General features: G+C 40.9%; 2 protein-coding genes across 2 annotated transcripts; both read right to left on the bottom strand.

The window, feature by feature from the left end:
• Positions 1-14,265: 14,265 nt before the first annotated feature.
• galnt12 (UDP-N-acetyl-alpha-D-galactosamine:polypeptide N-acetylgalactosaminyltransferase 12) lies at positions 14,266-33,710 on the bottom strand. Its single transcript, XM_040020833.1, has 10 exons — positions 32,823-33,710; positions 32,308-32,477; positions 30,391-30,580; positions 29,904-30,089; positions 29,571-29,688; positions 28,929-29,105; positions 24,893-25,024; positions 24,695-24,808; positions 21,969-22,124; positions 14,266-17,813 (listed from the first exon to the last, which is right to left on the bottom strand). Exons 1-10 carry the CDS (start codon positions 33,167-33,169, stop codon positions 17,676-17,678), a joined length of 1,728 nt encoding a protein of 575 aa, XP_039876767.1. The 5' UTR covers positions 33,170-33,710; the 3' UTR covers positions 14,266-17,675.
• Positions 33,711-37,180: 3,470 nt separating this feature from the next.
• On the bottom strand, positions 37,181-54,977 carry poc1bl (POC1 centriolar protein homolog B (Chlamydomonas), like). The gene is made up of 11 exons (XM_040021011.1): positions 54,815-54,977; positions 51,530-51,982; positions 49,505-49,674; positions 48,031-48,220; positions 47,700-47,885; positions 46,153-46,270; positions 42,752-42,928; positions 41,215-41,346; positions 40,213-40,323; positions 38,868-39,020; positions 37,181-38,785 (listed from the first exon to the last, which is right to left on the bottom strand). Exons 2-11 carry the CDS (start codon positions 51,913-51,915, stop codon positions 38,654-38,656), a joined length of 1,755 nt encoding a protein of 584 aa, XP_039876945.1. The 5' UTR covers positions 51,916-51,982; positions 54,815-54,977; the 3' UTR covers positions 37,181-38,653.
• Between the last annotated feature and the right edge of the window lie 17,112 nt (positions 54,978-72,089).

The following is a 72,089-nucleotide window of genomic DNA, read 5'->3' as shown; positions in this document are numbered from 1 at the left end:
TTACACTCTCCAGCACATTAAACTATTGTATATTATGTAGTCTTAATCATGACGCCACGCAAAAAAGGCTGATGAACATTTTACCTATCAGTGATAGTTAAAATCAGTGATGTTCATCAGTGATGAAGAGACATGTACGCAAAGGTTTTAACTATATACACGATCACATAACCCGGGACATTACGTTCAGTTCACTAATAGACTGGCCGCTGCTGTTCGAGCACATTATTCACAACAGTAAGGGAACATCCAAAAATATTTTCGCAGGCAAATAGCTTAACAAATGAAATCCATGAAAGATAGATGAGGAAGTCAGCGCTTCATTCATATTTGATAGCTAAGGCTTAAGATGCATTACCCAACCAACACAGCATGCCACACAGTGACAGTCCCAGAAATAATGAGCCTGAAGGAGCATCTGTGATGGCAGAGGTGTGTGTATGTGTGCATGTGGTGGCGACGGTGGAGGCGGGGGTGGGTGGGGGGTGTTGGGGGTCTGAACATGACATAAATCTGTTCACACAGTCACATTGTGGGTACCCACCTTCCTCTGGGGTACAAAAACTATTCCCACAACATAAATCATCAGTTTTTTCAGGAAGACGTGGTTTAAGGTTAGGGTACGGGTTGAGATTATTAACAGTCATTAGAGACAGCGTTACAGTAAGCCTGCAAAAGAAATTTAAAAATAATGTAATTTGATGTGATGCCCTTCGAAGTGATGGAAACGTGCGTGTGTGATTATGCCGGACAGTAGATAAGGAATGCTGTCTTGCAGTGTGACAGGCAGTGGACAGCTGTTGTCTCCGTTGCCTCGTCTTTTTATGTTGCTGCAACAAAAGATGAGAAAGCGGTTTAACATTGAAGAAAGTGACTCATATAATACAGCACCCACTCAAATAAGCACGTCTCCAAGTGCTCCGTAGTAGTTTCCGCCACCACGGCAAGTCACAAAGGAAGTAAACGCACGATCCTCCAACACATATCAAAATCTGAACATTACAGGCACGTTGTTTTCTGTTTGTCTGGCCCCAGGTGCCCATTAAGGCCATCCCTATTCTGCCAGTCAAGCAGGCATCAGATCAGATGATGTGGCTGGATCGATAAGCAGGCAGGCAGACTCTTCATTAGGAGTCCCTGGGGCCAGGCCACCTGCCACTCACTCACTGGCTACTCTCTGGCAGGAGCTCCGTAGTCTTCCTCTGTGTTCACTCAATAGACTGTGTGTCCCCATTTCACATCTTGCGTGTGTTTGCATCATGAAACTTTCCTAGTAGAGAAAGGAATACACTTCCTGTTTACAACACTGACATCTACTGAGACTTTGTTTGGGATCTGCAAGGACCAGAGACAGATGTGACTAGGTGCCCTGCAATAGCCCTGGCGCAGATTTAAAAATCTGAGGGCAAATAGCATTAAAGGTTTAAAGCAGAACAACAAAAGTGATGACTTTAAAGAACAGAAGAAGAATTAAAATGTGTGTTCACGTGTTTTACAACAAGGCGGTGACTCATGAAAGTGGATTCCACTCGCTTGTACAATCAATTATGTAAGAAGTGAAACCTTTTATCGTTCTCATCCTGAGAAAAAGACTTCATTTCAGATGTTTCGTTTACACATGTGCACGGTGGAAGGCAGTTGTCATTGTGTTATCTGGTGCAGAATTACCGCTTCAGAATCTGCAACATCGACTGATAATGTCGCATTCGAGGGATTTATCGGCAAAGCGACACACAAGACGTTAAACTAAAAGGGACCGCGTTTATTCATGCAATATGTTTAAGAAATCAAAATGCTTCAGGCTAATCATCATTTTGAGTAGTTAATCAAAGAGCTGCTGTGGGAAGCAGTTTGGAAGTAACCTAGCCAACCGTGCTGGCACATTCAGCTTCCCCCCCTTCAACATTGCACAAAGGTCTAATAGCTGTGACACTTGAGCTTGATGAAAGCAGGGCAATGAAAGCAGAGTTAGGCAGTAAGAGGAGTTGGCCCTGCTCGCTGCCACTCCTCCACATGTCTGCAGGCTCATTACCAGCATGCGGGGCTCAATGAGCGCGGTCCTACATGCACCATTTACATACCACTACCCGCTGAGCATTGCTCACCTGTCACTTTGGAGTACTGAACTGGGCATTTATAAAGAGCAGCGTCCTCTGCACTACACTTGTAGTTTAGCTTTCAAGGGTGAAAAGAAGGCTGTCAGATGCATTATAATGCACGTACAAAATGTTCCTATCCAGCGAGATTGTGTATTGTAAAGAGCTTGTGTAAAGTATCTACACCATGTATGCCATCTTACGTTACCCAGCAGATATGCTTTGAACTTCCCCCACAATTTGGGGACCCACGCTCCACAGAAGGACCCAGGAGGCAGGAGGGGGGGCTCTGTCATACCATGGAGACCCCCACCAAGCAGGAACAGGTGAGGTTAGCAACCAAAGGCAATTAGCCATCATCTGACAGTGGGAGCCTCCTGCTTCTTGTCTCTCTGCTGAGAGGATTCCGGAGCCCTGCATTGCTAAGCCTTATCGATCAGCACGCTGGAAAGGTCGGTGACTTGGCTCACTGACAGAGCACCCCCCTGTTTTGGCATTCATGGAACTCTGCACCCATAATGCTTTGCTGCCAAACACACTGGTTCCAAGTGTTAAGATCAGCATCCTTAATAGTCTATAGGTAAGAGTCTACAACCAGTGCTATCTGTATGCAGCCGAGTTCAGAAGCACAGAAGGCCTTTGAAACACTCTTATATTCACGTACGGTGCCATTTATGAAATTGTGAGGCGCAACTCTGCTATGAGGTGTCAGGGTTCAAACCCATTCATATATATTGGATTTCAGCCCTTTCGCTGTCCTGGTAATAGATTAGACAGGAAAAGTGGGAGAAAAGGAGAGGACAAACAGGCCTACCAGCTCAACCAACTGAGCTACACCAGCCCTGCATTGCTCCAGATTTTTCAGCTGCACATCCATGATGCAGCCTTTTTCTTGCCTTTGTAAAAATAAATAAATAAATCAAACTGCTTGAAAAGCTGCTGAAAACCACAGACTGTATGTAATGATGGATGCACACACATGGGCATTGTTTTTTGGTGCTTGGATACCAAACTTTGTCAGCAAGCTGCATTCATAATCCGTGCCAGATCATACTTGAGGATCATGAGATTGAAAGCCCCTTATTAACAGAAAAAGGCATGTTAAAATGTTAGGACTTCAAGAGAAATGACCGCATAAATAATGGAAGAGCTGCAGAAGGAGTTTTAGTGGGGGGGAGAAATAACTAAATAACTAATAACTAAAAACTGCTTCGTTTAGAAAGGATACTCACAAAAAAAGCATCATTTATGGGAGAATAACCACATTGAGACATCTGATTAATCAGCTCAATGATTTAAATGATTAACACCGTGTGTGCTGTATCAATCTAAGTTACATTTCCATTGCCAGGGTATGTTGGTTGTCTGTCTGACCGAGCACATCATCGCCACATCAGCAATGAATTATGCAGAAGTAGAGATAGGTTTTTTTCTTCCTTTTCCCCTCCTCCCAGACTTGGTGGCTGCTAAAGAACTCTAAGTGCTGCTTCTCCCTTTAAAGAACATTAGCCATCTCCCAGATGCTTGAGCTTGGAGCTTGACTGCTCCTACTTCTTTCTTTTTTTGTTCCTACTCAGTTTTTATCCATTGCCTCTGCACCAACAGATAAGATTAATAGACTACAATAATTAATTCCCTGCAAGTAAAATACATTTTCACTCAGAATATGCCCTAAATCTGGTAATACTGCATCTCAAGCAGACCGCTGAGTAAAATATAACACGGATAACACGTTTCTGAGACCAGCGTGTCAGGCTGCAGTCGGCACACAAACACACACACTCATGCATGCTCGTGTTTGTGTGTGTGTTCCACATGTGATAGACAATCACAATTAGCTTACACAGCTGACGCAGCCTCTGCAAAGTGATGAGGCGTTAAATTCACACATGAATAAACCCAGACAGCAAGGGATCTGTTCATTTGACCTGCATCACTAACCCCCCCCTCCTCCACCTTAAGTGAAAAAGTGCCTCAAGAGAAGGCAGAATTCAATTTAATCATACACTGTGAAAAGCAATGTCAGTGTCTTTAGCACTTGGATTCAGGAGCACGTCAAGGTGTAAGACTTATTTCATCTCTCGGGAACACAATGAGAGCACAGCGTTAAACGGGGGGATCTTGTCCGGCCTTTTTCTGAGCAGCGCTGTATTCACATAATTTCACAAGTCTACGAGTTACATTATATCAATAGCCTTGCACCTAGGTCGTTAATGGTCTGGCTCAGAGAGAGATAATCCATTTTCCTTTGAGTGTGCTACATGCTGAATTAGTTTGATATTTTTGGAATAAGTATACTTTTTTTTTTCCCTTTCTTTTTTTTGAGGAGGAAACAGCTGGCCTGGGTCTTTTAAGTGATAACAAAATCTGCTCACCAGATCCTCTGAAGCTCACTAACTCGCACACAGAACTGCAACTTACCTTTTTTTGTTTTTGTTTTTTTATACAGATTTAACTTACATAACAGATAGAACCTCGTTATTAATGAGCTTTATTTTGAGCTGGATTTTGTTGCCTCTCGACCAGCTGCTTCCTCATACTTCCAGTCTTGGATTTCATGGTCATATATACGAGTGGTATTCATTACCATGTGCTTTGTGTTTGTGTCGCCGTGGGGTTTGAACCACAATGTAGAAGAACAACTATTGGATTGGAAGAAAAGCACGAATCCCTGTTTAATTCATTTATACTTTATAAAGTAGAGACAGTTCAAAAATTTCACTATTCACAGCCTGAAACTCCAAAAACAGCTCAGGGCCACTGTGTGGACCTACATATAAAATATCTCTTGGAATTATATAAACCAGCGGCTCAAACCTGAAGTTCAGTTGACTGAACTGAACTAAGACTGATGAAATGCCTAAAAGCACAGTATGCAAGGGAAAATAAATCAACCCTCTGTCACTTTGTCCAAAGGAAATACATACAGTGTATTTTCCTGGAGGGGAGAGGCAGTCCATTTAGCAAGCAATCAAGTAATCTGATGAAGTGAAATGAATGGGAGTGGGGTGGAATGGTTAATCGCCTGTGGAAGCATTTTATCTCGTAGGAACACATTAAAGAGGTATTCTGTCGATGTAGGCTATGTTGGGGGAGGCTGTGAAAAATCACAGTCTGCCGGCGTGTGAATTGATATGACTCTGGTGTTCTCTTTTAGCAAAATAACATCATTTTTTTGTTCAGTATGAGTTGCTCTTAGACAGGCTTCAACATGGCATCCAGCAGGAAAGAAAACAGCACGAAGCAACTCCGGTAAAGTCGGAAGGGGTTGACTTCAACATAGAAAATGAGCACAAAAAGGAACCAAAGTATAGTGTAGAGTTATTTACATTATAAATAACACCTGTTTATTTTTTTAGGCTCTCCCACGTCACTCTGCTGTGGGAGAGAAACAGAGTGACAGGCTCCATTTATTAGACGACAGGTGTGATATGTGCCATTCTCCTCTTTCCCACCGTGGAAGTGCTTCTCATAATTAAAACCATCTGCAGTGTCACCATAAATATCCCATGCGATCTTTATTGTGCTGTTTTACAAAGCCAACAACAAACTGCAAAATTCGTCGTTATTAAATGTGCCTCACACGACTGCAGTGTTTTACTCTAGATTTGGCCACACAGCTGAAACCGAAGGCTCTAAAATAATAGATTTATTGCTCACCAGGCTCACGGCCATGTCAGAGGAGCAAATGAGAGCGAAATACAGCAGACAGTTCTGCAGAGTAAATAGAGATGAACATTTTAGACCGACAGCACTGATCTACAGCCCAAAACACTTCTGAAATAGGTGTAGTCAAACTTTGCTATTTTGGAGTAACTGAAACTGAAAATGTAGGCTCTAGACCAGGGGTCCCCAATCCCAGTCCACAAGGACCGGTGTCCCTGCAGGTTTTAGGTCTCACCCTGGGTCAACACACCTGAATAAAATGGTTAGCTCATTACCAGGCCTCTGGAGAACTTCAAGACATGTTGAGAAGGTAATTTATCCATTTAAATCAGCTGTGATGGATCAAGGACACATCTAAAACCTGCAGGGACACCGGCCCTCATGGACTGGGATTGGGGACCCCTGCTCTAGGCAAGGCAAGGCAAGGCAAGTTTATTTGTATAGCACAATTCAACAACAAGGTGATTCAAAGTGCTTTACAGAGACATTAGAAACAAGAACAAATAAAAAGCATGATTTAAAATTGATTAAAACAAGCAAATAAACTAACTAACTAATTAACAAACAAACAAACAAACAAACAAACAAACAAACAACAGTATATAAAATCAAAACAGATAAAATCAGAACAGTAGATAAAATCAGTAGTTAAATGTAAGTTTTGAAATTTAAGCTTAAAGTGTGGATTTGGTGCTTTATTCAAATGCAGCTGAGAACAGGTGAGTCTTCAACCTGGATTTAAATAAACTGAGTGTTTCAGCTGATCTGAGGCTTTCTGGGAGTTTGTTCCAGATATAAGGAGCATAAAAGCTGAATGCAGCTTCTCCGTGTCTGGTTCTGACTCTGGGGACTGATAAAGCGGTTAGCACCTTTCCAGGCTATTGAGGCTGCTCGGTGCCCAGACGCTGTAATCAGGCTTCAGCTGTGTCTAGGCCACAGACACACGGAGCGCTGAGGACAAGGTAACCATAAAATGTTGCTGTTTCTGTTAAGAACACTCTAGTCCTAATGATCTACAAGTGTCCAGAAGTTATCGCAGGTAAGCTCACACGGAAAAAAAAGGGAAAAAATCAGCATAAAAATCAATAAAAATCAATATAAGAAGCAAAGTATTCAAGAGCAAAGAGATGAAGCGTCCACACTCATAAAGGGGAGGAGCCCACCCACCCCTGACAAGGATAAGCAGAAGAGAATGGATGGATGGATGGATGGATGAATCTGAAAATGATGCTGGTTGGTGCTAGTTTTCATGATATGTTGCTAGGTGAGAATTCACAGTAAGATCATAACTTAACTGAAGCCAGAAATTAATTAATTACATTTTGACACCTAAATTTCATGGAAAATGCCCTAAATCAGGATAGGTGCCTGTTTTCAAATGGCCAATTTCTAAACTACCCATTCAGTATTGATGAAACTGTGCACATAGAGTTTTAAAAAAAGAAATGTAATGATCAAATGTCCATTATTATCTCTATTTAAACTTTGGACCTCTAATCTGACCTTTTTCTGTCTGAGAAGCAGGAAATCAATAATGCCGCAAAGTAAAGCACTACTGTGCCTAAAAAAAAAACCCACTCACAATCAAATACATATGTCCTTTGTATTTGTGTTTGTGGTGTCATCCATTGACAGAAATGTAGTCAAGTGATGATGACACTAGCATATATTCATGGCATAATATATCTAGACTGTTTTCTGAATAAATAAAGAGACTTTTTCAGATTTTTAAATTTTTCAATTTCAATTTCAATTTTATTTCTATAGCACATTTAAAAGTCACAGGTACAACAAAGTGCTTCACAGACGATCCATACTTGCAGGTTTACAGCAAAAGAAAACAATTAACAACAAAGAAATACAGTTTTAGGATGGTAATATTGCAACAAGCACGAACCGGGGAAAAATTAAGCTAAGTAGTTTGAAAGGCGAGCTTAAACAAATGGGTTTTTGACCGTGATTTGAAAGATTGAATAGTTTCCGACGCACGGACATCAACCGGCAGGCTGTTCCAGAGCTTTGGTGCAGCAAAAGCAAAGGCACTGTCCCCTTTCGTCTTTAGTCGAGACATTGGTTGCATTAGGAGCCCCTGATTAGAGGATCTGAGTGCCCTTGTAGGGATATATAAATTAAGAAGGTCAATCAAATAACTGGGTGCCAAGTTATTTAAGATTTTAAAAGTGTATAGAAGGATTTTAAAAACAATACGGTATTTGACAGGAAGCCAGTGTAGGTTAGCTAGAATAGGAGTGATATGATCCTGTCTTCTAGTGCCGCTTAAAAGGCGTGCAGCGGCATTCTGGACTAATTGTAGGCGTTGGATGAGGGAGAGTTGCAGGCCTAGGTAAAGAGAATTACAATAGTCCAGCCTAGAGGTTATAAAAGCATGAATGAGCCTTTCAAGGTCCTTGTGTTGTAGGTAAGGCATTGCCTTCGAAATTTGGCGTAGTTGGAAGAAGCTGGTTTTTACTACTGCAGCCACTTGCTTATCTAATTTGAGGGAACTGTCCAGCACTACTCCAAGATTTCTGACAGTAGACGATAGGCGACTGGCATAAGAACCTAAGGTCCCCGATAGCTGTTTCAACGGCATGTTGCTACCAAAGACGATAATTTCTGTTTTGTTTTCATTGAGGGTGAGCGAATTATGCAGTAGCCAGTCTCTGACATCACACAGGCAGTTAAGCAACGGCAATAGCGGGGATTGGAGATCCAAATCCAGAGGGAAATAGATTTGGATATCATCCGCATAGCAGTGGAAAGAGATATTGTGATTTCTGAAAATTTTTCCCAGGGGTAGCAGATAGAGAGAGAACAGCGTGGGACTTAACACAGACCCCTGGGGCACACCACAACGGAGGGGTGCGGAGGAAGAAGAGTGATTTCCCATAAAGACAGAGAAAGACCTCTCAGTTAGGTATGATTTAAACCAAGAGAGTACTTTGCCTTTAAGACCAACTACATGTTCAAGCCTTGAAAGGAGAATATCATGGTCGACCGTATCAAAAGCAGAGGACAAGTCTAAAAGAACTAAAACCACAGGGCGCCCTGTATCAACAGTTACGAGGAGATCATTAAAAACTCTCAGTAAGGCTGTCTCGGTACTGTGGTGGGGTTTAAAACCAGACTGGAATTTTTCATTGATTCCATTTGCCTCTAAGAAAGATTGCAATTGCTTAAGAACAATTTTCTCTAAAACTTTAGCCATAAAAGGGAGTTTAGATACCGGCCTATAGTTTGAGAGGACATTAGGATCAAGATTACTTTTCTTAATAATAGGTTGGATAACTGCATGTTTAAACATAGTGGGGACGCTGCCTGATAGCAGTGATGAATTCATTAAAAGTAAAATCCAAGGTCCTATAGTGTTCAGGGCATTTTTAATAATGCGAGATGGAAGCACATCATGGCGGGAATTAGAATTTTTCGTTTGGGCTATTATTTCCTTAAGGGTCGAAAAGGAGACAGATTCAAACTGTTCTAGTACCGCCAGGGATTCGGACATTAAGGATGTGTCTTCAGTGGGTAGATATGAGGATCTTAATGCCGTGGTCTTTTCTGAAAGATGGTTTAGGAATTTTTCGCATAGAGCTTGGGAGGTCTCGGTCTGGGTGGAGAGTGGATTTATTAACGAGTTAAAAATGCTAAAAAGGACCTGTGGCTTATGGCTATTAATCGCGATGATCTCTGACAGGAAGGAGGCTTTTGCAGTTTTAACAGCCTTCTGATATTTCTTCAGACAATTACGGAGAATGTCAAAGGAGATCTGAAGTTTGTCTTTCTTCCATCTCCTCTCCGCTTGGCGGCATTCACGTCTGAGGGTACGAGTATAGTCATTCATCCATGGTTGGCGGGACGGTTTGAGGCGTTTGGTCTTTAAGGGAGCCACAGTGTCTAAGATAGAAGTACAGGTGGCGATGAAGGAGTTAGCGAGATCGTTAACCGATGTAGCTGTATCCCAGTTAACTTCGCAGAAGGCAGAGTTGGTCAGAGCCATAGAAAACTGAGCAATAGTCTCCGAATTAATCATGCGTATATTTTGCACAGGACCCTCACGTTTCAGCTCCATATTGCACACATTGACATTAAACAAAACCGGGAAATGGTCCGAAATCCCAGGGTTATAAATGTCCGTGATGCAGATGTCCAAACCGTAGGATAGTACCAAGTCAAGCGTGTGGCCTTTAATATGGGTTGGTTTACTGACCCACTGGGTAAGGTTAAAAGAGTCTATAAGGGCAAGGAAGTCCTTGACCAGTGGGTCCGACTCACAACAAACATGAATATTGAAATCACCAGTAATGAGAGTACAGTCATAGTTAACAAAGAGGTTTCCTAAAAAGTCAGCGAACTCATGGATAAAATCCTTATTGACTTTTGGTGGGCGATATACCACCGCACAGAGGATCGGGGAGGGGCAGATCAGCTCAAGTAACTGCACCTCAAAGCTAGAGAATATGGCAGGGGGAAGCTGTCGCACACGAAATTTGTTTTTAAAAGCCGTGACTAGCCCTCCCCCTCTGCCCGAGGTCCTAGGAGTGCTGACAAAGGTGCATTCTGGTGGGAGAAATTCCGATAGGGAGACAGACTCACCGGGCCGGATCCAGGTTTCTGTCAGGAATAAGAAGTCCCGCTCGGAGGAAAGAAAAAAATCATTCAGGACGAAGGACTTGTTCGCCAGCGATCTGGTGTTCAGCACAGCCATCTGGATCGTAGTCATCTCATCGTTATTCAGAGCACGCCTCAGCGGACGTAGGTTGCTGTGGTTCACGCCACCACCACGAGCCCGTATCCAGCTTCTAGTGGGGTGGTGGACGACTGGTAGTTCCGGGTTAGCGAGTTGTCCGACTTGGTGGGTCCATCGATGACGAAGTAGTCTGATGGTGTGCTGATCGTGGGAAGAGAATAAGGGTTGAAAGATATCCGAGATGGTGTGGTAGTTGGTTACACCATGTAGTTTCAAATAGGTTTTGATGCGAGTCCGGATGCCGCTCCGTTTTCCCCGTCGTCTGGGCCGTTTCTTGGCGGGGGGGGAAAAAGGCAAGCAGTGTATGCATGTAGTCGTGTCTTTGGGAGACGGGATGTCGTTTCCCAGCTTCCAATACGGGTATGCTGGTTGATGTTTCAAAGGTCGGAGATCCAGCAGCGTTTGACGATCATAAACAATTAGTGTGGTTCCATCCAGAAAACATATGGAAAATAAAACAGCTAACAACAGAAAGAGCTCGGGGGAGCGGAGACGGCTTGCCGTACACACTGGCGCCATCTTGCTTCAGAGGCTCATTCATGCTTTTATTGTTCCATAATAAAAAGAAAAAGGAAAAAAAAGCCATAATATAATCATATGAAGTGATTACAAACAGATGAAAAAACATATGCTTATAATTTATGATTAGAATTCAAACACTGTGCTAGGCTAAAATCCAAAACATAAAATATCTTGGTCGCATAGCCGATCAGCTAATTTAAATTTTCACATTTGACTGCACATCAAAATCGATAACCATCAGATTTTATTTCTGAAGTGGGAAAGTCCTATAAAAACCCCAAACACGTCATGATTGCAGGCTGTAAAACAAATAGCTATGTTAGCACTGTTATCATAACCTTGCTACCTGTATCAGCTAATGCTAGCAAGGTTGTTCAACAAGTTACACTGATAGACCTTATGGGTACAGGGCCTGGACACACATTTCTGCTAATTAATAAGTACCTGACATGATATTAGATCTTCACTCACCAGAAACTGAATGACAATCCTCTAAAAAGGTGTTACAAGCCGTACTATTTTTCGGATAATTGCTCTAAAAGATAATACACACTGAAAGCAGGTTTCGGACTAGGATGTTAAAATTTTCATTTTATATTGTGAAATAGGAAAGTTTTACAAGGGTGAGGTTTATATCCAAGAGTTATAAGTAAGGGCTAACTTTAGCAAAAGTTAAGCTTTAATTTGTGTGCCCATCATGTAGAAGATGTGAAAATAAATTGACCTGCTGGTGACAGGAAAAATCAAGTGATCACCAAAGTCATTAGTATTCATCCTCTGGGCATCAATTATATCTGGAACCAATTTCATGGCAATTTACCAAACAGTTTAGATATGTCAGCCTTAAACATGGGGGGGTGTCCCTCTCTGCCACTATGGATAAAACCTCCAGATGCATCAAATCAAGAACAGCTTCAACATGACGATCATGGTTGAAAAGAAAAACCACCTGTTGTCACTCTGCAACAGAGCATCGTTGATCAGAATCAGCTGTGTAAGTGACAAGTGACTCATTGCGAATGCCTAGTCCACTCATGTCCGGTTTTGTTTTGTTTTTTTAAAGCTGGTCTGCTAATTTACAGCTTCGCTCCGACTGTGACAATAATTGAAAAACTGTGGCTCATGATTAAAGTCAAATATTCCCTTTTACTGGTTTTAATGATTTATACTTATGTTCAAACAGTTGAGACTGAGAATTAGATCATAAAAATTGTTCAGTGGGAAAATGAAAGTTTGGTAAATTATCAATTAACTCCAGGAAGGCCTTGGCTGTGTGTATAAATCTTGGATTGAAATCACTGCATCGCACACACAAAACTTCATTGCATTTGGAAAAGCCAAGATTACTAAAATATTCCTTGAGCGAGTTTTTGGTCTAGTCCAATTCTACTGGAAAACAGTAGGGGTGATTAAAGCCCAATAAGCAACAAGTACTCTGCCTTTGATGCTGTATTGGCCGATTTCACAGACGTGGATTAGAGGAGTTTGATCCTTACATTGAAGTAGGCTGGAAACGGCTTTAAATCGAGGCACACTGGTGAATTCGACCCAGGAAGTATTTAGAAACGTATCATCAAACATTTGTTTCCTTGTTCTGTGTGTTCTCATAAGACTCTTTTTAAACACTCATATTAACTTTTATTTGAAGCTGGCTCGCCTTGATTTTCTGCACAGTAAATTGCATTAGGTCTTTGAACAGCTGCATTAACGCTTTTGTACTTCTGTAGCATTAAAATTTGGGAAAGTTAATTACTTTCCAAGTTTCTCTCTCCTAAGCCGAATTCGAGGATAATGAAAATGAGACGACCAAGCAAATATTACTACAACGCTGCACGAACGGCTGCTGAAGTGAAGGAAGAGTTGGTGCTGGTTGTTACAGATTTTACCAACTGAGAGACTTCACGGACGTCGTGCTGCTTTCTTCTTTGATTCTATCTCTGTATCTAGGCCTCACATGTTTTCCGCACAGTCTGGAGCCCCTCCTGAAAGTGAAAGTGTGTCATCTAATGTACGCTGCCAGCAGCCACTGCTCCTGAGCCGTTCTGGGTATTGCGGATTACATAAACCAAACTGACATGCAGTGTGAAAAAGGCTTCCAATCAGTGTGTTTGAGAGTGTGTGTGTGTGTGTTCCTCCTCCTATAGTTTCTTTTGCATCCCTGACAACTGAAGCCTGAGCATCTCCAAAGACTTGCACCGCAGGGAGCCTTGTTTTGTATTATCATTAAAGACACATATGGGGTGTGAGAGAGTGTAGTGCTGCATGTATGCCACACTGGATCAAAAATTAGCTCTACACTGAGCGAACAGACTGCGACAACATACAGTGCTACTGCGGGCGCATTTTAAATTTTTCAGAAATTCAACAAAAGGGCTATTTTGTACCACTTATTTCAAAGATAGGTACACAAAAGATTAGGACAAGACAATACCAGAGACGGCAGCATCAAAGACTTCTGCAGCTCTTACCAGGAAGCAGCTGATTGCTGGCATGCCAGCATTTTCAGAATATGAAGTTTTGGCAAGTTTTCCATCAGAGTATGCGCGAGAGAAACAAGCTCGTCTCGTGCAGTTTTTTTCCCCCAAACACTGGCATAGAACTACATTTTCTGTTTCGGTGAAAGAGCAACAAGTTGTGTATTGTTAGCATGTCTAATTGAATATAAAAGCTTCCTAAAAAGGAAAAACAAAGTTGCAAGTAGTGACACAAAGACACACCCTGTAATCCTAAAAAGCCGCACACCATCAATGACTAATTGAGAGAGACTGCAGGGCAGAGTGTCAACATCGAAGGCAACAGCGACTTGGCACGGGTGCAACATTTTACCATCTCGCTCAGCAGCTGGTGATCATTCCAATCAGATATGGTTGGAAAAACTTACCCCCCCATATCTTCCCCTTTCTTCTCTCATTATCCTCTGAGCATCTTGATTTGCATCTCCAGCAGTTTCGTGTGGATGATAGCCTGTTTTAATCATAGTGGATGTGGATGAGTCACAGCTTAATTGATAAGACAATGGGAGATGGTGAAAATATTTTTCGTATGTTTTGTTGAAGCGTTTCCAATGTTAATACACATTTCAAAAGACATGTTAGGAAATGATAAATCACAACAATTTATATATATATATATATATATATATATATATATATATATATATATATATATATATATATATATATATATATATATATATATATATATATATAAAAAAAAAAAGCCAGCACAATGACATCAAATGTAGTCCATTTATTAGATCTACTAATTATTAAAAGAAAAAAAAAAAAACAATTCATTCATTACATTCGTCAATTATTTAATTACAATATAAGGCCACTGGAGTTACTGACGGCATTATTACAGCAGACATGGTCTTTGAATTCTTGCATTATTATTAATAGTGCATATTTACCACATTAGTAAACGGAAGGCCAAAAGACGGTATTTTTTGCATGATATCGTACAATAGCGCTGCATGGTCACAATGCAATCATCCACTTTACAGGTTCAAGTGCTACAACAGATCCCCGGATAATCTGTATTAATGACATGCATTTGGTTGATATAAAACTCTATATGTCCTGCCGCAGAGATATAACTCTAAACTCTCAAAATATCAATGTTATTGCTGCAGCTTGCACCGTAACAAATTAGCATACAAAAATATAACATCACAGTAAAAATGTTTTACTACATAGGGCGTGGTTGGAATAACAGATGGCTACAGGGGACAATAAATAACCCTTTTTAATACCGAGAGAATATTTACCCTCCACTTAGGCCAAAGATGTAAACTGATGGAAAATTGAAGAGCTGCCACTTCTTAAGTGTTTAACACATAAAGCATTAGCAATGCATCAAACGGGCTATTTCACCGATCATGCACGATCGACACTAAAGCCGTGGAAAGCTAGGCAAAGAAGAGCCTAAGATTGCCGTGGACTATGAATTCCATGCAAGATGCTTCAAACTTACAAAGGCATAGAGTGCTCTTCTATGGAGAGCAGGTCAACCCACTATCACTGTTTTAGCCTTACAACATATACAGTCCTGAGTCAAATTTCCTCCTTTTGTGAAGTTTCCTACTGATCATTTGGAACACTTCACGTATCACTTAGCACTGTCCACACAATAATGTACTATGCATACTCTTAAAAAAACTTTTATGGACTACTGTAAACTTAAACCCATTATTTTTTTAAAATCTACTGGTTTTTTTCTGACTTGATATGCAATAAATGTGCGATGGTTCAAGTTAAAAGCTGCACAGTGCAATGAAACTGTCAATGCACGTTCAGAGCTGCAGACTCTTGTAGCATCTTATCATCTTAGGCCTGAATCACACAGGCCTAAGGGGCTGGTCAGTGAACCACTGGCAACCTCTAAGACAAAATGTGTACTCCCCAACTAGTTGGCAAAAGGTTTCTAGGAGTTGCTGACTGTCGCTAGGTCAGATTATTTTCAAAAAGGGTGGTGCACCAAAAACATTCTTGCATTTGTTTTGGTCAGTTTTCATAAAATACACCGACTTGTCTGCGAACACACTGTGAAACTTGAAAGAATGTGATGCAAACCAGAGAAAAAGAACATTTGCCTTCAAAGAAAAAGTTGTGCCTTACCACTGCAACTAACATTTTTTGAAAGGTGCTTTAAAGGTAAACGTTCTCCATGTCTTGTTTGCGTCACACTGGTCACAGTTTCACAACCACTTGACAAATAGTGTGTGAGTATTTCTAGCCAAGATTACATTTACCAAAGAACTAGCGACAAACTGCCTGCAACCGAAGCAAACTCAAGGAGGTTTTCACTCACTGACCGGTCTCTTGGGCCTGTTTCCATGGAGTTTTAGCAATCAATTTCACAGCCACTGCTAGCATCCTCCAGCAACCATCTGCAACCTGTCGAGGAATACACATTTTTCCCTTGTGACCGGTTGTTGCCAGATGGTCGCCAACAGGTCTTTATGCCTGTGTGACTGAGGCCTTACATTCATTCAATTTGGCAACAGAAGGGATCTTGACTGCTCAAGTGACAGCAATGACACTGTATAAAATGTCTTTTTCTTTTCCTACTCTTTCATTTTATGAGCATATATTCTCAATCAATAACAAAAATCCATTTCAGCACGAAAGTCCCCTAACATCAGTTTATAACAGAACTCCTTTCAGACTGATGGGCAAACAGCCTGAGAAGGTTAATGGTGAGAAAGAGGTCGCAAATTGCTTCATTCAATCTCCTCCATTATCTGCTTCTGCTGTCACAAACTCTGCTCTTTATGTCTTACGTTCATAAATCAAACCCAAAGCACACAAGTATACAAGTATTCATCTGAGGAGGATTTGGCTGGCGCGAGTCCAAAAGATAAGCCCTCCACTGAACACCTTTGACACACATAGAAAAAAAGTGGTGATAAAGAATTTGAAGAGGACCAGAGAATCTATCAGGAAACCATCTGGCATCCCAGCAGCCTGAAGACACCGACAACCGTCTGCTCCTCCACTGTGTTCCCCTTGGACTCCCTGCAGAGCCTGCAGGGCAGCCACACTAGTGACCACAGCGGCGCTTCAGAGGGATCTATAGTTTTCTGATCCTAACAGATGGACACAGAACGAGATCAGGGCAACCCCACAGAGCGATTCGTAAGGGAGAACGCTTCCACGTCTGTGCATACGAATTGCCTCAAAATTACACAATAATTAAACTCATCTCTAAAATAAATCATTTAAAAACATACTTGACACCACATGAAGTGAATCCTTAAATTATGGCTATAATTTAGTCTTTTCAAGCTGCATTTCATTAAAGAGCACAAAACAGAATTATGCTGGGGAAAAAAATTATTTTAAAAGCTAGCAAAACGGTCCAAGCCATTTTTACCTCTGATTCATATTCCTACAAAGCACACAAGAACAGAATACATATGGAGATTCTCCTGTTATCAGTAGTTGGTGATTACGTTGAAGAGGTACTAGGTACTTGCACAATGCCTTTTTTTTTATTAAGTCCCTGGTACGTAGCAAGGAGTGACAAGCACTTTAAATGTCCTGAAAAGGCTCTCAACTAAATACCTGAAAAATTGTTCCACTTCCTACTCAGAAAGAGAGCCCAATACAAGAAGGGAATGTACAGAAAGGAGATTTAGCCCCCTCTAGAGGATAAGACAAGAATATAAAATAACGCCTCATGACATGCCTCTGAACATCACTGCAATTCCAGATGCTAGCTCGTAAGATGGTCAGAGTTTGCTGACAGATTTATGAAGCCGCTGTTTTCTTTCTATATGGATGCACAGCTTTCTTTGTGCCTTTCCCTCTTTCTGGGTAAAGCTTTGCATGCAAACTAAAAGACTGCAACAGGCGTGGAGTAGGTAAATGAAAAACAGCCCCCCAAAAATATTATAGTAATCCCATGTGCAAAGCAGCACTAGTTTCCAAACATCTCTAATGAGAAAAATAATGCATAGTCCTATAGGCTTGGTTTTCCCAACAAGTGTATATGCAGTATCCAGTAAGTACTGTAGAAAGTAAATACAGATAGATTTCACCCAGTGAGCAAGAATTTATAGGAGGTTTAAATTTGAAAGGAAGCACAACCTCATTTGACGTCCGTTAAGGTTAAGAAAAACATATCCTAGGGTTGGAGTATTACATTTTCTCTTCAAAGAACCACTTCTGGTGGAGGCTATCAGAGCAGGGTTGGAGTGAGGGTGCTGGTGTCCCGTTGTCTGTATTGTCTATTGCCTCAACACACTTCTGGCTGTGGACGTGGTACAAACTCCCATCCTGAAAAATTGGCAAAGTATTTTCAAAATGGTTATTAGCAATACATGTCTAAAGAACAAAGAGCAGATCTGCTGTTACTTTCATTATTCTTTATACATCAGAGTTTTAGGAGCATCAGAGCGTACAGAACACAGAGGACCTACCCAGATTGATCTGTACTTTTATTTTTTGCTTCACTTTTCATTTTCCCTCCTTCTACTGTCCAATTTCCCCCTCCTCAAAGACATACCCCGTTTTACATTCATTCAATGTTTTTAGGATCCATTTACATTTAGACTGTGTCATGTCCCGACATTCAAATCACACTAACTTCCAGTATTGTGTTTTGAATCCTCAGCTTGCTACTAACACACACTATATATATATATATATATATATATATATATAAGGGGTGCAACGATACTCGTATCGATATTGAATCATTTGATACAGTGCTTTCAGTTCGGTACGCATATGTATGAACAATACAAAATTTGTAATTTATTTTATCAACTTTCCTTCTGACGATGCTATCTATGTTGAGCGCTCAGTGAATCTGCGTTCAACTACTCCGCCTAGGCTGCACTGTCGAGCGCAGAGCGCAGAGCGTTCAACACAGACAGCATCGTCAGAAGGAAGAGCACAGGGCAAGCTAGCGAGACAGAAGTTAAGCTCTCCTTGCAACATGGAAAACTGAACCTCCCCCACCCTCATTCAGATCTGGCGTTTGGAATTATTTTGGTTTTCATGTGACGTATGACCCTGAAGGTAAGCGCGTCATGGACTAAAGTAAAACAGTATGTTGGATGTGCCACGCAATGCTCAATTACATGGGTGGGAACTAGTGTGTTAGCGCAGTTAGCTCGTTAACGTGTTGGCCGTCTAGCCCCAGGCACGGGCGATCAGGGGTAGCTCCTTAACGGAGATTTGCTGTGTTGTGGCGTTAACGTCATTTCAACAAGATTAACGCTGACAGCACTAGTGGGAACACAACGAATATGACTGCACATTTACGCCAACATCATCCTAGTGCAAAGACAAGTGGAAGCAGACAAAAACAACAAGCATGCATGCTACAAACTTTACCCGAGTCATTTAGACAGCCGTTAGCACATGATTGTCCTTATGGGGACCTGATATGTTTAATATTGTGGCGAGCTCAGACAAGGAGGAGACGGAGGTGTCGTTTGGTCTTGCTTCCCGTGAGCTAGCCAGGGAGCACAGCCGTTTATTGACATCTGCAGAAGAACACTGGCGCTAGCTAACTGCTCAGCGCGGCAACCGCACAGCAGCAACAACAACAACAAATAGGGCGCCCTCTGACCCCGGAAGGACACACCGTCGCAGCGAGAGGGCGTCACCCGTCACTATGGCAACATAAACAAAACATAACTGTACAAACAGAACCCCGAACAGCCCTGACCCGCTACAATATGCTGCTGAGAATATAGCCCAGAAGAAGCGTATAGTATAGCTTTTATTTTGGAAAGAGCCATTTCTCTGTAATAAACTCTCTTTTCCAAAGATGAGTGATTCCTCAATCAGATACAGGGCTTGCAAAATCGCTAGCCCGACGTCCCGGGGCTAGCGATTTTTCCAGTCGGGCTACCAAAATCTATCTCTGCCCTGCCCGTCGGGCTATTGAAGGAAGGAAAAATATATGTCAATGCTTTTGCATTCTTTCGGAAATGTAGCTGGGTAATTATGTCATTGGCATCGGTGAACCACTGTCAATATGTGACATATTGAAGTCGCGTTTGAATTTGCGCTTGTTTTTTGCTTTCACTTTGCAATCGCGCGAACTGTGTATAGAGAGCGACAGCACTGATTGGTGAGTGATGATAATTTGCGCACCAATTCCTCTGATATCGTCTTATCAATCGTTAGCTTACTATGCAAACATGACAAGTGAAATCTCCTGCAGCAAGCTTAAACATGTGAGAGGTTGATCGCGCAGAGAATCGCTGAGCGTTATGTGTGTGTGTGTGTGTGTGTGTGTGTGTGTGTGTGTGTGTGTGTGTGTGTGTGTGTGTGTGTGTGTGTGTGTGTGTGTGTAAAAGCAGCAGGATATATATTTTAGTTCTGCTGAGCCAAATAAGACAGGTCAGGGTGAAGAAGTGACAGCCAAAGAAAAGCTTACCACAAAACGGAAAAGTTATGACAAATCAGACTATAAGGCAAAAAGAAAGTGCAGCTTTATGGTTTCATGGACAAAAGAATTTCTGTGGCTGCAATATGACGAGCTATATAACCGGGGCTGCACATAAGTGGTCCGCAGGTGCGCATTCGCTGTCAAAATAAAAAAAAAAAAAAAACGCGCACAAGATATGAAGTTGCAACGCGTGTTTGCATACATAAGATTTTCTGGAGGAGGACAGACATTTGTTTAAAACTCTTAAAGATGTCGAAGAAGCTCCTTTAAGCAATTACTTTGGTGTTCCTCCACCTCCAAACAAATGTCAGAAGGAGTCCGAACCACAAAAGAAGCGCGTATTCTCGGAAAAGTGGTTGCAGGAGGTGAGCTGGCTTCAAACAAATGATGAACGCACAGAGATGTGGTGCGGAATGTGCCGTGAAAATCCCACTCTAGCGGACAAAAACAGTGCTTTTTATATGGACGCAAACGCGCGTTGCAACTTCTTATCTGGTGCGCGTCTTTTATTTTGACAGCTAATGCGCACATGCGGACCACTTATGTGCACCCGTGTAAATAACATAATGTTCTGCCGGGTGTGTTGTTGGTTTTCTCTCGACTTCTGAGTCGACAAGCGCCTTTGTTACTGGGACCAGTCATTTTAAGAAAGGCTCCCATTAGAACCCATGAGAAATGCAAGAAATGCATTATTGCTCAGTCTGCAGTATCTTTCCCAGAACAAACACCAATTGCAAATAACATACTAAAAATAAACCTGAAAAATCTGTTTAGAACAGCGTACTATGTTGCAAAGAGTGAACTACCACTGGCACAATTTAGCAGTCTTTGCAAACTTCAAAAAGCAAATGGCCTAGATCTTGGTTCCATTTGTCTCTTACCTGTGAATTCAGCGGAAATTTCAAATTCAGGATCTGACACAGACGGATTCATGTCCTACACAGTTCTTACAAGTTCATAGAAATTTCTGTTCAATTAGAACCAAGTACTTGAGTTGATGATTGTAATTTTTATACAATGTTGTAATTTGTTTTTCAACAATTTTTTGATTAATGTTTTGTTTCCTTTACAATTTTATACTTTAATGTATAATATTGTAAAGGAAACAAAACAGGAAACAAAACATCAATCAAAAAATTGCTCTCTTTTTTTATTTGGGCTACTTACATTTATTTTGGGCTACCAAAAACTGAAGAGTCCCTGCCCAAAGGGCTACCAGGGATTTTGAAATTTTGAGAGCCCTGAGATATATTTATTTTTTTAATTACTTTTGTTTCAGCAACATTAAATTTAAAAACTGTACTTTTGAGTTAAAATATATATTTATAATTTTAATAAATGACAAATTAAAAAGGCATGAACATTTTTTTTGTATCGAAAAAATATCGAACCGTGACACCAAAGTATCGAACCGAACCGTGAATTTTGTGTATCGTTGCACCCCTAATATATCTATCTATCTATCTATCTATCTATCTATCTATCTATCTATCTATATATATATAGATATATAGTTATCATCTGAAACAAACATAAACATAAATTTGAATTCAGTGTGTTTTAAAAACAGAAAAAATGACATGTATTGTTAAAAGCCTAGGGCACTTTCAGAATTTGAGTTGTACAGTGTGTACTACTTTCTCTCTGAAGGGATAATAGTTGATGGAACAAGAGAAACTAAGTGGCTGGTTAAAAGGTCACTGTAAGAGTGAGGAACTATAGAGTCAATCATTTAATTCAGTGTTGGGTGCTCATCTTTTAAAACATTAGTGGCAGTTCAAAAAGGAAAATAAGTAGAAATCTGAAATCAACAAAATGTAACAGAAAATTCAACAAAGAACTATATTTTAGACGTTGATTTTATATTCCACATCTTCTCTTCCAGACAGCAACTCAAAAATTAATGACATGCTGCAATTTCAGGGCCACCACATTAATTTCCTTTTTAACACTATTAGTTAAAATGTGGACTTAGATAGGGATAAACACAGAAACTCACTAGACTAAAATACTTTACATCCCACCTTTTTGAAGACAAATTTCTGGTCTGAAGGTACAGGCTGCCCTCGTTTTCTGCACAGCTGGACAGTCAAGTAGGTACTGATGCTGTCACCCGCGATGCATCCAGCAGGTTCCCTTGTGTTGTAAGAGATCTCACCATTCACAGAGTATTCAAAGAACTGTAGGATGAGACAAAACAACTGGGGTCACTGGGTCACTTTATTAGATACACCTGTTAAACTACTTGTTAATGCACATATCTAAACAGCCGATCGAGACACATAGGTTAATCGAAGTCAATATGATCTGCTGAAGTTCAATCCGAGCATCAAAATTGGGAAAGAAACGCGATTTTAGCGAATTTGAACGGGGCATTGTTGTTGATGTCAGACAGGATTGTCTGATTATTTCAGAAACTGCTGATCTACTGGGATTTTCCCACGCAGCTCTCTAGGGTTTACAGAGAATGATATAAAAAATAGAAATTATCCAGTGAGCACTAAATCTCTGGATGAAAATGCATTGTTGATGGCAGAGGCTGCTTGAAGCTGAAGGAAAGCAGCCGTAAGTCATTACAACAAATTTATAATACAGAAGAGCATCTCTGAATGCAGAACACTTCAAACCTACAAGCAGACGAGCTACAGCAGCAGAAAACCGCACTGGGTGCAGCTCCTGTCAGCTAAGAACAGGAGACCAAGGCTACAATTCGGAGAGGCTCACCAAAATAAGATAACAGAACGTCAGAGAAACAGAAATATAAAAGCATGGATCCACCCTGCCTTGAATAAACAATTTAGGCTGTTGTTGGTGGCATATTAATAGGAGGAAATACTTTTTTGGTACCATCACAGCCTACACGAGTATCGTTTCTGACCATCTTCCTGAAGCCTGTTTTCAGCAGAATAATGTGACATGTTGAAATTCAAATCATTTCTAGCTTGCTCCTTGAACATGACAGTGAGTTCACTGTACTCAAATGGCCTCCACAGTCACCAGATCTCAATCTAATAGAGCACATTTTAGGATGTGCTGGAATGTGAGATTCACATCATGTTCCGTTGACAAATCTGCAGTAACTGTCTGATGCTGTCATGTCAATATGGAGCAAAATCTCCAAGGAATATTTCCAGCACCTTGTTGAATCTATGCCACAAAAGATTAAAGCAGCTCTGAGAGCAAAAGGCAAACCAACCAAGCATTAGCATGGTGTTCCTAATACAAAAAATGCAACAATTTCAGTTAGCCTAAATTCAGTTAAAACAGAAGAATGGCACTGTTAGGGATCTATATTTAGGACAGAGAGATGGCTTGAGCATGTGTTTCGTCTCTGTAGCATGCCCAGTAGTCTCATAAGGAAGCTATCCCCACTTTCTACAATAATAACATCAGTTTGTGTCCACAGAGATGTTCTGGAATAACAATGCTAAATTTCACAGTGCTTCCTGGATTACTGAATATCACAAAGGAAAAGGCACTGGGAAATGTGAATTCCCTTTGTATCAACAAAGCCATCACATAATTTTGCAGCCTGGAATAACAGATGATATTCATTATTCCCAGGTCTGTAAGAGTACACAACACGATTCTTGTAGTCCGAGAGGAAATAGGATGACTATATGTTTAATCTGAAAGAAATTGAGATGCTATTTATATCCATGATTACCTTTGTCTATGATAAATGTAAAACAGGGAGTAGTGAAGAACAGAAGGAGAAGACATGGAAGGAGATAAATGGATCTGCCACGGAGATCAAAAGCAGTTTGTAATTATTGCTATCAAATGTGCTGGTACACATTAATGCCACTGGATGCAAAAGTTGTAGATAATAGTCAGGAACCCAGAAGAGTCGCTCTACAAGCAGACAAACCCATAAACTACAGTGGTCATGAAGCAATCTGATTAACTTTAACTAGTCAGTAATGCCTCCCAAAGGTGTGACAATGATCACTTAATGTTATAAAGTGCTTTACAAAACTAAATAAAACCAGACATGGGCCAATAAACTAAGAATATGGCCAAAGAACCTGAGCACAGTGGAGGCAATAAAATAAAACACTCTAAATCAAAAACATATCACACATTTCCAAAAGATTTTAAAAACAAAACTCTTTATACACAGATAGTACGAAGGCTCTTTTCACAAAAGTCTAATCAGCCTTTATTACAAGCCTTGACCTGAGAGAAATCAGCTGGGCTCCACACTCTGATCTAAAGGGTCCAGAAGGCATTTATTAGGTCAATAAATCAGAGATGTATAGCGAAGCTGTTAAAGGGCAAAAGACTGACAAACACGATTGTTAGGTCAGTTTTTAAAGCCATGAGTGTCCTCTCAATCATTAGAATTGTGCCAACTGAAGATGATGGAGACAATATTTGTTTGTTTGGAATGTTTGGAGAAATAAATGTCCGAATTGTGTTTCTCCAAACATTATTTTTCTCTTTTCAAATAGCTCAGAGGACATTCATATTAGATTGATTAATGGCAGTCTTCAAGAGTGCCAGGATTAACTGAACAAGAGTAAACAAATGATCGCCGAAGCTCACATATAAAAGGGCAAACAGTGTGTTGTGTTCAAAAACCAACATTCAATTAAAATCTAACTGAAAGCTGCGTTTCACATGATTGAAAATGGGCTGTAACCAAGTAGCTAATCAGCAAACTAGCTTGTAAACCTGTTTTAAGTTTAGTGAGCTGTTCAGCAAAGGAAGATGCAAGTGCTTTTTCTGTATCACTGGCATTACTTACTTGGTTCTGGCCCATTCCATGACACAGATAGAGGATGACCCTTTGGCCCACCACCGCATTCTCATCTGTAGGGTTGTAGTCAAAACAGTAGTTGGTCTTGCCCCGGTTCTTAAGCTAGCAAAAGGCAGCAACAAAATATAATTAGGTAGTGGTACAACCTGGCTTGCAGAAGCTCATAAGGTCTTACTTTGTTCTCACCATTCCAAACATGCCTGGCCGATCATGTGGGACGTGGATATCGGGATAAATGTTATCCAAGTACCACTTGAAGCTCTTGCAGCCCAACTTCTCTCGGAGCATCCTCCGCTCCGTTACATCTCCAAAGGCCTCCTGGAGACAAACATGGCAAATGACAGTTCAACATGATTATTTTATTTTCACTTTTCTGCCTTGGCAAGCTAAAATAAAATTAAGAAGCACAGAATTGCTCTGCATTTATAAAAAAATAAAAATAAAAATGAATTATCAGTGATATCTCATATTCAAATGAAAATTTTAAGTGAGAGCGCTGTCGATGCAGCCACCATCAGACAGCTGTTGTGTCCGATGAAGTATTCATAATATACCAGTGGCCTGAAATGGAATACAATAGCACCATCTATGGTCCATTACTCTATACAAATGCAGTTCACTCCAAACAATAGCTCCCCCTCAAACAAACAGAACTTCCAACAGTCAAACAGGATACATGTGTCAATTTTACAAGAGTCTCCGTGTGTGTGCGCAAACAGTTCGTGCCTGTGTAAACACTTTTATGCATACAAAGTTACACATGTACACATCACACTGATAAAGACTAGTTAATTAGATTATGAGAAAGAACACCGTCTCCACTTTAATGTGCCAGTGAGCATATGCTCACCACACCTTCCCTGCTGCAAGAAAGATTCAGCAGCACTGCAGGATGATGGATGATGGTGGCCTGCCCAAACACAGCTCTAATTGGCTATTCATCAGTCTATTTAGTGAGAAGAAAGATTCCCAAAGGACGCAGTGCTTTGTCAATGGCTAGGACCAGCATGGACTATCAGAACAATGAGGACTAGTCCAGGACACTTACCAGGACAATAAGACTTAAATTAAGGATCAGTAAAGGTCCTGATAAAATGCAAAGGTAAGGGCAACCAGCCCAGTGACAGTCCAACCTATATGGATGAATAAACGGTCATAGGAAACGACCTAAGGGAGCAACTAGGAACCGAGAGCACAGAGGTGCCAATTAGTGAAACAGCGGTGGAAAACAAGAGCTAATGATTCCAGAGGGCTGTACTACAAAGCAAGTTAGCCAACTTTTACAGGCAACTCCTACAGCAACTTTGTAGCCTAAGGTATGACTTCCAGAGCTCACTGCCTAGTAACCAGTATACTCTCTTTAAAAAAAAAAAAATAGCATCAGCTTTCCTAGAAGATCCTGTGAAGCTTGGTGCATCTATAGGAAGATGGCCCTCTGGATTTCTCTGCGAACATCAATGAGGATTACAAATGTTCAGTGTCGGGAACTTAATTCCTTGAGTCTTTTCTATCCTGTTAGGACGAAGCAATTTCAAAGACAATCCATTGTTTGCTAGGCCTCTATATAGCAAAATACAGTAAATCCTAAAACAGACAGTGTTAAATCCTGGTAGATTACTTGCTGACCTCATAGGAGAGTTGAAGCTGAAAGATTAAGGCTAAATTTGTTGTACATGTTATTAAAATACAGCTAAGCGACACATTTAGTTTGCAGAATACACAACTATAATTACAGTCAGCATATCCATGCCTTATTAATGAGGCAGTGATTAAAAAGCCTATTAACTTTCAGTCTGCATTTTCCTTTTTTTTGCCAGCTGTCCTTTCTGGCTTTTGCTGCAACAATTGTTTTGCTGCAATTTCTCATATTTATATTTTTTAGTTATATTTAGGATATATTTGCTCTTTTTTGTGAAAAATATGCGTCTCTAGACCTGTCGTTGTTTGCAACTGATCTCTAGCAAGCTCATAACTTAAACCAAAATTTAACGACATCAATTCATATCTTAATTACGATTGCAGTACCCGGATTTTCCCCTCAATCATCCAGTGTTAATAAAGAGTGCCCCTTCAGTTGAGTACAGTTCTCAGTCATTCCTTCACCCTGCACCATTTCATATGTAGATTATTTAGGTTTTACGGTGCCTTGTTACTAATTAACAAGCTATAAAAATAGCTCACATGGACTGGCACGTAACCCATGTTGACAGCCACATGGACCTGCCCTTCTACAAATCCTAAAAGACTTCCAGATCTCACTGCCTGCTGACTGTTTTTTCTTTTTTTTGGTTTGATTTGGGGATTTCTTGCTTTGTCTGGGAGTGTCGGAGTGAAAGTGTCACAGGCTGTCAGAATGTCAGGGGAAAGGCACGTTTAAAAAAAAAAAAAAGCAACCATGAATTTGTTAGTCTAAGGTTATTTTGTTCAAAATCTACAAAGCAGGGCTGCAATGATTCGAGCTCATTTCTGTAATCACCAGAAAAACCTTTACTGGGAAAAAGATGCAAGAATTCCTTTAAAAACATTCAACAAGCTCCAGTGTGAGAAGAGAACTTTGTAGCTGCTCCCGTACACTCCTGCTTGTTTTAGTTAGCAAAAATCTACAGTTAAGCTACAGAAGCTAAAATTAAATATGCAGATGAACTGTTAACTTCATCTGATATGACGTTAAAATTACGCAGGTTGCTGAAGGCTTTTTCAGATTTAAAAAAAATATAAATATCATATTAATAATCCATCCATCCATCCATTCGCTTCCGTCATAGGGCGAGAGGCGGGGTACACCCTGGACAGGTCGCCAGTCTGTCGCAGGGCTAACACACAAGGACGGACAACCATTCGCACTCACATTCACTCGCACATTCACACCTAGTGACAATTTGGATTAATCAATTAACCTATCCCCACAAGCTGCATGTCTTTGGACGGTGGGAGGAAGCCCGGCCTGATGGTGGAATTGAACTCAGGACCTTCTTGCTGTGGGGCAACAGTGCTAACCACCGTGCCACCGTGCTGCCCTCATATTAATATTTATATGTTAAAGCACGGTGGCACGGTGGTTAGCACTGTTGCCCCACAGCAAGAAGGTCCTGAGTTCAATTCCACCATCAGGCCGGGGTCTTTCTGTGTGGAGTTTGCATGTTCTCCCCGTGTTTGCGTGGGTTCTCTCCGGGTACTCCGGCTTCCTCCCACCGTCCAAAGACATGCAGCTTGTGGGGATAGGTTAATTGATTAATCCAAATTGTCACTAGGTGTGAATGTGCGAGTGAATGTGAGTGCGAATGGTTGTCCGTCCTTGTGTGTTAGCCCTGCGACAGACTGGCGACCTGTCCAGGGTGTACCCCGCCTTTCGCCCTATGACAGCTGGGATAGGCTCCAGTGCCCCCCGCGACCCTGAAAAGGATAAGCGGAAGCGAATGGATGGATGGATGTTAAATTATTGATTGATATATTAATTAAATTGTATTAATATTTTAAAATCTAAGCAGTCATACACACACCCCTGGGTAAGCTATGACATTAATGGGCAAAGACAGACTACAGACTATAAACAGGCACAGTACATTCATCCAGGAGACTAGTATAACTTTGTGCCAAGCAAAATTGTAAAATTGTAACTTCCTTGTAAGATATGTTCGTTTATAGATATAAACCTTATCTAGTATTGTTATTGTGTATAAACACATGTTCAGCTGTGAATCAAACAGGATGAGCAAAAACAGTGTTTGTTTGGAGGGTATGATGAATTTTTTTTTTTTTTTGGCAAGGCTACCTTATCTCATGGAGATAAGTGCTACCTGATCTGTGCTTAGAGAGCATTTCCTGTTAACTACACTATCACTCACGCACACACACACAAAATCAGGGCACCCCCATGGGTCGGCACTGCTCTCACCGTGTCAAGGACAGGTGGGTGACACCCGCTGGCACCAAGTAGCACAGAAAGGTGGTAATCGCACACCGGAATGCCCTGACCCCTGTCACCTTGGGTGTCTGCTGCTCATATATCCCCCGTGTCACTTAATCAGGTGAGCTTTTGCAGCGTGTGCGAGCGCGTTTTGGGAGAAGGCAGAGTATTTTTGATATTTTTTCGCATACCGAGAGTGAGTTCACTGGTGAAATGAAGGGGTTAATGAGACAGTGCTGTGGTGAATGCAGCTATTTAAAAAAAGAAAGAAAGAAATATTCTGCCTTCACATTCACATCATCTGCACACACTCACCAGGCGTGCGTGGGGATTACGATGATAGTAGATCTCCTTGTATTCATCCAGCCAGACCTCAGCTGCTCTCACGCTGTTTGCCAACGCTTTGCTCCGTGAGTAAGGTGCCTTTTTCGGGAAGACGTGACCCACGTGGGAGCACGGGTGGACCTCCAGGCTGCCCCCACACTGCCAAATCTAAGACACATCAATAACACCACCACGAGGATTTGGTTAGCCTCTCAGCCATGATTCAATCAGGAAACAAAGCACAGTCTTGTTGCGGAGGAGCTTGGGAACAGAAAAGCTAGCATGTTGTTGGAAAATATTTTTGGTTTCTTCCCTTTGGGAAATTACAGTTATTGTAGGGAAGGGATGTTTAAATTCTTTGCTGCAATTAAAGTATTAAGCTCTTCGGCCTGCTTTCACTCCATGTTTAGTTTTATTTTCATTGCAGATTCCACATAAATTGAGCAGCTGTCATATGGTTCAACAAATCTAAAGCAGACACTCCTGCCCTTTTTAGTGGCTTGCACTATGAATTGGGCCATAATCCCAAAAGGAGTGCAAACTTAATGTCAATTTGGACATAACATGTGCTTTACCTATGTTATCATTACATAAATAATACTGTATATGTCCATGAAAACACACAGCTCTTACCCTGAAAGAGAATTCCAGGTTCTCTCCTCCCCACACCTCCATTCCTGTGTCATATGTTCCCAAATAATGGAAGAAGTCCTTCCTCACAGCAAACAGACCACCTGCCATAGTAGGAGACCTCAAGACACCAAAAAATAAAAATTATATTACAGGATAACGAGCTCCATCTTATATAAGACAGATGTAATTATCTCAGTATGAAGAAAAAAGTATGATATGTCAGCAGTGTAGTTTCTGTAATAATGTAGCTGCCACACTCAAAGTTACGTTCCCAAATACTCATATGGGTTTTTTTTTTCTATTCTTGGGTAATAAAGAGTCCTTAAAACACACCTGATGACATCTACGGGTGAACGTCGGCGTTTCTGTTCGTAGTCGGGGATGGTGTGCCAGGTAAAGACCAACCGCCAATCAAACCCTCCGATTTGAGGTTCCCCAGCATGGCCTAAATACTGGAAGGTGTTCCAGTCTATCACGTCGATGACGGGGCACACCACGGCCTCCGGCTCCTCTTTGATCCTTGGCGAGAAAAAAGGAAAGGAGAAAAAGGCGAATGTTAGGAGGGAGCAGTGTTACGAAGCAAGCAATTTGTTTATCTATAAAAGTCTCCATACAAATGTTGGTGCTGCCCTTGTTTGAAAGGCTGGAGCACCGAGACAGTGAGTCAGACACGGCTACATAACAGTGCTCCTGCAGCTGGCTGATAGAGATTCAGAGCTTGACAGCTGGACTAAAAGACAGCCTTTCTAAAGGCCGCACTTTGACAAAATAATCAAGGAGAGAAGGCATTTCTTTTTTTCCCTGGCGGGCGCTCTCTCACCTGTGGAGCACGGGCTCTAACCAGCCGTCGTGACACTCGCAATGACAATCCAGGAAGGTCAGAACCTCGCCTGTGGTGATGGATGCCCCGAGCAACCGGGCCCGCACCAGCCCCTCCCTCTTTGTGGCCCGGATCAGACGCACCTTATTCAAACCTGAGACGTACTTGTCCAGTGGCTCCTTGAGATGAGCTTTCAGAAATTAAACAGATGTGTTTGTATCAAGAGTTGTTTCTCAAAATCACAACAAATACAAAACTAGAGAAAAATCTATCAGCTACAGCTGGAAGTTTCTTCCTATAGGTCAAATTTTTTAGCGTTTCTCGATCAGTATTCCATGTGAGGAGATAAAAAGCAAGCACAGACAGACAGTCGTTTTGTTATCTCTGAGTCCAATCACATTGTAAAATCTGAGAGGAGACAAAGCTGGCATGTGGCTCAGGTGTCAGAAGCGTCACAGCACAACGTGAGACTGTTAGAAAAACAAGTCAGCATTGATAAAAGAAGGTGATAAGCTATCTGGCACACATTTCCAATGCATTTGGAAGAAGCTTCAAATTCCCACCTCTAGAGGAAAGAGTGTTAAACTGTTTGATACACATTTGCCATATTCACTGGAAAATGGTGAGCTTTCTTTGAAGCAGGTAAACAAGACACACCCACCAGTCTTTTTAGGATAAAATTACTTCCTTTTATGCTCTCAGCCAAATACGCATTAATCCAAAAGGCGAAAGTTACATCATTGTTTGATTTACTCAACACTTAGTAAGTAAATATAACCACGAGCAGATGTTAGTGTTGAGGGAGAGGTAGGCATTGCTTCATTTATACATTCATGATCGAAAACACTTTAGAAGCATTAAAAGTTTCTCAACTCGTACAAAACAAAAACCCCAACAGGAATAAACACTGCATATAGTATATTATTTACTTTTATTATAGGTTTATTTGAATATACTCATAGAAGATGTAAAAAATATAACACTGATGCAGGAGATTTCACTTTATCGATATCTTAGTTTATAACTAAAACTACTGATTGTTTTAGTAATCAAGTATTCTGCTGATTAACCCACTGATTGATGAGAAACACTTTTTGTCTTACTAATGAGCAATAATAATTACTTACTACTTGCTTATTTGCTCATTGATATTATTACAAATGGAAACCAATATTTTTAATAATTTAATTGGATACAACATCTGTCAAAACACTTTCATCGTGTTTATGCGGCATATTTAAGTCATATTTGCTAAAGAAAACATTCATTAGTGCAAAAATAAATAATCACAAATATCGAAATGTAAATAAATAAAAGGTTTACATGTCACCTAAGCTAAACTAAGGCAGAAATCAGTCTTTACTCTGTCTTCTTGGAAAGACAGAGTAAAGACCAACCCAGATTGAAGGTTTTTGCATGTATACCTTTTCATTTATTTTTGCATTAGACAAAATGTTTTCTTCAAATACAATGTGAGTTTAATACAGCACATGAACACAATGAAAGGGTTTAGTTTGTTTTTGTTTTCTTTGGTTTACAGATGTATTTTTTTAAGCTGAAGCCTGTTGAACAGGTTTGATTAAGGACTTCCACCGGCTTTTTTCCAGCGAAAGTTTTATTGGTGGTTGGAGCAACGCTTTGTGTAGTGGGACAGACTCCGCCTCCAAGTTGAACTACTTACATTATGATGACTGAGGCTATAGAGTTGTGGATTAAACTAAAAATCAAAGCACAAAAATTTGCATCCAGTATTTTTTTATAATTCCATGAGCATATTTTCCAACTGATAACATGTCAGTATATCCTCCTCCACCCATCTAACTGCTACCTGTCTGTGTGCACCTGTAACAGCTCCTGACTGTCAGCCTGCCACCATTCTTGCCCACTGCCTGTCCATCAGTCTGTCTGTGCCTCTACCTTTGTCACTGTAGTCATCCACCAGCACCACCTCTTTCAGCAGGATGTCAGGAGACGTCTCCAGCACACTGTGGACAGTCCTCAGCAGGGTGGACCAGGCCTCGTTGTAGAAAGCAATCACCACAGAGGTCGTGGGCAAGGACCTGTAGTCATACTTCAGCTCTTTGCAGCTGGAGAGAGAGGAGACTTGGTTGTTAGAATGCAGACTAAAAAAATTGGAGGTGAGGCTGGGTGGCTGGAATGACACTGCACAATGAGAGCTGGCTGTGTAAATTTGCATGTAAAGCTGGATCGTGGTTAACCTTCATACTTTTAAGATTTGATGACCAATAGAAGTAAACACAGAGCATTTATTATTCCATCTTAACAGATGACTCAGTTTACGAGTTACACGTCCTCTGAGGTATTTACTGAGCCGTGTAATAGTGTTGCTGAGACATCCAAACTGCAAAGGCTTCTTTTAAACTTTAGATCTGGGCTTTAACATTGCTAACAACAGACAACAGGTTACTTACAGTGGGTTCCATCTCTCTGGCAGCCTGCGGTGCAGTGATATTTTATCACTGACATAAGTGTTAATCTGGTGCGCTTTGATACTTTCCTCTTCTTTTCTTTTCTCCTCTTCGTTCAGATTCAGTTTCACGGCTCTGCCCAGTTCTCCCAGAGCGTTTAAATCCAAGGGGGGCTTCTCGTAGACTGGCTTCTTAAGGAGCTCATACTCTTCCTCTCCTGTGACTTCCCGTCGGTTCGTCAAGCTCACTTCCCCCGACTTGCGTTTGAAAAATGTAACATATCCCAGCAAAATGGCACCAACTATTAAAATAAGTAACTTGGGCCGTTTCCTCCTTCCGTATGCAGCCATCGTTTCGTTTCTTTGCAAGGCGCAAAGTTGGAGGCTCTCATGCCCCGATGAGCTGCACTGTGCTCAACCTTTGCTGTCCAAGCTGGTTTTGCTAGACTCCACAGCCGCGTCACCTTTCCGTTTGACTACTTCCAAGTTTCTCCTCCATAGTTCAGGCAAAGTGTAACTCTATCTACGTACAGAGTCCCCAAACTGGGTGAGTCTTCTCAGTCAAACGGAGAACGGTGGTCACTCCTCCTCAACTCCGTTACCCTGCCTGCTGCTTGAGTGAAGAGGGGATGGATTAACTAACTCAGATTAGATTAGCTAACAAGTATCTCTTCGGATTAGTGAGCCACCTAACTGCTGGAGGAAAGGAAAACTAGGTCAAATCAAAAGCCTCGTATGCTGTTTCTTTCAGTTCACTCACTGAGAAAATCAAATATTATAATTAAAAAAAAATTTTTTTTTTCGTTCTCAGTCAAGTCTTTATGAATATAGTTTGTGTCCGGTTCATCAAGTGCCATCGAGAAACCGGCATTAACGACATTTACGTGAACAGCAGTAGAAGTTCAAGTCAACTTTTAGTAGCAGAATTAGCAACTATGTTTCCGGTTATCAAATTAAAACTCCGTTCCCTTTCAAACTACCCCGGAATAACGCCACGTAAAATACTGCACAGATATTATTATTATTATTATTATTATTATTATTATTATTATTATTATTGTTCGAAGACTTCAAAAATTCGTAAAATGACTGCCAGGGGTACACTAGCTTGTATAAGTAAAATAAGTCACTTCCGCTTTCAATTTTTTTAATCATCAAAGATTGGTTCTGCTAATTTCTCAGTTTTCGAGTTTGTTGGGCACCACTGCTTCATATTATGCCACAAAGCGTTGCAATAGTTTGTAGGCTTTTAATTTGAAAGCCTGAAAAAAATGAAGCAGTCATTTTATTTCTATATCCAAGTGATCTTTTTATAGGTTCTCATTCATACGAGGCCCCTTGTCACTCATATGAAACCGATATGAAAACTCTTGACACGAAAGATGAAATCTGACACAAAATGTATGTTTAAGCAAATTAAAATGCTAAATAATTAAGGCGATCTTTCGAGGCGAGAAGGTAATTTGAGTGGCGCACTGTTTGATCGAGTACCCATATTGTGAAAACCACAAAGAGACACGGGAAGGTAACAAGTCAGCCGGAGTGTTGTAATATACCACGGTAGACTGCCCTTGTCGTGTCTGTCAGAGACTCAACATTCATGTGAGTGCATGAATGAGGGCGTTCTCATTTAGGACGAGATGATGGATAACATTTTCCATGCAATAGATAGCCTACTGTAATAGGTGCAAATATTAAAAAGGAAATTAAAACACTTATTAGTTGCACCTTTGGGGTTTGGGCTGACTTGAACAGAGGTTCCAGTAACGTGACTGGGATTAGCTCTGACCTCACCATAACTGGTCCAACTTGACTGTATTGTTGATCACCCAGTAAGCCTAGGCTATATTTAATCAGTATATTTGTGTTTTACTAGGGAGGGGCAGGAGAGAAATCGGGGAAACTTGGGCCTTCACTATGTGCAGCATTATATACATTTCTACCTTTTAAATTTTGCAGTGATGGTAAATGGCATCATTCTTAGATAGCACTTTCCTACTCTCCTTGACACTCGTAGCGTTTTATACAACTTCAACCAAGCACTTTTTTGCTTTCTAACATTCCCACGCATTCATACTCCAGTGAACACATCTGAGAACAAAATGTTGGGATTCAGTAGCTCATTCAAGGATACTTAAGACCGGAGGAATCAAACTACCAACCTTCCCGAGCTACAGCCACCCCATGTGATATCATGGGAGGCATCTTTTTAGCATGGTGTGTTCCTATAGGACTGGTGTGGATCCGGGCTTCCTCTCCCCCCTAGGCTACTTTTAATGATCCCACATTTTAAAATGTGAATTTACTGAATAAAGTTTGTCATTTCATCTGCACTTTTTGTGGTCACACCTTGTTTTCAGGTCTGTGACAGATCATTAATTATTACACTATTCATAAAATTATAGTAGGGTGTATCTTGGGAATGTATCAGTCATTAAAGCGTAGGAGTCACTGGGCTTGTTTTATTCAGTACATTAGAATACAATAGGAACATGAAAACAGACTGCATATTGTTCCAGTTACACAGCTTTTATCATGCAAGATCTGTTCAGTTGAAACACACCCTTGTCAGCCTTTCACGACACATCTTGTCATGAAAGCCAAGTGACACAAATGCCCGTGGACCTGTGGATGAAAAAACAACATAGGAACCATGACTGAGTTTTCTAATGACTAATGCATTTTTAAAAGAAAAGAAAACACAGCACCCAGCTGTCACTGAACCACTAAAAGTTGCCTATCTTTGTTGCATCCTATAGCTTTATTGTGTATATTGTGTTACCTTAAAAGAGTATTCTGTTATTTTGTTAGCTTTTTTATACCACATACTTAGAATAAGTGTACTTTGGAAAGTTTTTTTTCTTAAGTAAGAAGGTCCAAGGATATATTAGTGATACATCATCTTGAATATCCAAATTTATTACATCTATAATTATAAGATCTGTTGGGCCATTGTCATCATTCAGCCTCTAAACATCAAAAACCCTCCATACACCAATGCAGATGCTTACCAAAGATGTCCTCTGCATGCCTATGTAGATATCCAATTCAAAATAACTTATGATTAATGTTCTAACCATCCATTCTCTTCCGCTTATCCTTTTCAGGGTCACGGGGAGACTGGAACCTACCTCAGCTACCATAGGGCGAGAGGCAGGGTACACCCTGGACAGGGCGCCAGTCTGTCACAGGTTTCACACCCACTTTCACAAGTATGGCAATTTAGAATGACCAATTAATCTAACCCCACTAACTAATTAGTGATTAATGATTCTATGAATAATTGTAATTCCTGATCAGTTTTATATAATATTAAAACAAACGTGCTTTTCTTTCAAAAACAGGGACTTTTAAGTGATGCTGAACATTTCAGCTGTCGTGTGTTTCCTACCTCCTTTTTAAATTGTTCTGCTCCCTCTGTCTCACCCAGCATTTTGCAACAGGACTCTGCAATTAGATAAAACATACATACAGTACCAATAGATTTTTTTTAGTGAAAATATAATGCAGTGGTTCTATGCTGTGGGGCAAAAAGTCACTCCAGGAGGCAAACCTGGCTGAGTGAATAAGATTTTTATAGAAAAAAAATAGAACAACAAAGTTTGCCGATGGCATCTTGCTGGCCTTTCCTTTGATAAAATTCAACCTGGATCAGTTTCTATTAATAACTAATAGAAAATATTGGGTGTAGGCATCGACTTTTTCTCTATTCTGAATTAGGGCATGGTAGAAAATATCTGAAAACCACTAAAACAACCCAGGTAACCAATGAATATTGTATCACCCAAACTATGAAAGATGACATTCTCACATAATATTTCTAGATTTACTGAAACATGAATTGAGAACGGAGAGAGCAAACCACATATTGTTGCTTGTGTACATTTGTGAGCCCAGAGACGTGGGGGGGGGGGGGGGGGGTGAAAAGTAAACTAGACATTAGCCAGAACATTTAATATCATTTTGCTTTTGTTTCCACAGTCGATAATCAAGATCCTTCTCTGTCGCCTGCCATTAGCGGTCAGTACTGATTTGCTACCAGTAGGTGGTGCCAAATTATTATGAATGCTGCAGTCCGTGAGTGCAGGGGTGAGCTGTGTGGATTACAGGCAGCAGATTGCAGTAGCAGCTTTTCAGTCTTTGGTTGTTCAAATGTGAAATGCATGTTGTCGCTTATACCATGACAACAACAACAATAACAAAAAATACACATTCACACCTAGTGTAGCTGCAGCAGCTCACACTTTTCTCCTTTTGCTACACCTGGCATTTCATATAACGAAAAAACTTCTTCCTCATTCCTGACAGTTTAACTGTGCAATGCGCTGTTTGTGCAGGCGAGTAAAACAAAAGGCACGTGTGTTTGTGGTTAGTCTTTTATTCTTTCAATCATCCCAGCAGTCATTTTATTTAGAAAAATCCTTCCCCATCCCCAACAGTCCAACCTCTTCTTCATATCAAGTAATCAACTTCCCTTTTGCCTCATCAGTAGTTTTTACTGGTCCCTTTAACCAAGCATTATTTACAAAGCTAACACACAAAAGGAGTCATCTCACAATTTATCAACTAGTTTGAATATCACATATTCATAAATTCAAATTGCCATTGAGACCAAATGTAATTCAGTGGGAATGAATAGCAAAAAAATGCTATTCACCAGTCATTTTACCAACAGTTTCACTGAATCTCTTGGTCCTTTGATCCCAGTAGAAACACTAATGTGGTCTTGAGTGGAAAAAAAAGAAGAAAAGAAAACCTAACAGGAGTGTTTTTGATGTAGTTTCAAGTACAGCTTACACACAAGACTCTTAAGAGAACTGGCACAGAGCTGCTCCCTTTAAGGATTCTTGTGACTAAACAAAAAACAGGCTCTAGTGAGTGTTGTTTGTAGTTTTATAGAATTGAAAAAGCTCTAAATAAATACGCTGGCACATTTCATTTCGGCACGCACGGGTTTGTGAGGGATGACAGGTTCTCAAAAGCAAAGTGACAGATGGGTTTAGAGGGTATTCTTAATTTAACACAACAGGGGAGAATAGATCACAACATCCGTGTCAACTCGATAAACCATCTGAGGCAAAATACACTTTAATAAATACTTCCAATCTCATTCAGAAGGTATTCTACCACGAAACTAGCTCCATAGACAAAAGCTAGAATTGAGAGGCAGTCTAGTATGACCACAGCTCCTTCCTCTCACATGATGGAGCACGTTAGGAAGCAGCGGGTTTGGGGCGAAACGCTGCCGACCTTACATTCCTAATCCATCGTTTTCCAGCAGCCTGTTTTTCACAATTTTTTTAAAAACAAATATGAGGACATAATAAAAATAATCAATATTAATTGCACTTTAAGGCATTATTCTATAGTGCATGGTGATTTTCCGATCATGTTTCCGATCAAGAAACTGGCTTTAATCTCTTTGAAGGCACTGCTTCGTGTGCTACACATCTCGCTGCTTTCAAGTTGTTGCAAAACCCCGAGACGGCAATGACACTTCAGGTGTGCTGTGTACTCCACTCTGGCTGTAGAGGCACTTGGATGAAAGCAACAACAACAAAAAAAGTCTTAAATTCAGCTGGTGTTCTTTAAAAAAAGACCTCACCTCTGTAGGTATTCACAAAGGTTTAAAAGCACTGGACTGGGTGAGTCATTGGCTTAAAGTGACTTTCTCCGACACCTCTTTTTTTTCTTTTTTCCCCCCCATTTCCATTCAGTGCAGACTTGAAAAGTAACAGAAATGGGAGCAGCGGGGGTCATACCTCCGCTACAGTATTTGCACTGTGGTCACGGAAGGCCACTTAAGGTTCCCTGCTACGATCTAGCTTCCTCCCACTACCACTCAAACTTCCACTGCTGGGTTTTGTCCCCTGGGACGCAGCGCCTCATCTGGGCATCCGTGCGGCCCGTCGTTGTGCGGTAGGCTGTCACGCACATGTCTGAGTGTGGATGATAGATGGTCCTGTCCTGAAAGGTTGGAAGTTGAAAGCGTGGAGTCAGTTTACAGGAAAATGTGAACCTGTGGCACACACATTCATGAATCCCTTACCTCTTTGAACTCCCAGATGAGACTGTGAGGTCTGACTTCCTCATCACGAGGGCAGTGCCTCATTCCGATGGAGGTCTGTCCTTCCAGTACTTCGGCACACAGCTCTGTCACAGAGTTGAAACGGATCTCCTTTTGAGATGTGTATTCAAAGTACTGGAGAGAGAAAGAGACAGTTATTTGGCCATTTTTTCTCCATTTACAGTTAAAATGTATTTCTCTGACACAAGCTTGTATTCACACATTTCTCTGAAAAGAAGCAGAGACTAAGAGATTAAAACTTTTCCTTCTTCTTTCTTCAGCTACATCTGTCTTTTGTTTAGAAAGCCAATTAGTGCAGTTTGGTATTTTTTTTCTTACCCACTAGGATTACAGGACGTTTTACTCTGCTGTTGCGCCACGGCTATAAATGCACTATATGATGCGTCGGCGAGTGTGTCGAGGGATCCCATGAGCAAAGACGGGGCCTTGGCCCTTTCAATCAAGCAGACATGAGCACAAACCCGACTCTTCCCCTCTGGTGTCATTTCAACAACCTGGTCCGGTGGGACAAAAGATGCAATGCTCCCTGTGCTACCCGTTAAGCGGAGGGTCAGGTAATCAATCTTTATACTTCCCCATCCTTTTCTTCACATCTCATACATCTTTCAGTTGCACTGGGGCCCCGTTATGGTCGTTTCTAATAAAAGACTTACTCGGGGTCCACTGTCTCTGGCTTCAAACTTATTTATCCAGGCTGTGCCATTCATTCTGCCCATGAGGCTCATGTATCTTTTAAATGGAACGTGGTTCTTATGTGGGCCAGGGAAAGGGGCAGGAGGGAGGTGGTGAAGGGCCCTCAGGTTTTTGTTTCACCGAGAAGCCATTCAAACATTGATTTTCAGTCACACATGGCGCTTTTTGTGACTGAGGACACCTGATGCGGTGCATCAATGGGGTAATCAGAGATAACAGCCAGGTTGAAGATCCACAGAAAGAAGTTCTGCCTATTGTCTGACTCCAACATTAAATATACATCCTCGCAGATAAATAATCTGGTACTTTCTAAACCAGCCGTTACTGGAATTGGGGGAAAAAAAAAAAAAAAAAAAAAAAGCACCTGTGATTCATGTGCACCTTTTTTTCCAGCTATGTGTGGATGCAATACCACATTCAGTTTTCCATTCATTACATTCAAGTCATGTTGGACACACCAGCAGAGAGTAATTTTCTGGTGTGAATCAACTGTGGCAGCTTGTTTTAGGGGTTAGCAGAAAGTCTTGACATTTCAAGATATATCTCCCACGGGGGCCACGAGAAGCTGTGGGATTGTGTCAAGAAAGAATAAACACTGAAATGCCTGACGTACCTGGTTGCCTCCTTGGCCGTGGCAGCCGAAAAGAGAAATCTGGGAACCTGTGGGACTGTGCTCTGGAGCGTTGTAGTCAAGGCACTCTGAATGTATTCCTGAGCTACGCACCTGGCAGGAAGAGAGCAGTAAATATTAATAACAAGTGAAATGCGGCACTGTTTATCGATTCCTGTGAGGACTCTTATTTTCTTGGATTTATTCTTTGCTGGCAGGTTAGACTTTAAGGCCACGTAGGATGCAACACCCCTGAAGATGGTGGATTCAGTCATCTGATTAAATCATTAAATGACGGTATATCACCAGGAAGCGAAAACAAATTGAACCTTTGCCATTTTGCTTATTTTCCACGTCAGTACACATATATATATAGTTTCATAAGAAAATGTAAATTTTTCTTTGTCTGAGTAATGCCGTTCTTTCAGGTTTTGTCACCGTGTACCTGTAGTGTGGGTGTGCATGCAAATTTTAGACAGTTCTGACAGCAGAACATTTGAGATTTTGGACGATGCCCTCGCTGTAGCATTTGACTTCACAGCTGTCACTGGGAAATGTGTGTCGACGTGGACAGGTGGTGGATTTTTGGACATTATAACTAAAGAAGAAATCTTTGAGGGAATTTTCTTTTTCGCTTCAGAAAAAAAACAGAGACATTGCTGTGGCTAAAATGTAATTGTTTTAAAATCCAACACTGAGCCAAGAGCAATTTTTCTGTAAAGCATTTTATAACAGGAGACTTCACCAGATGTCTGAATTAGAAAGGTCTTGAGCCCAGTCAAATGGATTTCAAAGCCTTCCCACTTTCAACGGAGTTTTCTCATATCACGTCTCACCCGAATACTTTTGTTTCACACTTGAATGATGAATGAAGACACAGCCGCATTGCTGTCTTTTATAAATCACAACAAGATCTGCCATCAGTCCAAAAACTAAATAATTAATCTTGCACTAACAGGATCAATAACAGAATTCAGACACAGCATCTGAAAAGGAGACACTTACAGCCCCATGCCAGCCCTCCCTGTCCTCGGGTACATGTAGTTCAGGATAGATGTTCTTCAGATACCACTCAAAGCTGTTGCATTTCAGCTTCTCCCTCAAAAGTAGCCGTTCTGAAATATTCCCATATTTCTCCTGTGAAGCAACCACACAATGCATGAGTCACTGCTGTGGGTGAAAAAGCTGGTTAGATTTAGGAGAGTTTAATTTAGGAGAATGTACATTTATGGACAGTATCGCTTTATTTATACATTGCAGCTACATTTTAATCATTAGAGCATGCACACTTTTCTTTAAATATACACTGTATGGACAAAACTACTGGGTCACTAACACATTACACCTACAGGAGCTACTGGAAACCATGCAATGAAGTTCCTTGTACAGTTTTTCTGTAGATGTTAATGCCAGAGGGTGTTTGGAGCTCAGCAGAGCATTATTTTTTAAGCAAATTTGGAGCATTTTTAGGCTTTATTAGCCTTACAGTACATGTCTGCTCAACCTTGTGAGTTAAACTGATTCTCAGGGCCCATTACTTTTGTACATACAATTTACATAAGATTTTTGACAACACAATTGATGGGTGTTTTTATAAAGGACACAGTTAGACTTTTAAAGCAAATATTTACATCCTGGATTTGAGAGGTGAATCCGGCTCCTGTAACTCCAAAAATCGAGTTCAAATAAGAATCTCAGGAAGCCAACTAGCAGGTTATTGCCAACAGTGCATGTTTTAAATAGCTGTGTTTGCTAAGGCGTGAAGTCTACCCTAGGAGTCTAGAGTTATTCCTTTGGCATGTTTGAGGATGGATTATAACAAGACCGCCTAACATGCACACACTAAACTAATTCAATCCTAAGATTTCTGATCTATTGAGTACTTTTTCTTTATGATCCTTACTGCATTGTGCTTTCAATCTCAAAATTAACAAGACAAAATATTTAAAATAAATGAACAAAAAAAAACAACATAAAACAATAATTCCTTATAAAAAAATACATTTATAACAGCTATTCTTTCTTTAGAAAAGTGTAAAGAAAAGTTGGAATATCAACATGATTAAATGTATTCAATGAAAATTATATAACTCATTAATCAAACTAGTCACACATCTATCGCTCTATAGCTGCATGACAAATTATGACAGCAACGTAATAGACTTGGAGCTGATGATCTTGGTCTGTGCTGTGTTCAATCTCCCCTGACCAGGTAATTTATTGTTTGATCAAAGATCCCTGACATTAATAATGCACTTTTTTCAGATAGTTGAAACTGAGATACATGAATCTTTAATGGTGCCCAATACTCAGAACCTGAGAGGCACAGCACTCACACCATACACACACATGTGAACAGCCTCAGTACCTCAATACACCTAACCCACTCAGTCAGATACTGATCTTATATCCACACCTACAGGGGGCAGTTAGATGAATCATCTAAATCTGACACCAAAAATAACTATCCAATTTACTGTCTACACATGGTGCTGGATAGTGTGACAACATATCAGTGCATGAAACATGCAAAGTGTCTTACCTTTCTGGCTGGAGGGTTCCTGTTGTAGAAGTGCTTTTTGTAAGAGTCCATCCAGACCTCTGCAGCTCGGACAGTATTCTGGAGGAAGTTGGGCCGCGCGTAAGGGGCTTTTTTAGGGAACACATGTCCCACGTGCGAGCAGGGATGAATCTCCAGGCTGCCCCCACACTGCCACACCTAAGGGTGGCAGATATGTAAGTAAGTAAAGTAAAATGTATTTTTAAAGCACCTTTCTAGATAACAACTGTGTCACAACAACAATCAAGAAATAAAAAAAAATACAAATATTAAAACAAACTCTTTAGTGGAGTCCACAGATCTCAAATGTTAATGTTACCTCATTTCAAGTGAAATTTCTTCAATATGTTAACGTGCTCACAACACGAGTAAAAAAACAAACACAATCACGTTTCCAGGATTGTGTTTGTCAGGAAAATTAAGGTCAAGTAGAAAGATGGCTGCTGAGCAGCCCAAGCACAAACATTGTGTAAACTGGGCTAAAAGTAAAGTGCGACGGAGCAAGTGTCCCTCTCACCTGATGCCTCTAATTGTTTTTATTTTGTAACGTATTTCTCTCTCATGCAAGTATCTTTATCTAGTACTTAAACCATAGATGGGTGTGAGATGTGTGCCCCACCAGTAACGCATGTTCTCAGTATTCATGGGTTATCACACCTATCTTCGAACTCAGCCTTACACACATGTCAGGCGACTGCATGCTTTGCATGCTTGTGTTACTTTTGTCTTTTCCCTAATTTATGTCTTCTCTGCCCTTCATCGTCCTGCCTGCGACCTGGAAATTAATCTCAGTGTGCCTTGTTGAAGGACGCCTCAATTCCTACAGGGAAGGAAGGAAGACAGACAAGAGAGGAGGGTTGCTGGAGGAGCTATAATCAAGAATGCACAAGTTTTTTCTTTGCTAGAGTATTTTTACCTTCAATGTATAAAAAAACCCACGCTACTCAGGTAGAATATGTAAACAATAGTAGGAAGAGGACACTTTTAAACAACCAGTCTTTTTTTATTCATACATTTCTTTCAGCGGATGATCAAACAGTCTGCCCTTCACTTCTTATGTGTGATTAAAATGAGCCATATTGCAAATTTAATCAAAAGTAGCCGGTAACATAAAACATCATGAACACTGTTACACCTGCAGTCATAAAAATGCAGCAGCGGTTGGGCTATAACAAAACAATTTACGACCCAGCTTTGCCACATCTTGGATTAAACTGACATTGAGTTAAAATGAGGCTCCAAGGCAAGGATGTCTCATATTGTTAAAACACCTGTTGCCTCAGCTCCTTGATCCTCGTGTCCTTTCCTCCTCACATCTTTAGTGGGAAGGATTAAGATGCAAGGAAAAGGAGTCGAGAATGTAAAATTTGAGTAATGGGAAACGGAAATACCTGTCCACAGGCAGACATATAAAGATTTATCAAAGGTGCCTGTGAAGGTTGTTTCCACTGCTGAAGATTTTTCCAAAACAACATTTTGCAAAAACTCACAAAGTAAAAACATTACCAGCTTCACCTCACTACTGGTAAACGATTATAGACCACATGGAGACCCTTCACATGTGGGACAGGGGAGGGTTGGGGGATTACTAACACTTGGGCCACCTATTTCCTGTACATTTGACCTAATGGACCTCAACCATCTTCAATCTCGGCCTTTGACACCTGTGTAAGTTTTTTCTTTTTTAGACTGCATCATCCACAATGGATCTTTTTCCCAGCAGCCATTATGACATGAAATCGTGGGCAAAGACAGCTGTTACTAATCGCCTTAATGAGGGCTCAACACTGAAACAGATCAGAACCGTCATGACTGCAGTAGTAACACCTGTGTTTGACTACTACTTTTTGTCAAATGGCTGCTGTGAAACAAGTCTATTGTGGTGTGTTTTGACAATAACACTGTGCACAGTTTTGTATCAAATATTACCAAAATGGTGATTCAGCTTCTTAACATTATTTTTAAGTCCTTATATTATAGGAACAGCTTGAGAGAGACAGGTCATGGGGAAAAAACAGAGGTGGTGGTAAGCCGCACAGTTGCTGCTGTTAGTTGGTGTAAGGTTGGTGCACTGGGCATGTGCTGTATCTGTAAGCTGTTGGTCGCCACATGATTCTGTTTAACTTTATGTGTATCGGTCCACCTTGTCTTTGATTTGATTTTTTATTGATTAGCATTCAAATATCTCAGTGAAAACAGAACAAAGATCTACCACAAAGCAAGAAAGCATGAGACAACGCTAATCAAAAGGTATTGTCTTGATGTTCCTTTTAAACAAAGATTACAAAACAAGATCTACTACAGGGATTATCTGAATGAAGAAACTGTGCTTTATCAATCTTACCACAAAGGTTCAACACATACTTTTGTGAGTCATACAGCTGCATTTATACTAGAACCTACACAGACAATATCTTTTTACCTTACATTAATGGCTGGATCGTTCACCATTGATCGAACAAAAGATTAACATCCTTAAAGAAATGGTCTGGTATTGATTTAGTGCTTTTCTACACAAGTCTTATTTACATTTACCCACACATTCACCTAAGTGCTTTTTTAATTCCCACACTCGCACTCCGCATTGGGGTTCAGTTTCTTACCTAAAGATAATTTGACATGCAGGTTGGAGGTGCCAGAGATCAAAATACTGACCTTGTGATTAGTAAATGATCCACTCTACCGCCTCCTACACAAGGCAAAGCCATTATCATATGTCCATAGGCAAACAGCTAATGCAAGACAGTCCTTTCCATCTTAATTCAGAAAGCATTTTACGCCGCACCACTATTTTTCAGCACTCCAAAAAAAAGAGACCTAGAAACCAATTCACTAAACATAAATTATGTATGGGAAAAAGTCCCGGTGAGAGGCATTTTTGTTTCCACATGCATAACATATCACTCAGCTGAACAGCCCATTCTTCTTCACAATGCAGACAAATACACACTATAAATCATACACACACAATTTACATTCCTAATCTTGCATGCTCCTGCTTAAAATCTGTGCCAGCTTGATTGACGCCAGCAAGTGAAAAGTGACACCAACATCACAACAAGGTATCAGCCAATATAAGGCTGCAGTTTCACATACCCTGACTGACTGTGATCTGACACTGACTCACGCCAACTACGCACCAGCGGGCACAGGATAAACATTTTCCAACTAAATTTAATGATCTTTCTCTCTGCTCTCTATCGCAGTAAAAAAAGCTGAGTAAAGATATGGTTTGTCTGGATCTGGTAACAAAGCAACTCAGATTAGTGAGTCTTTCGCAAAATGTTTTAAAAGAACCACTCAGGTCTAATATCGATTAAGTGGCCCTGTGGGGGCTAAGCAGACACTTCACTGTGATTCTGAGTGATGGAAAATTAACTCACCCTGAAAGAGAGCTCCAGGTTTTCTCCTCCCCACACATCCATGCCCATGTCATACGTGCCCAGATACTCAAAGTAGGCCTTGCTAACAGCAAATAATCCCCCAGCCATAGTAGGAGACCTGTGAGAATACAAGAAAAACAAGATCATTTTTATCATGGCCATGTTCAATCCCGTTACACAGAAAAACTCAGCGATTCCCTCTGCGCAAGTAGTTGACGATAGTGGGGAGAAAAAAAAAAAAACTTCCTTCAACAGGAAGAAATGTCTGGCTGAAACAGGCTTAAGGAGGGCAGCCATTTACCTTGAGCAGTTGGGGTGAAACAAAAATTACAGAAAGGGACAGAAAAAAAGATGACAGGGAGAAAAATAACACAAATTATGGAACAGAAGATACAACGTTACTGAACTGTAACAGTGTCATACAAGTGAACATCGGTATGTAACCTTTCACTCAATGAATCCAATCAGTTCCAACCAAATCCATGCATATTTGCAGAGACTGACATATGGATGGTTTAGGGTTTCCTAGCAAACTATAAGGTTCAAAACACCTTAAAAGTGGAGCTAGTGCCAGTCTCTGAATTAAATAGGGAGCTGGTTCCCCAGGAAAGAGGTTTATAGTCGAAGGCTCTAAGAACCACAAGTGAACCTGCCCTCTGGCAGCAGAGTGCTCTACTGGGATAAAACGGTACCACTGTCCTTAAGATATGGTGGGGTTTGGGTTCATTAAAGGCTTTATGTGTGAGGAGTATACCAATGAGGAAGCCAATGACATTAAGATAATTTGGGAGATATATCATTTCTTATGCTTTATTCTGATTATCTGAAAGCTTATAAGAGAACTGCTGCGACATCTTGATATTAACAAGTGTAAATAGTCCAGCTTAGAAGTTAAAAAAAGCTATAATTAAGTCCATACGTTTCTGGATAATGACAGGACTTTTGTAATTTTTGTAATTGCAGACTTTTAACTTTTATTCAACTGTTTTAGCAAAACCAACTACATTAACTGTTTAGGAAATTGTGCACATAAGACAAACTGGAAACTGATGAATACAAACTAAACTGTCCTGGTGAGGCTAATTTAATATCAGTGTTTTTTTACCTGTATTAAAATGTTGTGTCAGTGGTGTCAAATGCAGCAAAGAGATGGGAGGACGAGAATATAGACAAGTTGATTAACTGAGGCTATGAGAAAATGATAAGGTAGCAGGAAGCATAATGGATTTCCCAGTGTTTTAAAGATCAATCACACAGTGAGGATTTCTCCTGACTCAAAATGGGCATTTGGGGAATGACTATGAATACAAACACTACTGGTCTCAATACAGTTAAAACAGTCTCTGTTACCTCACTTAACAGTGGTCTATCTAGTTTCATATTACTCTGGCCATTCAGTGTTGCATGTTAATCTTGAGTAAATGAAATCCTCCTTTAAAAAAAACAGCCACGATGCTTTTTCTTTGGGGGATCTCTTCACTGACATGTGTCAAGCTGATAAAGTGATATCTCATGACAGTAGGCCTTGGAAAGTACCATACTGTTACCTGATGGGGTCGATGCGAGACTTGCGCCTCTTGCGTTCCATTTCAGGGACAGAGTGCCACTGAAAGGTGAGTCTCCAGTCAAATCCTCCGATCATTGGCTCATCTGTTTGCATGTAAAACTCAAACGTGTTCCAGTCGATGGTGTCGATCACAGGGCACACGATGGTACTCGCATTCTCAGAAATCCTAAGAGACCATAACAGGCAGAAAGGAGGGTGGCAGGAAAAAATGAAAAGAAGGGGGGAAGAAAAGTTGATTCAATGTGAGTCTTAAAGCTTAAAAACAATTTCTTCCTTTTTCGGATAAGGTTGTTAAAAATGTATTTAGGCACCTTTCCAACAGAGGCTCAATCCAGCCAGGAACACACTCACAGTGGCAGTCAAGAAATGTCAGCACGTCACCGGTGGCATAGGTGGCGCCAATGAGACGTGCACGAACCAGCCCCTCCCTTTTGTTGGTGCGGATAAGACGCACACGTTGCAGATCACTGATGTAGTCGGCTAGCTTGGATTTCAGGTAGCCTATTTTTGTAATGCAAACACAAAGAAATCATGATATCAAATGATTTAGTATTAAAACAAGTGGACAGACACACAGGTACTTCTATATTTATGGATTATGAAGTGAAATGTTCATCAGCTCTTGACACAAAACAATCATCTTGTCACCAACTTATTACTCCTTCATTTGTGTTTTATTGGCTGCTCACCATGCGTCATTACCTACAGAACTGCATACTAGTCCCTGATGATTTGGGAAATACCAGCACCCTGTTTTATTGCACATTTATCATGTTTATTGAGGCAACGCTGGTATCAAAAATAGTAGTAGGTGATTCATGCAGTTTTAAACACACGTCAACACTAAAACTTGATACGCTAGATCCGGTTTAGCCAGCTTTAAAGGGGAAAGCTGTCACTCCTCCAGCAGCCAGCTGTCTGGTTTAGGAGTGGCATGTCTAACATTCCAATTGGTCAGAGTGGCTGGAGGAAAGGAAATGATGTCACTGCAACTCAGTGCTCACTGAGGTCATCTTTATGGTGTAATGTCTCTGATCCGCACAGACTAGACTTGCTGTGACCAAATACTAATTCCATTAAGACAGACAGACATCAAGCACCTCCTATATCCAGTTTCTGAGGTGTAGTAGTATCATTCTTAGAGTCAGCACAAGTCAGCAGACGATCCATTTACTGATGAAAACTGCAAGATGTGACTGAAAGCACCCCAAAAGCCAGGGGGCAGATGCAGAGTGTAGACTGTTTTGCTACTGTTGTGCTGTTCCTGAGGTCCAAACGTTCCTGCTTAAGTTCCTGACTTGCTTACAAAGATGCTGGCTAAAGATTTATATTGCTTTGTTCTTAAATGACAAAATAACAAAATTTACTGGAAACAAACTCACACAATCACAATTTTAAACACAACTTTTTTTAAAAAAAATTTAATTACCTGGCCAAGTTTTAAATTTCTTATCCTTCCTGAGCAGATTTATCTGCTCTGGGAATATTTTCAGGACAGGAAATGTGTCAGGACTTGTTTCAGGACTGTTTTTTTTCTAATTGCTCTATTCAAAGGCATTCACTATTCATCCCACTATAGACAGCATCTTTATTTCTATATATAGCAGGCTCCTTCTTGAATCGTCTTTTGTACTTTGTCACTGTGCCAAAATCAAAGCGGCACGCAAATGAGGTTTGGTTCAACTGGTTTACTAAACTAGGCCGAGGCTGTCAGTCATCTTTGTTGCACAGCTCGTATGACAACATTTTACTTGTACAGAGACAAAATTACACACGCTTACAAACCTCGGTCACTGAAGTCATCGACGAGGATGATCTCTTTCAAGAGGACGGCAGGCGTGGTTTCCAGCACGCTGTGAATGGTCCTCAGCAGGGTGGACCAGGCCTCGTTGTAGAAGGCTATGATCACAGAGGTGGTAGGTAAATGTCGGTAGTCAAACTTCTTACTTCGGCATCTGAGGCATGCAAGTGTGTTTGTGTGGGTGGAGGGAGAGACAGAGTTGACACAAGCTTTAGTTTACTGTATTTTCATGGAGACACAAGAGCACTGTAAATGAACTCATACAAGCATGAAATTATTTTTCATATGGCCAGAGCAGGCTCAGCGACAAGTGTGGCAGGAGGAGGCTTCTGGTCCTAATCCAGATGGCACTCATTAAAACAATAAAGAGAAGCAGAAATATGGATGGGGGTAGGGAGCGTATTACACCAATGAGCAACATACCACAGCAGCGCTCTGGGAGAGATGACGGGGGGGGGGGTGAAAAAAAAGAAAGAAAAAATTGGGACCAAACAGAAAGCGAGGAGAAATAGTGAAAAATCAAAAGCTGGAAACTGGAGAAAGAGAGAGCAAAATATGACACAGAAAGTCAGGAGAAACACAAAAAACAAAAATGGTGAAATGTTTCTGTAAGCTCAAGACTGTGAAAGCACAAAATTGGCACAGATTTTTAGCAATTTTGTAGCCAGAGTTCCAATTTACAAATATGACATTGCTGGAAGTGAGTTGGACACAACAAATCAAATGAGCTACTTCGCCCTCCCCTCAGAAGCACTGTGTTTATAGTGCTGCAGTTTCATCTCAAGAGAGCCTAAAGCTAATCCGCTAAAAAAAAAAAAAAAAAAACACCTGCTGGAGGAAACGGGAAAATAGTAATGGACTAGGTGCAGAACTACAACAAACATATACACCACTTCAAAATGAATAAACCTGGGAGGACATGACCCATTTGCTTACAGATTTACAAGCCCTAAAGCCAAACAAAAAGACTAGCGCATCTGGAGCAGTCTGACAAGAAGAATGAGAATTTACTGTTCTCAGATCTTACTGAGTGTAATAACAGCCAGTCGTGGCCATAATTTAGTCCTACGGCATGTTATCTGACAAGCAGCGGAAGTATATCAGCTGACATAACAACAAAACAAGTGCATAAATATATAATATGTTCATACAGAAAACACCCAGAGCACTGCTGCATCCTGTGTCACATCTGCACTCGTCAAATGTCCCTCTGCCACTGCTAGGCCCACATCACCCATCGTTACAAGGAGTTACTTTCAGCCACTGAGACATTTTCCTCCACCCAGCGAGAGCATCTTTGTGTGTATGTGTCCCAGTGGTGACAAGGGTTACTCCAGTTACACCTAGGTGACCCATGAGACTCATTTTTCCAGCTCCAGTTTAAATAACATTTAGCTTGGGGTGTTCAATGAGCATAAATAGAACAATTGTATTTAGCTGTGATTGCAAATTTGATGCTAGAAATAATCTATAATGCTTTACAAATATACTCCAGGGCATTTGAAACAAACACACGGCCTTTACACAATCGAATGACGGTTCTCGCCAAGTTGATGCTGATGCAACATCTGGGTTTCATTAGCATGAGAGGCAGTAAGCGAAGAGACAAAAGGCCAAAGGGCCGAAGGAGAAACTGCTAATAAAAGACATCACACGGTGTATTTCAGCTGCTGACAACAACCGAGGATGAAATGAATCAATTCAGCCAAAAAGCCTCTTACAACAACTTCACCAAGCCCTGCACTGGATCACACGAGCCTTCATGCTTGTCTCTAACTGTCAGTGAAAACGTGATTCCAGTAAAGAGTTCAACTTAATCTCTACTGAGTCATTTGTAACCGTTGTAGCACTGAAGATGCTCCGGGCAATATTCAAGGCCTCGCGTATTAGCAAGGAAAATAGAAAGCATTAAAAAAAAAACAATTTAAGTGAGTTTTCTTTCGACTGGTTGTCAGATGCCATCACTCAGTAAGTAACTAATGGATTATTCTTGTTTTTTCTGTACTCACTCTTTCATCCTGTGGTCCTGGATGTGCCGATGGAGGGAGATCTTGTCGCTGACATAAATATTGATGGCGTAGTGCTCCACACTGTCCTGCTCCTGCTTCTTTTCTTCAGGGCTCAGGTTGAGGTGTGTGGTCCGGCCCCACTCCCCTGGTGCATTGTTGTCTGGTGGTGGTTTAATGTACAGAGGCCTAGCCAGCTGCTCATCATTCCCACTCTCCTCTGAGACCAGCTGTCGTTCCTTAAGATTTTGGTCTTTAACCTCATCCTCCACAGAGGAAGAGAAAGGGAAAGAGGAGCGCTCCAACAGCAGATAGCCAAGCCACAGCACCCACAGGAGGAAACCAGCCTTGGCCAGCAAGCCCAGCTTTCGAGAAACACGCCCCCTCATGACAGGAACCACCAAGGAAGGACAGTGACAGGCTGAGCTTCAGGGTGCCCTTACAGGACACAAGCCTCTGGAGGAAAGAAAGAAATAGACAAAAGTTTATAATCACACACATTTTATGTCACATTTTAAAGCAAACCACAAAAGGAGGCGGCTGAGAAACACCGCTGACAGGAGCAGACTATCGGAACTCATCTCAACAAAGCTCTCCCATTAGATAAGGCTTAATCAAGTAAGAACCCAAGTTCTTAATCTAAACGCTTACATCCACGAAAGATCGTATCTGCCTCTAAATGCACAAGTGCCCTGAGGACATCGCTCCCATTGACCAGACCAGCGGTAATCAACACCGACATCATAAATATGCTTGCATGCTCAGGGCCACATTAAGATGCTCATTAAATACAAATTGCAAAGATGGAAGAGGCTAAATTATGGCTCACACGGCAATGTGCTGAATAAATTAAGTCTGTGATGCACTCCAACGAGAGATATGTCAGCCTGATAAAATTAATTAAAACTGAGCTGTTTTATTCCCAGTGAATCGCACTGAGTCTTACCAGAAATGTTTCTCACATCTGTGCCTCATATACAGTCAGATTTTTTTCCCCTAAATCCAAAAGTTATATCAAGTCTTTTAAACTTTCACCTTTTATAATTTTCCTTCCTTTTCATTTTTGAATACCCTAAACATATATGACACATATTTGCAGCAAAGCAGAAAACACATACTTAAAGACATTGGTCAAACAGCCAGGTTTAAGCATGCCTTTTGTTTAGATTTGGGTTTAATTCATTGTTAACTAGGAAACCTTTTAAAAGACTTGATTTTTTAAGAACTTGGTCTTTTGAAGGATTTCTCATTTTAAGACTTGTGTTCTCTTCTACTCAGCCAAATTCAAGGCTGATTGGAAGAAACCTTAAAAAACATAAAAAAACAAACAAACAATTGGAATAGGAAAAAAATGTTATTTTTTGGCTTTATTGAAAAACAGGATTTGCCCGGGTTTATTGGTACATAAAGACAGCAGTTTTGACATTTGCATTGGCTTAGCCTGCCAAAAGCTACAAGAAGCCTGTGGTAAAAACAGACCACTTAGCTATGTTGACACTGATCTGGATGTAATCACATAATTGTGTTGCATTAATATTAGAGCAGGGTGCCATTTGCCGTAGTGCCAGCTAATGTCAGACAGGCTTAGTGGCAATAATGATTCACACACACACATACATACACAGTCCCACACACCACAGCAGGGCTTCTCCCTCCTCACAGAACAGGCTAATGATGGTTATTTCCAACTTTTACCAGAAGAAAAATGCAAATTATGAGAAAAGCTTGGCTTAAAATGGCCTTTGAGGAAATGCTTTAAAAGCAAATAGAAAAATCAAAGAGTGCACGCATCCGCAGTGCAGAGTAAAAAAGAAACTCAATTGCCAATGGGAGTCCTTCAAGGCAGCAGCGCAGCCTTTTCACTCCAGTCTGGGCTGTGGCCAGAGAACTCTGGACTCCTGAGGTTTCAAAATGGAGACGCCTGCAAACAAAACCCCCTTTTATTAGCAGTCCATCACACCTTCCACTCTCTCTGAATCTGATAGCCTTACCCAGGGCAGCTGCTTGGATCAAGCAGGATGGGGGCAGAGGGCTAAGATGCAACGTTAATCCTGACCTGCTTTTTGGTCATGAAACAAAAACACACAAAAAGAAGGGAGACGAGGGATAACATTGGTTTCCTGGGGTGCATTTTCTGCTGCATGTCCCACCCAGAGAGCAGTGAAAGGATGGGTCAATAGCTGATAAAATAAGACTCTATGTTAGAGTCACTTAAAATTCTGATGTCATGAAGCCCCGACTTCTCTCCACGGTCAGCCTGGAATGAACACTATGTACTGCATACATTGCACGCTTCATTTCCTTGTCAACCAGTCCAGAAACGACAAATAGCTGTAAATGGTGTAATATCCAAGAGGCACTAGCTGAACAGGTTACACAAACAATGCTTGACAAAGCACAGCAACTCTTCCCCACCAACCAACTGGCTCTATTTCATTTTAAGAAGACAGGGATCACTGACTCATCGGAGCAACACAAGCAGCTCTCAGCTGCACTCTGTGTATATGGTACTGACAGAAAGGAGCCTGGGTGGGATGAGTGATGATGGCAGGCTTAATTTAACAGTTGTCTCTGACACACAAACAAACCCAAACACACTTGAAACACACTTTAAAACAACGCTCCCCCCCCCTCGCTTTATTAAAGCTGAGAGGTGCTCCAAATGAAAGCAAAAGTAAATCTCGAGTAAACCCCTAACACTGCCATCTCTCTCCCTACGGCCTAGCTGATGATCAAACTTTTATCTTAATTTGTATTTATGAGGAAAGGGGAGCTTTGAGGAAAAGAGAAATAGCAGTGGAGAGAGCGCCTGTCTCGAAAGCTGCAGTCGTAACACGCAAGTTCAGCAACAGGTCTCCGGATCTGTCAAACTAAATCAGTGTTTGGCTCCTAACTAGTCGTACAGTCAGCAGAGAGAGCAAAAGCCTCCGCTGACCCCCCTGGATGAAGGTCGCATTAAACACACGCATAGCACAGCAGCAGCAGCGCGCGCGCGTGTGTGTATGTGAATGTTTGTGTGGGAAGAATAACCTCAACTTTCTACAAAGCCTCCACTTGAATTAGCAGCTACTAGAGGCTAAATGACAACCTCTTCCTACTTTCAAAGAAAGTCCACATTAGTCGTGGTGCCAAAGTTTTTTAAGTTTAATTACTGCTAAACGAGTGAGGAGCGCAAATAGATTTTATCGACATCGTCAACAGACAAACTGTACTTTGAACTTGACGACACATTGTAGCTGGGAGAGCATTTCTGTGAAGAAAGACGAGGTTAGCTTGTGTTGAGTTTACCTTCGCAACAAGTTACATGTCTCGGAGTTACTTCGAAAGGGTTGAGGCCGTTGTCTGTCAGCCTGGCTGCGGTCTTCTCACACTCAAACCTCTGGCTTGCAGATGTCAGCATACCCACATCCTTTCTTCCACACTGGGTTTCTGACCTCTGTCAAGACAAACTGAAAAACCACAGCGGTTCCGCCGTAACCTTTCAAAATAAAAGTCCAACAATGACAGGAGTTTAACAATAAGTATACATAGGTATAAAACATTAAAAAAACATCTTTATATGTACAGAAGTATATGTTTATATATGGTATCATTAACCATTAATGTACGTTACATAAACGTCAATGTGTATTTTTTTCAATAACCTAAATTATTCAATGAATAACACACGTAATTGTTCGTTTAAGCTATACGGTACCCCATGGTTTGTACTTATGTATGTTGTCTACAATAGGTTTTTACGTCTTGACATTTCGTCATGTTAACTTCCTCATACAAAAACGCGGGGGGTGGGGTGGGGTTGTAGTTGGTACTTCCGGTGTTGTTAGCAACGTCTCCAGTTAAATTGACGAAGTACTTCATGCTAGCCTGTTAGCTATTCATTTGGCTCTGTCTACAACTGAAACCCCACAGGTTTTTAATAACTTTAAACTTTGTATGTGACTGTCTTTGTATGTAACTTTGGAGTGATGACTATAAACTTTATATCCTGACTCTGTACAATGTGAAAACAATCTGACGTGAGTTTGTCTAAACTTTAATTTGTGCAAAAACTCCGATACCTTTCGAGATAAACACTCGACCTGCACTTGAAAACAATGATCTGAAGCGCTTCGTCATTTTACCATGACTTTATAGAACCCAAAATGTTTGACTCATGCGTCGCTGCTTTCTAAAAACAGTCATTTTACAAAACGATACACCCACTTAGAAACTCCTGCCACGTTTGTAGTACGTTTATGAGCTGATAACATCATCTGAATGAATGAACCTTCTATCCAGATGTAAAGAGTGTCACTGTTTGCATATCATGAAGACATAGCAGACATAATGCAAGAGAAAAAAAAATAACATGCGCTGGTGTTTTACCACAGCAGCAACTGCAACTTTTAATCTTCTTTAAAGAGTTCATTGAATTTAATAGCAGGCTTACAGGTTTGTAATTTTGATGCAACGAGAATTGCATGGAGATCAAAAACTCCAAAGCATGCAGTAAAGTCTGTTCAGTGTATTGATGTCAGGATACATGAGGCAAAAAGACTGTAGGCATTGCTTTTTGGTTTGATCGTGATGCCATGTAGTGTCTGACCCCCCAAAAGAGCAAATGAGAACCCACTGTGATGTTCACAGGAATGCCGAAAGGATCTATGCGCCCCACTGTACAAAGGGACTGTGTAATCCACACAGACACATGCACCAACAGCCCTTCCCTCTGTGCTCTCGCTATTATGAGCTTGGTTTGTTTTCTCATAGTTCCTGGTTCCTGCTCAGGCTGGACCACACTTGCCTAGAGTGTGCAAAGCGCTAGTGCAGCCTGTTTTTTAGGCAGACACCTGCACGGCTTGGTAACTTGCCAATATCCTTTATTCCTCTCGCTCTTTACTTTTCCTTTCCGTCTCCCCATTTGAAACCAATTGACACCTCTCTCTGTGAGGGTGATGTGCCCTCATCCGGAACTGAAAAGGGTCCCATTTCCCTGATAGGGATCTCGGGCTTTCACAGCTACAAGGAGGGCTGTTGTACAGGTCTTTCCTCCATTCAAGCTGTCATTTAGTTCACATATGCAACGTGCCCCATTTCCTCTTCATTCTCAAGTTAGTGGCAAAAGTGATTTAATCAGTGCATGGAATCTAGTCTTGTTATGGTTTTTTCAATGTGAGGGAGCTTCAGATTTTCATCAACCTACATTTAAATTTCCTTTAAGCTTATAGCTTAACCTAATTGTGTTATTTGTCATAGGTGCACTACACTGAAATTAAAGAAAGGAGACCCATTTCTTAAGAGATTTTATTAAAATCCGGAGCAATCCCTGTGTTTTTGGCTCTGTAGGGCCTCTTGATTTATTGGTCATAGGCTGACTAAGCCTATCGACGTCCTTTAAGATAATCTGCATTTGGACTCAGTTCAGTAGCTGCAGAGCTTATGATTGAGATCGTTCTCATTTGACAGACTTGGAGAACACAAGTCTAGGGGGTAGAAATAGTGGCAACAGGATTTGACCTGGTGCCATAGGCTGCAGGATCAAATGAAAACAGTTCAAGTCAAGAGCGCCATCTAGTGACTGCAAAGAATACATCTGTTATAATTACACTTGACATTGGACTAATGCCTTACCACGTTAATGCAATTAACAAACTGAATACAAAAGGATGGTGCCCTTAAACAGCTTTGTGTTTCAAACCGTAGAGCCCATTCAGATGGAAACTAACTTGGTCCCATCACCCTTTGTGTTGCTACTCTTGTAGAATACTAAATAAGGACAACTATCCTCCCTTGTTTTTTAATAGACATAGATACCACTGGGCGCTTCTAATCTTTTGGAGCTGAAATAGTCATGTGGCACTGATGCGTTACTTTGTCAGATTCTGTTTCCCAACTAATGAGTGCCGTTTAATTTGAGCAACTCATTTAACCTCTAAAATTAGAAGAACAGAGCTGTCATACATGCTGAGTTAAATGGCTGCAGTAAGTGTAGACTTATAAACTGCTAGACCTTCACAAAGGTGATTCAAAGGAATGTGTGTCTGGGCCTTTACATATCTACAGCTGTATTCAACTACTGCTCCATTCTCCTCTTAACTGGCTTAACTGTTGGGCTGATGATTTCATTAGCCGCATGTCCTTTGTGCTTAATGTTCATTTACTTTGTTCATGCAATAAATCATAGTGAATAGAGGTCACATTGTGGGACCAGGCTCCTTTAATTTAATGGAGATGGATTCCAGCTCATACTCTTCCTTAGATTATTAGCTCCCCATAGAGAAGAAGACACAGTGACCTTCAGCCATAAGGACAGAATATGGTTATCAATTAGTGACTGATGGTGAACGTTAGGCCTCTTTTATGACCTTGGATATGAGGGAATAGGCTATTATTGCATGAAGTAGAAAGATCTTACACATTGATTTGTGTGTGAAAGAGAATCCATCAGATATGTAACATAATGGCGATGGCACTGGTTAAAAACTAACATTTTATTCCTCAGAGAACTTGGCAGATCTGCAGTCTATTTAGGTAGTAGGCATATACATCAATGCTTTACACTAAGATACAAAAAAGAGACATCCTTGAATTTTATTAATTAGGAATGTAGCACTTCAAAATTCTAATACAACATCAAGGCTGTGCACATGAATAAGCCTGTGATCAGATACCGATGAAAATATAGCAAAAGTCTAATTAGGAAGAAATATATGCACCCACTTCTATATGAGTTTTGTTCACTTTGAAACACTCAGGAAACCTCGGACAATAAAGTTGGCAGCAATGGGAAGACACCTTCAGCAGAACCAGACTCAGGGTTGGGCAGCCATCTGTCATGACCGATTTGGGGTGATGCATTAAATGTTCCAAAAAGAGACTTTTGAGTTAGTAACACTAACAGTTTGATTAGTTTTATTTTGTGATCACAGTTTTTGTTTGCTGTTGCAGACAGTTTGGTCTTTTTGAGGTACAGCTGGCTTTGCATCTTGTGTCACATGAAAGTGTATTACAGATCTTTTTGCGGCTGTCAAATGTTACAAATTGAAATCTCAATGGACCCTTTTTTGTGACCTTTTGACACTGAAGAAAAAGCACTGAAACAATTTTCAATTTGCTGATTTTCATTTTGCATTAACGGTCTGCTGTTCAATTCAGTTTTATTAATATAGCCTTAATTCACTGTGACAGTTGTCTGAAAGCACTGTAGAGAGAGAAACCCTGTATGACAACGCATTTAGCAACAGTAGGAAGGAAGAACTCCCTTTTAAGAGGAGAGAGACCACCGCCAGGACCATATGACAATCTCTGGAGCTGATGAAGACAAAAATTGCATCCACTTGAGGCTAGCTCCAATATGAAGTGAATCCCATAGGCTTATATATTATAACCGACCCAACATTATAGCATTAAAGAAAATATTTAGAGCACAGTAAAAAAAATAATAATTTGGCCTCAATGGATAGATTCTCCCTTCATAAGAACTCTAAGTAGGGTGATTTATTTTTTGCTTGTTTGTTTGTTTGTTTGTTTGCTGTTCATTTCTTTCAGGGAGAATGTACAAAATTCATTAATCACACAAAAACAGAAAAATGCTTTGTGCCAGATTTAGCTACTAGCTAATTTCCATCTGTGGTCCCTGGGCAGGTTAAAAAAAACAGTGAGATGCAATTAAAGTCCGTCAGTGGAGACACATATGCACACACTCACATACCTGCATGTGTGCAAATACACACACACACACACACACACACACACACACACACACACACACACACACACACACACACACAAGCACAGATAATAACTAATTGAAAACAACATGCATATCAAAATGTTAATCGCAGGTACAGAATTATATAAAACAAGTAATCATGAGGAAATTAATACTCACAAGGTTAAGCATGAGAGAAGATATGGAAATCTGCACAGGTTTTCTAATTATTTGGAAGGATATTCCAAGCTTTAATTGTGTTATAGCAGAAAGCAATTAGCATTCTCGTATAAAGCAATATAGAAGCCTGATAGCAGTATCCACCTGGATAGTAGAGTTACAACCGTGGCTGCATTGATTAACAGGTGACCCAACACACACAGCAGGAGCTGAGATTCGTCCGCTAGGCCTCAGCTCAACTACTTTGAGTCAAACCAGACCTCTTAGCTGTGCCTATGTGTGTGCTCTTGGATTTTCTGAGTAATAGTATGGCTTCCTGTGTGGTACAGACCATCTTAGGAGTTTGTCCTTCAGTTCTTGGTGAGTGAGAGCCTTGTTTGTTAGTCCATTACTTCGATGTGTGCATCTGTACTTTACACTCACACAGTTTATGACTGTGTGGAGCCCAAAACCAGTGAGTCACACGATGGTGGCTACATCCATCTTTTATGCTGTGAGTGGTCAGAGTGTGGTTCATGGTGGAGCAGTCGTCTATGTGACTTGTTCAGTGGACGAGTAGAAGAGAAGAGACAAAATGAGAGCATAGCATAGATCAGTGACTCCCAAAGTGTGCACCAGGGCTCACTGGTGGGGTGCAAAGGTACTGCAGGCTGGCATTATATTGTCAATTTCACTAGTACAAAAGCCCACAATGCAATACTATTACATTATATAATCATGATTATGATCATATCACAATGTAGAGGTTATACTCTATAGCTGTGACACACCATACCTAATATCTAGAGGAGAATAGATGTCCCTAAAAAGAAACAGCAGTAATAATGTAATAATAATGATGTTGTATCATTATTTTGTTTTAATGATGTCTCATTTAGCTCTATGATTGGCTTTAAACTGCTGTCTGACATTTGCCCCAGTGATTTTCTTTTTCATCACAGGTTTAACTTCCATTCATTTCTCATTTGATAAGCAGCACAATGAGGGCTACTTGGCAAAGCAGTGACTTGGCTAAGTAAACTTAATGGAGGGAATTGATTTGGGGCAAGTTTGAATAAAATATCGGCATTTAGTGTCAATCTATCAGTAATAACAAAAGGAAGTGGATTTTTGGAGGGGATGTAGTTATTTTGTCCCACCCCAGTACCACCTGAGCTCTTCCTGATATAACAAGTAAAGGCATGTACTGTGAAAAGATGTGGTGTGGTAAATAAGCATGTATGGATCTGAAGGCAGTGGAGGGAAAGGCCACTGTTCAAATTTGACATGTTGTTTTTACTGTCACGCAACGCTGAGCTGAAGCTGGAGCAGGAATTGTGTGATGAACTGCATTCTGATTGTGCATGGAACAAAACTGAGGTCAAGTGTGCCATTCTCATAAGTGGTTGCCCCCAAAGACTGACTGTGTTTCTGTGCATCGCTTTTTTTCGTTGAAGCGTGCATGCTGGATGATACCAAGGTTGCAGGACAAAGCGCCATCCACTTGTTTATGCAGCTGAAGTAGACCCGGAGCAGAACGTATCATCAGCATTACGGCGTGAGAGAGGAGGAAGAATAGAGGGGAGATGAGGAGAGAGGAAGATTGGAGGGTGTTGTCTATGTGCCAATCAGCCCACTCAGCAGTCAGTCCTCGGCAGCCAGGGGGGCCCAGTGGGAGTGTCTTAAAGACACATACAAACACAACCACCTCTTCACTTTTCTCCATCTCTCATCCAGCACCAGACTCCTTAGGCCTGTCCCTCCGTCACCAAGGCAACTCATCACATTCAGTCCAGTGAGCCATCTAACTTGTTTGTTTCACTTCTCATCCACAGTTTGAGGGGATTGTGTGCTAAGAAAGGGAGACAGACAGGGATCGAGAGGGGTGGAAAAGGGTGAGCGGGAAAACAGAGGAGAGGTGTATGCAGACGAAGCTGCTATGCCAGAAACAGGCGCAGAGTTTTGTGTGCCAAGCAGAATGCCACGTCTGCTCCTTTGAAACACGATCTGTTGAGAAATGAGTACGACTGTCAGATTTCTTTAATTAGCTCCTTCTTGAATAAGCGTGACGGCTGTCGGTGGTTTATTCTGACGAAAAGGAGGTTCGGGGGGGGGGGGTGTCTCTTTCTTTTGGGACATCACATGGGTAGCAAACACCCAGACTGGTAGAATTGAAGAGAAGGCTGTTCATGCATCAGCCTAATTTGTAGGGAAATGGCGTAATATTTGCAATTAGGAGCAAGCGAGATTATCATCATAGGGAATTATCGCACAGCTGCCAAAGATAAAAGCACATGTCTTGACTTCAAATAACGACAGTGTTTGCGGTTGCACAGTCTTCAAAGGAGCTCCGCAGATCAGGCAAATAAGCCACTGCACTTATCCCGTTATATCACTTCAAAATATTTAGAATGATGCGAACATGAGCAAGTTTCCTTAATTTTTTTTTTTTTTTTTTTGAGATGTGGTTGGTAAAACAAATGGATTTTGACACCAAGGTCAAACCAATCAGCAGTTAAGTGCAGAGGGAGAGAGATTTTCAATCACGAGGTAAACACAGAAACACAATTCTCTCCATCCCAGCTGTGAGCACAGGAACAACAAGCACATGTAGGTAAACAGAGACATAACCCACACCAGACACTATCGGTCCAGTAGTGGGAATGGCAGCCAGGCAGCATATGGACCTGCTGATGGGGCCCCTGCTGAGCTTGAGGGCCCCTTGTTTGCCTCTGTTTGCTCCTGATAACACTGCTGGAATTGTTCCCCAGCAACCCTTCACATTAATCAAAAGCCCCAGGACAATAGAGCCGGTCCACGCAGCGGTGCTTTCACGGCCGCTGGCCTCATAAAAACATCCTCGCCCTCACAGTCGACACATAATGTGTGTCATCAGCGGCTGCGGCACCAAAGTCCTGCTCCCAAATGAGAGACTGGCAACTGCTGGTGCATGACTGAGGATTTTTAATATCTTCCTTTCCGCTCCAGTTGGAGCAGCCATCACACGGCAGCTTCTTATCAGGTTTAGCTTTTAGAAGTTCCAGAAAATATCTGGCTCCTTTGTCTGGCACATGCATTATTTCCACCGGGATTACTTTCGATTTTAGTCTTTTTGGAGTGGTTTGGATGTACTGCGAGGTGATAAACTGAATGTATTGATAATGGTGAAGAGAATTGTGCCTTAACAGTAAATTATAATGAGTCTTACTTTACCCCTCCAAATCTTTTTTTTCTTTTTGACGACCTGAACACATTAAAATTGCATTTAACTGATATATGACAATCATTATGTCTTTCAATAGAAAAGCAGGCTCTGCTGAAAACACATTATCCCAGACAGATGGGAAAATGCAGCAATCCATCACTTTCGCCCTCGTCTTAGCCGTTTTTAAAACCCTGTGCCTTTAAGGAACACCCTCATTATTGGCCTCGCATCATTTCTGAGTGAATCTGACAGGGTGTCAATATTTGCACGTTCCCTCGACTCAACTGGTGAGATTTCCCTCAGTGAATGTACACAGCAATTTTTACAGCCCAGCAAGGATTATCATACGTTGTCTTTGTGCAAGTAAAGCTTAATTTGAGTTTGCCCTGCAGGGGACCTTTTTTACCCTTTAAAGTTTTGTGTGATTTCAGAACGGATGAATAAACCATAATGACAGCATGCCAGTGGGAGCTGCGAGCTGAAAGTGAACACCTGTCACTGTCAGCAGTCTGCAGCTTCCCGCCACCAACAGACAGATCAGAAAAGGTCACCTTGTGTCTGTAGGACCTGATCGGGGGACTGGCAGTTGATAACTCAGCACTGGACTATACTCCCACTGAGGATAGAGAGGGGGACACTTATCACAGCTGACCCCTATCTGCTGTCAACTGCAGATTCATTCCTCATCTTCTGAAGCTTGAATCACTCTCTGTCCTCTGTTTCTCCTCCTCTGTCTTGTGTCTTTCTACCCCCCCCCCCCACCCTAATGAACTTTTGGGCTTTTTTTGCAGTCTAGCTTTTCTTCAACATGTCAGTTTTCTTTTATGTTTCTCTGGATTTTGTTTTTCTCAAATGCACGCATTGCTGTTTCCATTTATACTGCTCCTTCTTTTCTCACTGGCTCTACTTGCCTTCCTGTGAATGGCAGCTTTCAGTGCTTCTGGTTTTTTTAACTGTATTTTACCCATTTCTTTCCACTTCACCTAACTGAGAGCCTTGCTTTTCCCTGCCTGTCTGACTGCATACACACAGCACAAAGACTCCTCCCTACCACACACACCCTTGAGCTGGAGCACTTGCACTTATAGGAGGTGACATGGAGAGAAACAGTGGTCATCTAATCCATGACAGAAGATGAGAAAGGACATTTTTCTCTGATGTAGTTTATTCCTGTCGGTTGACAGCAGACTGCTGTGAATATGGCATCCAAATGAAAAACTTTTATTTACTCTGGATAAATAGCTTGGGTCTGGGAAATGAAGTTCAGGTCTATTTACTTTCAGTGCAAAGAGACATCCCCTGAAATGTCGTGCGGATTTTTAATCTGTCCCCCATAACCAAAGGGAGCATCGAATTGATTTCACCTGAGGTGTCAACACAGCGATGAAATATGGGGTTTCATTAAAATCACAAGCAAATTTTCCCAAACTACAAGCCATCAGCCCAGCGAGGCTTAGCGTATGTTGATATTTGCATTATCAAAGTCACATTCTAGCAGAATCCAGGGACACTGCAAAATGTCTGACTGCCTGTTCCTACGACACAGTCCAGTGAGTTTACAGAGGAATTTGTGATCCGAATCGCTTCATCGACTCAATGAACCTTTCAAGGGCAACCCCGAGTGTGAGTGCACGTAGACAGGTGGAAGAATCCCTGAGTTATGAAATCCTCAAATCACTGTTGTTTCTTCTCTCCGGCTAACTCTAAAATACCTTGACTCTGAGCAAACCACACCAAATATTTTGATGTTGAATGCAAGAGCAGCCCATCCACTCCCATTATCTGAGGATCTGGAGTGGATAGCTCGAAAAGTTTTGAATTAATTCCGATAAACCTTTGTAGGGGTGTAGAGTGGGGTTATGTTAGCAATCCATTACATTTTGGCTTACATCATCTAAGGTCATCAAGGTCAGCTCTGTGATTTATTGCTTAAAAACTGACAAAAAGCCTTATTACTTAGAAACTATTATTCTTAGGTATGGTGTGTATTGTCCATATATAGAAAGTACTGTATAACAATTTTAAATATTTTGTCAAATTTAACCTCTGACCTCTCCTTCAAGGTTAATAGATTGATTTGAAAGTCAATTCGTAATAATGTTAAATAGCAATGTTTAAAACTATGTTCCTTACTGCTTTTGTTTGTATTGACAACATATAGACTCGATATATTGGAGATTCTAAATATCACCTCACTTTCGACCTCTGACCCCTCTTCAAAGTCAAATAAGGTCAAACTATCATAAAAATGTCCTTTATCTTTTAAAACTATACTTGAAATTCTACCGCCTTAGTTTCTGTTGGCAACATTTTCAAAACGATACTGGTATATGGTGATTATAGTTTGCATCCAAATATCATGTGACATTTAACCTCACTTTTACATTTCACCACCTTTCTTTCAAGTCAACCCCAAAATGTTTTATTCAAACTGCGCTACAGACTTAAGGATGCTTTCTGTGTTTGCATTTTAGATTTTATGTTCAGCCGACTTTTAATCAACCTGTACTTCTTTGTGTTCCAACATAGTACTGTATTTTTCTTTCCAGCGAAATTTCCAATGAGAGTATTATTTCCATTTACATATTTCATATGTAACTGTTAATATAAAATAGTGAAAAAGTAGTGAGTAGCATGTTAGCCAGCAGTTCCTTACATGAACTGTAGTGTAAAAATCTGTAATTATAACCATGACTTTACCTGATATTCTTCTTCTTCTTCTGAGTTATGCTATACTCACACTCTGGAAAACAATGGTCAGACTGTGTGCGGTCAACTTGCAGTCATGTTTTCTTTGAAATGCTTGCTTCAGCACCAATCTGTGACCACTCCCCTGCTGTCTTCGAAGCAACTTTGATGTGTTGAAACACCAATAAGACTGAGTCAGTCTGCTATCAGTCTTTTACCAGTTTGCAGTCTGTGTCAATACAACAATTACCTGATAAATCTTCAGAAATCTGTTGTGTCTACATATACAGAAATTCATATTAAACAAAAATTCTTGTCAACTACTTACATTCAGAGTCCATCCGGAACCTCGTAGAGTTGAAACAGGTATTCAGAAACTCTTCTCGAAACAGAGACATAGTTGCTGCAGGACAATGACGTAACTGCAAAACGATATAGGTTATTTTTACATAGGAATATAATCAGAATAAAACCAGCTGAGTCAGCACCCCTAATGCAAAGTGACTCGCAGATGAGTTATACTCATAGACTCATAGACTAACTCAGATTACTTGCACCATGTTGGCAATCTGTGCATTCATAAATTAGATGCTGATTATTTGGAAAGCTTAGCCAAACCGTCTGAGAGTGATTGCAGTCACTGTGATTCAGACTGAAATTGTTTGGACAGGTTGCCTCTGACCATACGACCGTGCAGTCGCCTTTCAATTGAAATTGGTTGAGCGTGATGTACGCTCAAACTCTTGGTGAATGGTTGCTGGAAATCAATCACTAAAAGTAGAAATAGAATTCAATTTTTACTTGTCACAAGTAGCTTGGCATCTGATTTTTACTCTACACTGACTGAGCCATTCAGCTCATTGTCTTGAGTTATTTGTTATTCAAGCTCCTTGTACACAGTTCTTGGTGTTTTATTGTGTATTCTAACATTGAAGATATTCCACCAGTTCGGAGTGGGTCCCTGCTGCCCCGGCCAATTGAATGTGCTATGCTGCTGTCACTGGCTTCTATTCTCCATCACTCACCTCTTCCTAGATGTCAGCAGCTGCAGTTCAATTTAAAGTTAAGACACTGAAACAGCCCATTTGGAGCAGGGCTAAAGGTGAGGGACCTGTGAGATGTCTAGAGCTAAAACTTGGAAAGCACATTTTACTGCTTCAACATCTTATAACCAGCCTATGTGGTGCTGTTTATAATTCTCAGTAAGATGCTACAAAATCTATTATCCACTGTGTTTTTATTTTGTGGGAAAGATAAATACCACGCAATTTCAGAAGGCTTATGGTGGCAATGGTTGTTTTGTGCACTGCCGATGCTGCGCTGGTTCAAAATGTTTCCTGGCTATTCCTCCTCTCGAGCTGCTTATTGCACTTCAGAATGACTGGGAGAGTCTCTTTGCTTGCATTGAGATTTTTGCCTGTTTTCTCAGCAGTGGGTAAACACGCTCATTGAAAACACAGGGAACAAAAAATTGGAAAAGGTGTGTGCTGGTGGTCGAGCCCTCACTCTTCTTTGTATACCGACTACTACAACACCACTGGGATATATAAAGAATAATTTTGTGTCTTTGTGTTTTCTGGTTGTGTACAGCCTCAAAGACCTCCACTGCCAGATAATTGTACATTGTTCAGAAGTTTCTTTCATTGAAGACTTGGGCACAGTTTTTGTTTCTATTGACTGATGTGTCACTCTCAGTCACCCTGTCTGAAACTCATTGAAAAGTAGCGACAGTCTCTGAAGGGCTGCCTCACTCAGTTTTAATAAATCATCCCCAGCTACTCTATTCTCCACTTTCTCTCTGAGACCGGAGAGTCTGCCTCTCTAACTTCGTCCCTTTCACTGCTTATCTAGGCCTGCTGCCTTTCCTTCCTTGCCACTCACTATCTCTGTTTTGCCACTCTCTTTCCCTTCATTTACTTTCCCCTTTCTGCTTGTCTGTCTTTATCTCTCTCAGCTGCCAATCTTTTTGTCCCTTTCCTACCATCTCTCACTCTAATGTCTCTGCTTTAATAGTTAGTTTCCTCTTCCCGCACTCTCTCTCTACTATACAGTGTATCTTTAGAACCTCTTATCAATACTAAGTTTCTCTGAAAGACTCCCTCCTGTGTCATCTCCCCAGCGAGTGTTGGCACATTGTTCTAAAAGCTCGAGAAGCGTCCGCACTAATTTGTTGTTGTTTTCGACAAAAACAATAACGGTGCTTTAAGATGAAACTGATCTTTGCCCAGACAAACCGTTTACCATTCCAGAAATAATCCCAAACCTATGCTAACAGGCCTCTAAGTACAGCACAGTGACCACCTTGCTGCCCATGTAAACAGGTAGCAGATCGGTTGCATGTAGGAATTTTCTCTGATAAGGGTGCACAAGTACAAGGCAGTCATAGCTATGGAAAACATGACTGCCTGACTCAGATGATGAAAAGGATCTTAGAGTCGTACCAGAAAGATTATGCTTCACCAGAAATGGAGAATGGAGAAAAAAAATAACTACTAAGACAGAATCAATCATCTAAAATTTAAGGTCTAGCCATTAATGTTGCTTGATGTTGGTGCTGGTGACTCATAAGAACCAGTCAGAAAAGAAATTGGGGGGTCTGCATCATAAATTTCCAGAAGTCTCAATTTTAGAGGTCCTAAAACACCAGAGTAATTTGGATGTTGGGTGTAAATGCAGTAGCTTCTGCCTTTAGGGGTCACCACAGCAGATCATTTGTGTCCATCTCACCCTATCCCTTGCATCTTCCTCTGTCACACCAGCCTTTTCCATGTCCAAACTTGCTCCGAGGTCTTCCTCTTTTCCTCCTGCTTGTACTCCAGCTCCACCACCTCTCTCTTTGTCAGTGCAACCGTCTCAAAACCATACATGATGGCAGGTCTCAATACCATCATGTAAAACTTCCCTTTAATTCAGGCTGCTGTCGGTCACAAGTAAAACGTGTATGTCTTATAGCTAAAAAAGTAGCTCAGCTGTATCGCCAGGGTTGAAGGAGCCCAAGTTGTGGCTGTCTCACATTTTGTAAAGTAACGACAGAAGCATATAATTAATAGAGGACTAGCTCTCTGCTGCACACTCTGCCCTTTCTTCAGTATGTTTTCTCTCCTTTTATTGCTTTTTATTCCCCACCTCTCCTCCTTTGGCTTTCTCACCCTTTGTAATGGGCACCAAAACACAAAACACATTATGACCTTGTGTGTGTGTGTGTGTGTGTGTGTGTGTGTGTGTGTGTGTGTGTGTGTGTGTGTGTGTGTGTGTGTGTGTGTGTGTGTGTGTGGATCTTCAGCTCCTGGAATAGACTGAGGAATTGATTTCGTGGCCACATACTCCATCTCGTAAATGAGCCTGATCTGTATTGGCAATGCTTTATCACAGTGAGCAAGCTTGACTTTATGAGGCCTCGTTGTCCACTCTTTTGTCTTTGGCAATATTTAACGCACTATAATTGATTATATGATTATTATCACTATATCACTTGGAGTATACCTACAATTCAGTGTTCCTGCACATAACCATTTTTATTACCAGAAATTCACCTGAAGTAAATAAGAGGGAGGCATAGATAACTTACTGTTTATTTTGTGATAAAACCCACAAAACTGGTACATGTACGGCTCAGTGTTTTACCTCTTAGAATATTACCTTGCGATTTTTGGCCCTGCACAGGAGCTTAATACACATGTGGACTGCATGATGATGCTGAAAGTCCCCAGTAGCTTTTTAGGCTTCTTTTGAATACAAAATATTCACAAGTGCAGTATTAATTTAAGTTTTTTATGTTGTAAATATTTTTCAAAATTGTCTTTAAATGTTATATTTTCCTAACGTGTCTACTGACAACAGTACAGGATAGAATGAAAAGAGGTTTAATGTCCAGTGCTGTTGATGTCATGATGCTGTAGTGCACTCACACAGTGGTGTTGGCGCTTCAGCAGCCTGACTTGTCATTAATAGACTAATAAGACTAATGTTGCTGCGGCCAAAAGAAGACGAAGAGGTAATTTCATAACACAAATCAGTGGTGCAGATTTAAAACACACTTTAACCAAAACACAGCAAAAATTCAAACTGTTCTGATAATGTGGGGACGTCGCTGTGACTTCTAAAGTCTAAAGTTTATTTGTTCTCTAAATAGCATCAATAACGTTTGCTAATGTAGCTTAAATCACTAAAGATTAACTTTTCAACCACCAGTCTGCTGGGATATCGTGAGTTTCCAGCCAAGAAAATGTTGTTCAAAATTTCTAGTCCTATTCTGGTCGAATTGGGCTTCGGGAGTTTGTTCACAGTACAACTTCAGATCCAGGTGACTGTAAGTCAAAATGATGTTACCTGTCTATGTCCAGCTGTAGTCTGTAATCAGGTTGGATATTGCTATAAACTGATATATCTTTTATTGACTGTAACATTTAACTTTTGGGTGATGGCACAAAGCTTGAGAGTGGACATGTGGTCAACATCACCAAAAAAGATAAAACTGTAGTTTCTGTTTTACCCACATTCGTTGATGATGAGTTCACATAACTGAGCAGTTTCCTGTACTGCTCAGTACTCTATGTGATTAAGAGACAGAAATAATTTTGTGCATATTTGTCATCTTATCTGCTTTGCCACAAATAGTTCTTTAACTTCTTTAATGACTGAGCCTTTGCCTCAGGTTTGATAACCAAAGGCTCCGCCTTAAAACAAGTGGAAATCTCTTATTCACTCTGAATTATTCTTAGACATTTTGAAATAATAGATGCCACGACCACAAGTGTGAAAGATGGCGATTGCCAAACAGTTTTGTCATCAAAATATCAGTCAACACGTGCTAAATTTGCTGATATTTATCACAATATGAACAACACAGCAACCGTTAGCATGGTCTGAGCTGTGCCGCAGCAGATGTGATGAAACTCGTTTTTTCTTACTTTATCACTCCCACTCAAATTCTGTTTTCTTTTACTTTGAGCACAACCCTGGCTTTATTTCACCTCATGTCATCATCAATCAAATGTCAGTGTCTTAACCCGGTGCCGTGACATTCAGCCAGGGGTGCCTACCACTGCACAAATATCTAATATAACACAAAGTGATAAGACACCTGTGACAAGACCTTTCAACTCCTGATCCTGCTTTCAGACCCCGTCTCCATCTCTCCTGCTGCGAACTGAATGCATTTCTTGACTCGATATTGTTGCTGTGGCATTACCATACCAAGTAGGCTGTTGGATGGGGAGTTTAGACCACAGTGGGAGGGGAATAGCTCTCTCGTTCAAGCTGTAACTGCTGATTGCAGACACAAAGTATACTGATGTAGAAAAATCTGTAGCACAGCAAATCCAACCTTAAGACCTGGCAATCTGTTAGAACAGATCTGCTCTTCTGCCTCTCTTACTTCTTCTTTGTGTGCAGGTTTTTCCTTTTTTTCATTTAGTTATCTGGCTTCAGCGTTAGCTTTCGGTTACAGTTGTGTTTTAGTGCTTTAGACTGTGTGTTTTCAGTCAAAGATGAGGAAAAAAAACATTCCAGTACAACTTTAGGCTCACAAATTAGTATATCGTATCTTCTTCATATAATCTATACAAACAATTTTTTACCCAAGGCAGGTAACAAACAGATCATGCAGGAAAACGTCACTCCCAAACTTGAAATAGTTCAGCAATGTAACAAAACTTACAGACATATAAACCGCACGTTTTTAGTGCTGCTGGTAGGTGAATCTTCTCACAATTAAAGTCAGATTTGCCGTTTTCCCTCGTTGCTCAGTGAAGCCGACATGCTGCTGCTAGCAGCTGCTCTAACAGCGCTTTCATATTTTACAGAGCATATTTTCCAGGATGTTAAACTTTTCTTTCATTTAGTCTTCAGAAAGAGACTGCTGAGCTCATTTGCATTCAATTAGTCAGCTATAAACAGTGAATCCAAGCAGAAAAAAAAAGTTCCCAGGGCAATGAAAATAAGGAGTCATTTCCCTTTAAGGCTACTTTATGATCAGGTCATTGAAGGTATGTTAAATATATTTTTTAATCTGTATACTTCTGAGACGTGTATGAACGCAGGGTAAACACAGTCAGCCAATATCAGCTCGCGCAGCATTCAGCACACAGCCTCCTTTCAATCCCTCTGGTAAACAATCCGTGTGGGGGGAGATTGAAAAACAGCAAGAACCCGCGTCCAGATTTACATTCTAATCAGGTGACACCCCCTGTCTACTCTGAAGCACACGCACTCTCGCACACTTTCCATTATTACAAAGTTGCACACACAGAAACCCAGAACACCCGATGTGCACAAACACTTCCTTTCACCCCGCTATCTCTCTATTTTTCTGTCTCCCACAAACACACACACACGCTGACCAAGTCTGAGTGACAGCACAAGGTGAGTGGATATATCTGGTAGCAGGAGGCACTGTACAGCATGTCTGTCCTTTTCCCGCTGCCTTTGCTTCTTTATCTCTCACTTCTGGAGTCGTCTCTGCTCTATCTAATTTTCAGCTATACTGTTCATTTACATGTGGGGAACAGAGGATGCATTTAAAGGGGCTCAGACACCCTGTGCGTGCCTCCACAGCATCTGCCCGTCTCGCATAGAGGAGCACCACTGTTGACCTTGTCAAGAGCTACTGCTTCATAATAACATTTCTTCCCTGGAAATGCCAGAAGTGCTGCTTCATTTGATGCGAGACACAGATTAATAAAAAGCTATTTGGCTTGCCTCGTGTTTATAGTTTGAAAAGTATAATAATCTTGATGGGTCTAGCTCTGCTTCAGATGTCACAGTGCAAATGTTAACAGGGAGCTGTTCTCAATGGACTGCAGCTGTACGCTTGGTGA

The sequence above is a fragment of the Simochromis diagramma genome, unplaced genomic scaffold, assembly GCF_900408965.1.
Source record: "Simochromis diagramma unplaced genomic scaffold, fSimDia1.1 OVJJ01000753.1, whole genome shotgun sequence".
In the NCBI taxonomy this organism is placed as follows: domain Eukaryota; kingdom Metazoa; phylum Chordata; class Actinopteri; order Cichliformes; family Cichlidae; genus Simochromis; species Simochromis diagramma.
Note: the sequence above shows the minus strand (reverse complement) of the source record. Positions and strands in the feature narration are given on the sequence as shown.

Coding starts and splice junctions, on each gene's coding strand:
- galnt12 (XM_040020833.1), bottom strand. CDS start 33,169: ATGGCTGCATACGGAAGGAGGAAACGGCCCAAGTTACTTATTTTAATA. Junction 29,106..29,570: donor ACCTGGAATTCTCTTTCAGG/GTAAGAGCTGTG, acceptor GATGTGTCTTAG/ATTTGGCAGTGTGGGGGCAG. Junction 17,814..21,968: donor AGAAATTTGTCTTCAAAAAG/GTGGGATGTAAA, acceptor CCAATTTTTCAG/GATGGGAGTTTGTACCACGT.
- poc1bl (XM_040021011.1), bottom strand. CDS start 51,915: ATGAGGGGGCGTGTTTCTCGAAAGCTGGGCTTGCTGGCCAAGGCTGGT. Junction 47,886..48,030: donor ATTGAGCCTCTGTTGGAAAG/GTGCCTAAATAC, acceptor ATGGTCTCTTAG/GATTTCTGAGAATGCGAGTA. Junction 42,929..46,152: donor ACCTGGAGCTCTCTTTCAGG/GTGAGTTAATTT, acceptor TGCCACCCTTAG/GTGTGGCAGTGTGGGGGCAG.